The sequence below is a fragment of the Salmo trutta genome, chromosome 11 (assembly GCF_901001165.1).
Source record: "Salmo trutta chromosome 11, fSalTru1.1, whole genome shotgun sequence".
Classification (NCBI taxonomy): Eukaryota; Metazoa; Chordata; class Actinopteri; order Salmoniformes; family Salmonidae; genus Salmo; species Salmo trutta.
The window spans coordinates 21,756,838-21,828,233 of NC_042967.1; the positions used below are offsets into that span (position 1 = coordinate 21,756,838).

General features: G+C 43.7%; 2 protein-coding genes across 7 annotated transcripts; both read left to right on the forward strand.

The window, feature by feature from the left end:
* Positions 1-430: 430 nt before the first annotated feature.
* LOC115202478 (neuronal acetylcholine receptor subunit beta-2) lies at positions 431-23,664 on the forward strand. 3 transcript variants are annotated; one of them, XR_003879996.1, is made up of 10 exons: positions 431-891; positions 11,996-12,141; positions 12,920-12,964; positions 14,979-15,088; positions 15,861-15,996; positions 17,575-17,965; positions 20,563-21,062; positions 21,452-21,597; positions 22,447-22,581; positions 23,065-23,664. XR_003879996.1 is itself a non-coding variant. In XM_029766630.1 (9 exons), the coding sequence occupies exons 1-9, from the start codon at positions 684-686 to the stop codon at positions 22,460-22,462; spliced, it is 1,698 nt and encodes a 565-aa protein (XP_029622490.1). In that variant the 5' UTR covers positions 431-683; the 3' UTR covers positions 22,463-23,005. The 3 variants fall into 3 exon arrangements, 2 of the variants coding, with proteins under 2 accessions (XP_029622490.1, XP_029622491.1); XM_029766630.1 differs by lacking the exon at positions 23,065-23,664 and having other exon boundaries at positions 22,447-23,005; XM_029766631.1 differs by lacking the exons at positions 12,920-12,964; positions 23,065-23,664 and having other exon boundaries at positions 22,447-23,005.
* A 20,882-nt stretch (positions 23,665-44,546) lies between these two features.
* Positions 44,547-70,281, forward strand: LOC115202483 (neuronal acetylcholine receptor subunit alpha-3). 4 transcript variants are annotated; one of them, XM_029766639.1, is made up of 7 exons: positions 44,547-44,589; positions 45,440-45,534; positions 60,082-60,221; positions 63,194-63,238; positions 68,587-68,696; positions 69,337-69,544; positions 69,853-70,281. In XM_029766639.1, the coding sequence occupies exons 2-7, from the start codon at positions 45,477-45,479 to the stop codon at positions 70,141-70,143; spliced, it is 852 nt and encodes a 283-aa protein (XP_029622499.1). In that variant the 5' UTR covers positions 44,547-44,589; positions 45,440-45,476; the 3' UTR covers positions 70,144-70,281. The 4 variants fall into 4 exon arrangements, with proteins under 4 accessions (XP_029622499.1, XP_029622497.1, XP_029622498.1 ...); XM_029766637.1 differs by lacking the exon at positions 44,547-44,589 and adding an exon at positions 44,741-44,844; XM_029766638.1 differs by lacking the exon at positions 44,547-44,589 and adding an exon at positions 44,835-44,910.
* Positions 70,282-71,396: the final 1,115 nt, after the last annotated feature.

Sequence of the window (71,396 nt, forward strand, 5' to 3'; positions counted from 1 at the left end):
CACGTGACGCGTTCCATTCCGGTCCAAGCTCAGAGCGTTCTAACCTCGAGTGGTCCACGGAGCCAGCCCGAGTTTTAACGACAATCATTCGCTTAGACATAGGCCTATCGTTTAGGATTTTTTATTTCGCCTTTATTTAACCAGATACATGATACATTTGGTGTGTAAAAAAAGTTACAACTGAAAAAGAGAGGTTTGTCGTTTATGCTTTTAATTAAACGTGGCGTAGGGAATACTCAGTGAAATGTCGCCTAAACAGTTGCAAAAACATATTTCTCTGTTCTGTAGACATGCGTAGCCTGTTAGATTGGGACACGGATCAAATGTATCTCAAATGTCAACGCGGCGAGTTTGTGGCGTTTGGCTGAAACCGCAAGTCTGAGGCAAGGCGCGGGCCACTCCGACGGACGACGAGGATAGTGACGTGATTTTGTTTCAGTATCAGAGTTACCGGGAATTTCAATGTGATCCATTACGTCCATCGATATGTTATCACATTAATCTGTACGCATTCGCGTTCTAATTTGTATTGTGACACACCGCTTGAGAGTGGAGGGGCAAAGATCAGATCAGGACTGAGTGCACGTGTTTGTGAGAATTACCGGAGACGCAAACATCTAAACGGATCGGTTCGTAGGCTACCACAACAACGATCACGACGCGGTTCATTTCGGACGACCTCGATGGTGTATGAACACGTTGACAGTCCTGGATCTCCTGCTGCGCTTTGCCGTGAACTTTTGACCATCTCTCCCGGAGATAATAACCCCACTCCGGCACAGCCCCATCCAAGTTTTGAGCGTCGGATTCCGGGGAAGGGAAGAAGGACACGGGGAGATATGGCGGTGACCGTGACTTTATCGCTCTCTCTCCTTCTCTTATCTCTCTCAAGTAAGTAGCCTCAATGGTAAACCGTTTGTGTTTGTAAATGTCATGTTTTGCACGCAGAAGACTCACTCAAAATGAACGCCGCTCGGGTTGACCACGTTGTTTTTACATTAGACAATGTCATGAAGTCGTTTGTGAAATGCATCTAGGCTATACACTACAGACTGAAATAAATCGCTTTTCGAAATGTATTTGGATAGGCTATTGCTCAAGTAAGGAAACATTATATACATTGTAAAGTATATATATATATATATATATATATATATATATATATAGCAACGAAGACAGCTTCCAAAGTCGCTGGATATTTTCGTATAACAGCTTATGTAAGTATGTTGTTTCGCCCTCCTCGCTTTTTTAGGTCTTGAAAACTTGCAGGGGAGTTTCCGTTGTCCGTTGTTCTGAAAGTTTGCCATGATTACAGACTGCATGACCTTGTAGCCTGATCTCAGCAAACTGTCAGCACCATGGACAGCGCACACGGATTCAACTCTCTAAAGTGTGTCTCTTGAATACAGTGGTGTTCTGTTGAATCTCGCTAGACATTTGTAAAGGAAAACTTTCATGCCTAATGCTGTTCAGTCAACGTTGGGCCCTTGGATATAACGGTTTAGTAGAGAACATTAATGACACTGAGTCAATACAACTATGGCAGGAGAAGTCTAATTTACTCTACTTACAACTAGTACATTAGTAGTGTTTCTCAGTCCTGGTCCTGGAGAGCCAGAGGGGTTTTGCCATGGCACTAACACACCTGATAAAACAAATCAACTCTTCATCAAGCCGTTGATTATTTGAATCAGGTGTGTTAGTGCTGGGGGGGGGGGGGGGTGATGTCACCAGGCAGGCCAAAACTCCATTCAAACAGTTCTTACACTAAAAGGGTATTATCATATTTTTCACAATTTCACAGTATTATTCGCCCCCACCCCCCACCAATACGTTGGGGCATGGACCCTACAAGGTCTCAAAAGCGCTCCACACATTCCACAGTGTTCCACAGGGAAGTGTCAAGTTGTCAAGTTGGCTGGATGTCCTTTGGGTGGTGGACCATTCTTGATACACAGTGGAAACTGTTAGGTGTGAAAAACCCAGCAGCATTGCAGTTCTTGACACAAACCGGTGTGCCTGGCACCTACTACCATACCCCGTTCAAAGGCTCTTAAATATCTTATCTTGTCCATTCACCCTCTGAATAGCACACATACACTATCCATGTCTCATGTCTGAAGGCCTAAAAATCCTTCTTTAACCTGTCTTCTCCCCTTCATCTACACCGATTGAAGTGACATCAATAAGGGATCATTGATTTCACCTGGATTCACTTGGTCAGTCTATGTCATGGAAAGAGCAGGTGTTCCTAATGTTTTGTACCCTCAGTGTATATAAAACACAACAAAATCACATTTTTGACTTCACTAGGTCTTTAAAGAAACAGTGCAGGAGTAAATAGTCCCATTAACATGCACAGTGTTCAGCCAGACTGCACATACCTGAAGTGAAGCTCAGCCAGTGAAGGAGGAAGTAGTTAGATATGAATGGAAACCAAGGCCTTCAGCTTGTGGAGTCAAACACACACTTTCCATGGGTTGCTTGGACCCTGCATACACACTCAGCCCATCCCAATTCACGTCTTACCCCTCCCCTTCATTGTTTTCACATCTGGAAGATGAAAGCAATATGGTGGAAGCTTTACCAGTACACTGTTTATACCTACCCAGACCCTACAGACATGCTAACATCTATCTGATACCTACCCAGAACCTACAGACATGCTAACATCTATCTGATACCTACCCAGAACCTACAGACATGCTAACATCTATCTGATACCTACCCAGACCCTACAGACATGCTAACACATATCTGATAACTACCCAGACCCTACAGACATGCTAACATCTATCTGATACCTACCCAGACCCTACAGACATGCTAACATCTATCTGATACCTACCCAGACCCTACAGACATGCTAACACCTATCTGATACCTACCCAGACCCTACAGACATGCTAACATCTATCTGATACCTACCCAGACCCTACAGACATGCTAACATCTATCTGATACCTACCCAGACCCTACAGACATGCTAACATCTATCTGATACCTACCCAGACCCTACAGACATGCTAACATCTATCTGATACCTACCCAGACCCTACAGACATGCTAACATCTATCTGATACCTACCTAGACCCTACAGACATGCTAACATCTATCTGATACCTACCTAGACCCTACAGACATGCTAACACCTATCTGATAACTACCCAGACCCTACAGACATGCTAACATCTATCTGATAACTACCCAGACCCTACAGACATGCTAACATCTATCTGATACCTACCTAGACCCTACAGACATGCTAACATCTATCTGATAACTACCCAGACCCTACAGACATGCTAACATCTATCTGATACCTACCTAGACCCTACAGACATGCTAACATCTATCTGATACCTACCCAGACCCTACAGACATGCTAACATCTATCTGATACCTACCCAGAACCTACAGACATGCTAACATCTATCTGATACCTACCCAGACCCTACAGACATGCTAACATCTATCTGATACCTACCCAGACCCTACAGACATGCTAACATCTATCTGATACCTACCCAGAACCTACAGACATGCTAACATCTATCTGATACCTACCCAGACCCTACAGACATGCTAACACCTATCTGATACCTACCCAGACCCTACAGACATGCTAACATCTATCTGATAACTACCCAGAACCTACAGACATGCTAACACCTATCTGATACCTACCCAGACCCTACAGACATGCTAACATCTATCTGATACCTACCCAGACCCTACAGACATGCTAACATCTATCTGATACCTACCCAGACCCTACAGACATGCTAACATCTATCTGATACCTACCCAGACCCTACAGACATGCTAACATCTATCTGATACCTACCCAGACCCTACAGACATGCTAACATCTATCTGATAACTACCCAGACCCTACAGACATGCTAACATCTATCTGATACCTACCCAGAACCTACAGACATGCTAACACCTATCTGATACCTACCCAGACCCTACAGACATGCTAACACCTATCTGATAACTACCCAGACCCTACAGACATGCTAACACCTATCTGATACCTACCCAGACCCTACAGACATGCTAACACCTATCTGATACCTACGTAGACCCTACAGACATGCTAACATCTATCTGATACCTACCCAGACCCTACAGACATGCTAACATCTATCTGATACCTACCCAGACCCTACAGACATGCTAACATCTATCTGATACCTACCTAGACCCTACAGACATGCTAACATCTATCTGATACCTACCCAGACCCTACAGACATGCTAACATCTATCTGATAACTACCCAGAACCTACAGACATGCTAACATCTATCTAATAACTACCCAGACCCTACAGACATGCTAACATCTATCTGATACCTACCCAGACCCTACAGACATGCTAACATCTATCTGATACCTACCTAGACCCTACAGACATGCTAACATCTATCTGATACCTACCCAGACCCTACAGACATGCTAACACCTATCTGATAACTACCCAGACCCTACAGACATGCTAACATCTATCTGATACCTACCCAGAACCTACAGACATGCTAACATCTATCTGATACCTACCCAGAACCTACAGACATGCTAACATCTATCTGATACCTACCCAGACCCTACAGACATGCTAACATCTATCTGATAACTACCCAGAACCTACAGACATGCTAACACCTATCTGATACCTACGTAGACCCTACAGACATGCTAACATCTATCTGATACCTACCCAGAACCTACAGACATGCTAACATCTATCTGATAACTACCCAGACCCTACAGACATGCTAACATCTATCTGATACCTACCCAGAACCTACAGACATGCTAACATCTATCTGATACCTACCCAGACCCTACAGACATGCTAACACCTATCTGATACCTACCCAGACCCTACAGACATGCTAACATCTATCTGATAACTACCCAGACCCTACAGACATGCTAACACCTATCTGATACCTACCCAGACCCTACAGACATGCTAACATCTATCTGATAACTACCCAGACCCTACAGACATGCTAACACCTATCTGATACCTACCTAGAACCTACAGACATGCTAACATCTATCTGATACCTACCCAGACCCTACAGACATGCTAACATCTATCTGATACCTACCCAGACCCTACAGACATGCTAACATCTATCTGATACCTACGTAGACCCTACAGACATGCTAACATCTATCTGATACCTACCCAGACCCTACAGACATGCTAACATCTATCTGATACCTACCTAGACCCTACAGACATGCTAACATCTATCTGATACCTACGTAGACCCTACAGACATGCTAACATCTATCTGATACCTACCCAGACCCTACAGACATGCTAACATCTATCTGATACCTACCTAGACCCTACAGACATGCTAACATCTATCTGATACCTACCTAGACCCTACAGACATGCTAACATCTATCTGATACCTACCCAGACCCTACAGACATGCTAACATCTATCTGATACCTACCCAGACCCTACAGACATGCTAACATCTATCTGATACCTACCCAGACCCTACAGACATGCTAACACCTATCTGATACCTACCTAGACCCTACAGACATGCTAACATCTATCTGATACCTACCTAGACCCTACAGACATGCTAACATCTATCTGATAACTACCCAGACCCTACAGACATGCTAACATCTATCTGATACCTACCCAGACCCTACAGACATGCTAACATCTATCTGATACCTACCCAGACCCTACAGACATGCTAACACATATCTGATACCTACCTAGACCCTACAGACATGCTAACATCTATCTGATACCTACCCAGACCCTACAGACATGCTAACACATATCTGATACCTACGTAGACCCTACAGACATGCTAACACCTATCTGATACCTACCCAGACCCTACAGACATGCTAACATCTATCTGATACCTACCCAGACCCTACAGACATGCTAACATCTATCGAGGGGTTATGGCCAAGCGTAAGGGACAAGGAGCAATTTGCGACCGGCTGCCTTACTCCAAAGATTATATTTTATGTTGACAAGATAGCCGAGTGACATCTCTAACAATGGAAATACTTGTCCTCCGTGATTGAAGGCAGGTGAGATTAGGTGGGACCATTTTAGCAAATGAGAGAGCAGATACGCATGTGAACAACAGGCACAACTAAGTCGTTTTTCAAAAATTTGCCAGAATGCACGTGCATTCACATGTATCAGTACATTTGTAACAGCCTAAACATTAGGACATTTATATTAAATCAAATAAGACTCATGTAATTTGACAGTCTCTCATAGACCTTCATACAGAAAGGGCTTATCTCACGCGGACAGATCTTGGGTGGAGTAAATCTTGTTCGCCACTTCCTCTCTGCTTACTCCAACACATACCTTATTCAGTTAATCAATTTGTATTGAAACGTGAAGGTATTCGTTGAAGTTCAATTGAGTTTCCAGGACACAGACAGACAGATTGATTCTCTGTAGAGTCCTGATGATGTCTACCACGGCCCCAGCCTCAGTCTGTCCTGCTAGCTAGATGCACACTAGGGCCTTACAGCTTGTAGTGGAGGTGTGATCCAGTGATCCAGGTACACACACACACACACACACACACACACACACACACACACACACACACACACACACACACACACACACACACACACACACACACACACACACACAGAAACATACAAATACAGGTGCACACACACACACACAAACACACTGTGCAGACCAATGACAGCTGAGCATTAGTGATCTACCCAGGATGCAGTTCTCATCAGGCGGTAACAAGAGAGTTGTGTCACTCTGCCAACAGTTCCATCCCAACGGGGGGGTGTATATGTGTGTGTGTGTGTGTGACAGTTCTTTCTCACAGACGCCTCAGTCTGCTTTTTATTTGCACTTACCGTTAATATTAATAAAGGCCAGCATTCCTCCCAGTCCAGGTGTACCCTTAGGATTGCACATATTTGTTCCAGCCCAGCACTAATACCCCCTATTCCACTATTCCAGGGCTTGATGGTTAGATTGAGTCGTTGAATCAGGTGTGTTAGCGCTGGGCTGAAACAAAAAACACTGTTATGACCGTGTTATGTAGAGTTATGACAGTGTTATGTAGCCTTTGTGCTCTATGGGTGTGGTGTCACCTCTACTCTCCTCCCTCTCTCCTCTCCCCATCCCTCTCCTCTCTTCTCCCCATCACCTCTCCTCTCTCCTCCCTCTCTCCTCTCCCTATCCCCTCTCTTCTCCCCACTGCCTCTCCTCCCTCCTCTCCTCCCTCTCTCCTCTCTTCCCCATCGCGTCTTCTCCCTCTCCTCTCCTCCCCATCCCCTTTCCTCTCCAAGCTGAAGTCATCCACACTGAAACAACCCACAGCAGCTGAGACCTGAGACCATCACACTGATAAAGGAGACCTGAGACCATCACACTGATAAAGGAGACCTGAGACCATCACACTGATAAAGGAGACCTGAGACCATCACACTGATAAAGGAGACCTGAGACCATCACACTGATAAAGGAGACCTGAGACCATCACACTGATAAAGGAGACCTGAGACCATCACACTGATAAAGGAGACCTGAGACCATCACACTGATAAAGGAGACCTGAGACCATCACACTGATAAAGGAGACCTGAGACCATCACACTGATAAAGGAGACCTGAGACCATCACACTGATAAAGGAGACCTGAGACCATCACACTGATAAAGGAGACCTGAGACCATCACACTGATAAAAGAGACCTGAGACCATCACACTGATAAAGGAGACCTGAGACCATCACACTGATAAAGGAGACCTGAGACCATCACACTGTTAAAGGAGACCTGAGACCATCACACTGATAAAGGAGGCCTGAGACCATCACACTGATAAAGGAGACCTGAGACCATCACACTGATAAAGGAGACCTGAGACCATCACACTGATAAAAGAGACCTGAGACCATCACACTGATAAAGGAGACCTGAGACCATCACACTGATAAAGGAGACCTGAGACCATCACACTGATAAAGGAGACCTGAGACCATCACACTGATAAAGGAGACCTGAGACCATCACACTGATAAAGGAGACCTGAGACCATCACACTGATAAAGGAGACCTGAGACCATCACACTGATAAAGGAGACCTGAGACCATCACACTGATAAAGGAGACCTGAGACCATCACACTGATAAAAGAGACCTGAGACCATCACACTGATAAAGGAGACCTGAGACCATCACACTGATAAAGGAGACCTCACTGTTTGTTTGAGAAAGAGAGTGCTAGTGTGTGTGTGTTCAGGCTGGAGAGACTAGCTCTTAAAGGAAGCCACTCCAGATGGCTTCTCTCTTAATAATTTAAACCAGGATATGTTCTACCTCTCCTCCACCGCTAACGCTTTGTCTGGTGAGCTACACACACACACACACACACACACACACACACACACACACACACACACACACACACACACACACACACACACACACACACACACACACACACACACACACACACACACACACACACACACACAATGTTTGTTGAGTTAAAACGTAAACATCAGTTGGGACACCTAATAAAGAGTCATGAAGACAGTGGTACCATAATGATACATTGAACTGGTTACATCTCCACAAAATGATCAACGTGCACAAAGAGAGTTTATTCTCCATCTTAACATGATCTGCTTTAAATGTCCTTTATCCCAGCTGATAACATGTGAAAGAACAGTGTTTCTTCAGATACACCTTAAATACATGATGCAGGATGAGGGAAAAGAGACAGTATGGTAGAGGTTCAACTGATTCACTCTCCTCTGGTGTGTGTTTTTCTATGTGTGTGTCTGTGTCTGTGTGTTTGTGTCTGTGTGTGTGTTTTACTCCAAAGGATCTTCTCCATATGTGTGCTATCATTCTAACATTCCATGACATTTAACAGATGTTTTCATGATGCTGCAGCTACTCACTTTTCACAGATTCTGTCTCTTTCTCTGCCTCTTTCTCTCTCTCTCTACATCTATCTATCTCTTTCTCTGTCTCTCTCTCTGATACTGTGCTAATATCCTATTCACAGGGAGAGCAAAGAGCTTTTTTGAAAAAACATGCAGTGATTGTTCTGCGGTATAGAACAGCTAGCTACAGTGTACATTATACACACAACTATAGAGGGATGTGGATGCTAATATCAGTCAGTCACTCGACCTATCAGAGGGATGAGTACTAATTTGATTGTGTACAGTGTCTTTGTTCCAAATGGAACTCTATTCCCCATGTAGTGCACTACTTCTGACCAGGGCCCTATTCCCTATGTAGTGCACTACTTCTGACCAAGGCCCTATTCCCTATGTAGTGCACTACTTCTGACCAGGGCCCTATACCCTATGTAGTGCACTACTTCTGACCAGGGCCCTATACCCTATGTAGTGCACTACTTCTGACCAAGGCCCTATTCCCTATGTAGTGCACTACTTCTGACCAGGGCCCTATTCCCTATGTAGTGCACTACTTCTGACCAGGGCCCTATTTCCTATGTAGTGCAGTACTTCTGACCAGGGCCCTATTCCCTATGTAGTGCACTACTTCTGACCAGGGACCTATTCCCTATGTAGTGCACTACTTCTGACCAGGGACCTATTCCCTATGTAGTGCACTACTTCTGACCAGGGCCCTATTCCCTATGTAGTGCACTACTTCTGACCAGGGACCTATTCCCTATGTAGTGCACTACTTCTGACCAGGGCTCTATTCCCTATGTAGTGCAGTACTTCTGACCAGGGCCCTATTCCCTATGTAGTGCACTACTTCTGACCAGGGCCCTATTCCCTGTGTAGTGCACTACTTCTGACCAGGGCCCTATTCCCTGTGTAGTGCACTACTTCTGACCAGGGCCCTATTCCCTATGTAGTGCACTACTTCTGACCAGGGCCCTATTCCCGATGTAGTGCACTACTTCTGACCAGGGCCCTATTCCCGATGTAGTGCACTACTTCTGACCAGGGCCCTATTCCCTATTCCCTGCACTACTTCTGACCAGGGCCCTATTCCCTATTCCCTGCACTACTCCTGACCAGGGTCACTAATGTTAGTGCTTGGTTTTGAAAATATCCTGCCTGGTGTCTATAAAACATATCTACTTGATACAATACTCAACTTAACTAGGGCCTTCACAACCTTGAACACACAGAAACCTTAACTAGAGCCTTCACAACCTTGAACACACAGAAACCTTAACTAGGGCCTTCATAACCTTGAACACACAGAAACCTGAACTAGGGCCTTCACAACCTTGAACACACAGAAACCTGAACTAGGGACTTCACAACCTTGAACACACAGAAACCTTAACTAGGGCCTTCACAACCTTGAACACACAGAAACCTTAACTAGGGTTTTCACAACCTTGAACACACAGAAACCTTAACTAGGGTTTTCACAACCTTGAACACACAGAAACCTGAACTAGGGCTTTCACAACCTTGAACACACAGAAACCTGAACTAGGGCCTTCACAACCTTGAACACACAGAAACCTTAACTAGGGCCTTCACAACCTTGAACACACAGAAACCTTAACTAGAGCCTTCACAACCTTGAACACACAGAAACCTGAACTAGGGCTTTCACAACCTTGAACACACAGAAACCTTAACTAGAGCCTTCACAACCTTGAACACACAGAAACCTGAACTAGAGCCTTCACAACCTTGAACACACAGAAAGCTTTGGTAGCCTAGCTGAACTGAACAGCAGTTGAGTTAACTAACAGTACAGGTAGGTTTCTCCCTGCGGGTAATGCTGGTTGTAATGACATCAGCTCTACAACTGCTTTGTCTCTGGGCTGTTACAGTAAAGTGCAGCAGAGGAAAAGTGATGCGTGGACTAAACGTTAGTGTGTGTGAGATTCCTCCCCTCCAGCTGTCTCTGCATACGTTGCCACGTCACTACACACTCTGATTCTCAGTCAGCTGCTGGGAGGGATCATGACAGAAGCTAGGAGTGTGTCAGAGCAATGTATTGTGGGAGTAGCACGGCCGTCGAGAGAGAGAGAGAGAGATCATTCATGGTTACATTGGAGCAGAAAAAGACAATGGTAGACAATGTCTCTGTCTTACAGTCATCTTTCTGTCTGTCTTTCAGTTGTCTTTCAGTCATCTTTCTGTCTCTCTCTTTCTGTGTCTCTGCTTTTTACACACACACACTCTCTCTCTCTCATATTGTGTGTATGTTGACATTTTCCTTCTCCACATGTCTGGAGGGGCCGTGATGGCTGCTACAGTGTGTCAGTCCTCTAGAGTTCAAACTCTCTGCCAACAAACCTCTGTTAGTTAAAGGGGCAATCAAGGATTGAATGATTTTTTTTACATTGAAATGAATGGTATATATCCATTAATTCTTGAAGAATATAATTTATAAATGTCTCTTGATCTTAGTTCAACCATCTTAACCTATCAAAACCCAAAATATAAGCTTGTTTTACCCTGAAGCTTCAGAACATTATTCAAACTAGAATCACGTGGATGGTCAGTCCCTGCATCCATATCTTTGTCTGTGAATTTGAGTGGTTATATTTCTCCTGCCCCGTCCCTCAGCTGTTTACCAAGGTAAAGTGGCCATTTTATTGTAGTTTGAATCCCAGATTGCCCTTTTTATAAGGCATTTATCTGTCTCTCTGAGCCAGAGTGTTTGGTCTGTGTTTGAGCAGACGTTTTGTCTGTGAGTGTGTTCCCTTCAGATAAAATAGCTGTGCTACTATGGGGACCTAAACTATCAGCAGTCTATCTCCTGTGTGTGTGTGTGTGTGTGTGTGTGTGTGTGTGTGTGGGCGTGTGCTCGTTTCAGATGGTGAACAGCTAGCTGGTGTGTGTGCTTTCAGAAACTCACACTCTCTCTCTCTCTCTCTCTCTCTCTCTCTCTCTCGTGTGTGTCTATGGATGCTTATGCATGTGTGTGTGTGTGTGTGTGTGTGTGTGTGTGTGTGTGTGTGTGTCCAGGTACAGGAGCGGAGAATGCCGAGGAGCGGCTGGTGAACTACCTGTTGAGTCCAGAGCGTTATAACAAACTGATCCGTCCTGCTGTTAACAAGAGCCAGCAGGTTACCATCTCTATACAGGTGTCTCTGTCACAGCTCATCAGTGTGGTGGGTACACACACGCACCTACACACGCATAGACACATGCACGTACACACACAGACAGAGGCACACACACACACAAACACAGAGGAACGTACACACACATGCCTGTAAACATTTCTATAACACACTGACCAGAACATTCATATACAGACACTATGTCACCATGTCTATAACACACTGACCAGAACATTCATATACAGACACTATGTCACCATGTCTATAACACACTGACCAGAACATTCATATACAGACACTATGTCACCATTTCTATAACACACTGAGCAGAACATTCATATACAGACACTATGTCACCATGTCTATAACACACTGAGCAGAACATTCATGTTCAGACACTATGTCACCATTTCTATAACACACTGAGCAGAACATTCATATACAGACACTATGTCACCATTTCTATAAACACACTGACCAGAACATTCATGTACAGACACTATGTCACCATGTCTATAACACACTGACCAGAACATTCATGTACAGACACTATGTCACCATTTCTATAACACACTGAGCAGGACATTCATGTACAGACACTATGTCACCATGTCTATAACACACTGACCAGAACATTCATATACAGACACTATGTCACCATTTCTATAACACACTGAGCAGGACATTCATATACAGACACTATGTCACCATTTCTATAACACACTGACCAGAACATTCATATACAGACACTATGTCACCATGTCTATAACACACTGACCAGAACATTCATGTACAGACACTATGTCACCATGTGTTTGTCTTTCAGAATGAGAGAGAACAGATTATGACCACCAACCTCTGGCTGTTCCAGGTGATGGTCTTTACACTTCCAGCTCTAACAGGCACCAGTTAACCAACACTGTGGATGACTCCCAAATGCCTCCCTTTCACTATATATATTCTCTATATAGTGTGGCACATTATACCTGTGCCCAGTAGTGCACTACATGGCAGGCCTCTCCTACCCTGTTCCTGGAGAGATACCCTCCGGTAGGTTTTAAATCCAACTCAGTTCCTGGAGAGATACCCTCCTGTAGGTTTTAACTCCAACCCTGTTCCTGGAGAGCTACCCTCCTGTAGGTTTTAACTCCAACCCTGTTCCTGGAGAGCTACCCTCCTGTAGGTTTTAACTCCAACTCAGTTCCTGGAGAGCTACCCTCCTGTAGGTTTTAACTCCAACCCTGTTCCTGGAGAGCTACCCTCCTGTAGGTTTTAACGCCAACCCTGTTCCTGGAGAGCTACTCTCCTGTAGGTTTTAACGCCAACCCTGTTCCTGGAGTGCTACCGTCCTGTAGGAGTAAAGCTACAGGAGGGTATCTCTCCAGGAACTGAGTTGTAGTTAAAACCTACAAGACAGTAGCTCTCCAGGAACTGAGTTGGACTGAACCTACAGGACAGTAGCTCTCCAGGAACTGAGTTGGACTGAACCTACAGGACAGTAGCTCTCCAGGAACTGAGTTGGACTGAACCTACAGGACAGTAGCTCTCCAGGAACTGAGTTGGACTGAACCTACAGGACAGTAGCTCTCCAGGAACTGAGTTGGACTGAACCTACAGGACAGTAGCTCTCCAGGAACTGAGTTGGACTGAACCTACAGGAGGGTATCTCTCCAGGAACTGAGTTGGACTGAACCTACAGGACAGTAGCTCTCCAGGAACTGAGTTGGACTGAACCTACAGGACAGTAGCTCTCCAGGAACTGAGTTGGACTTAACCTACAGGACAGTAGCTCTCCAGGAACTGAGTTGGACTCAACCTACAGGACAGTAGCTCTCCAGGAACTGAGTTGGACTGAACCTACAGGACAGTAGCTCTCCAGGAACTGAGTTGGACTGAACCTACAGGACAGTAGCTCTCCAGGAACTGAGTTGGACTGAACCTACAGGACAGTAGCTCTCCAGGAACTGAGTTGGACTCAACCTACAGGACAGTAGCTCTCCTTAGAACTGAGTTGGACTGAACCTACAGGACAGTAGCTCTCCTTAGAACTGAGTTGGACTGAACCTACAGGACAGTAGCTCTCCAGGAACTGAGTTGGACTGTACCTACAGGACAGTAGCTCTCCTTAGAACTGAGTTGGACTGAACCTACAGGACAGTAGCTCTCCTTAGAACTGATTTGGACTGAACCTACAGGAGGGTGTCTCTCCAGGAACAGAGTTGGACTGAACCTACAGGACAGTAGCTCTCCAGGAACTGAGTTGGACTCAACCTACAGGACAGTAGCTCTCCTTAGAACTGAGTTAGACTGAACCTACAGGACAGTAGCTCTCCAGGAACTGAGTTGGACTGAACCTACAGGACAGTAGCTCTCCTTAGAACTGAGTTAGACTGAACCTACAGGACAGTAGCTCTCCAGGAACAGGGTAGGAGTTAAAACCTACAGGACAGTAGCTCTCCTTAGAACTGAGTTGGAGTTAAAACCTACAGGACAGTAGCTCTCCTTAGAACTGAGTTGGAGTTAAAACCTACAGGACTGTAGCTCTCCTTAGAACTGAGTTGGACTGAACCTACAGGACAGTAGCTCTCCTTAGAACTGAGTTAGACTGAACCTACAGGACAGTAGCTCTCCAGGAACTGAGTTGGACTGAACCTACAGGAGGGTATCTCTCCAGGAACAGAGTTGGACTGAACCTACAGGAGGGTATCTCTCCAGGAACAGAGTTGGAGAGCCCTGATATATAGGGACTAGGATGCTATTTGGGATGTTCATATTGTAATCACCACATATTATACCATTGTACATTATCTCAGTGTTTGAAATGTTGAGCTGTGTGTGTTTCTGGGTGGTGTAGTTTATGGGTCCCTGTCTGTCTCTGTCTCCAGGAGTGGAATGACTACAGACTGAGATGGGACCCAGAGAAATACGAAGGCATCAAAAAACTACGAATTCCATCTCAACACATTTGGCTTCCTGATATTGTTCTCTACAACAAGTATGTAACGCAGGTGCAGTGTGTGTGTGTATTTATGAAATTGAATCCTATTCACATGTACGATACATTTATAGATGTCAATGTATTACTGTATTGTTGCAGACGTGTGTGTGTGTGTGTGTGCCTTTCAGCATGTCTGTTTGTGTGTGTGTGTGTGTGCCTTTCAGCATGTGTGTGTGTGTGTGTGTGTGTGTACGTGCCTTTCAGCGTGTGTGTGTGTGCGTGCCTTTCAGCATGTGTGTGTGTGTCTGTTTGTGTCTGTGTCCCTTTCAGCATGTGTTTCTGTGTGTGTGTGTGCTCATGTTCCTTTCTTTCAGCATGTGTGTGTGTGTGTGTACCTTTGTTCATGTGTGTATCCGTGTGTGTATAAGTCCCTCATCCTGGTAGAGGCCTTCTGACATTCTCTCTGTTCCAGAACGCTCATGCGGAAAATCCACAGCTAAAATAAGGTTTATGTTTCTACGGTGATTTTTAATTGAAATTTAGTGCAGAAATAATGGTCCTGATGTGTCCTCAAGTACCAGGCTGTTAACGAGGGGGAGGGATTAACGAGGAGCAGTTAATTAATGTGGAATAATCACACCTCGTTATCACACCAGTCTGTACATACTATCTATCTGTTAGCGGTTCCACCTTTACTCAACCCTGCAGTGTGTGTGTGTGTGTGTGTGTGTGTGTGTGTGTGTGTGTGTGTGTGTGTGTGTGTGTGTGTGGGTGTGTGGTGTGTGTGTGTGTGTGTGTAACATTGATGTGGACTCTCTCGTCCCTGCAGTGCGGACGGGGTGTACGAGGTCTCCTTCTATTGCAACGCCGTGGTGTCCAACACAGGAGACATCTTCTGGCTCCCGCCTGCCATCTACAAGTCAGCCTGCGCCATCGAGGTCCAGCACTTCCCCTTCGACCAGCAGGTGGCTGTTGGTGTAATGTGGTTGTTGTTGATGCTGTCTTTGATCTGTGCTTCTGGGGGCTGTTACAGAAGGCTGGACCAATGAGAGACAGCTAACTGTCCTTTTGATCTGTGCTTCTGGGGGCTGTTACAGAAGGCTGGACCAATGAGAGACAGTTAACTGTCCTTTTGATCTGTGCTTCTGGGGGCTGTTACAGAAGGCTGGACCAATGAGAGACAGCTAACTGTCCTTTTGATCTGTGCTTCTGGGGGCTGTTACAGAAGGCTGGACCAATGAGAGACAGCTAACTGTCCTTTTGATCTGTGCTTCTGGGGGCTGTTACAGAAGGCTGGACCAATGAGAGACAGCTAACTGTCCTTTTGATCTGTGCTTCTGGGGGCTGTTACAGAATGCTGGACCAATGAGAGACAGCTAACTGTCCTTTTGATCTGTGCTTCTGGGGGCTGTTACAGAAGGCTGGACCAATGAGAGACAGTTAACTGTCCTTTTGATCTGTGCTTCTTGGGGCTGTTACAGAAGGCTGGACCAATGAGAGACAGCTAACTGTCCTTTTGATCTGTGCTTCTGGGGGCTGTTACAGAATGCTGGACCAATGAGAGACAGCTAACTGTCCTTTTGATCTGTGCTTCTGGGGGCTGTTACAGAAGGCTGGACCAATGAGAGACAGCTAACTGTCTTTGATCTGTGCTTCTGGAGGCTGTTACAGAAGGCTGGACCAATGAGAGACAGCTAACTGTCCTTTTGATCTGTGCTTCTGGGGGCTGTTACAGAATGCTGGACCAATGAGAGACAGCTAACTGTCCTTTTGATCTGTGCTTCTGGGGGCTGTTACAGAAGGCTGGACCAATGAGAGACAGTTAACTGTCCTTTTGATCTGTGCTTCTGGGGGCTGTTACAGAAGGCTGGACCAATGAGAGACAGCTAACTGTCCTTTTGATCTGTGCTTCTGGGGGCTGTTACAGAAGGCTGGACCAATGAGAGGCAGCTAACTGTCCTTTTGATCTGTGCTTCTGGGGGCTGTTACAGAAGGCTGGACCAATGAGAGACAGCTAACTGTCCTTTTGATCTGTGCTTCTGGGGGCTGTTACAGAAGGCTGGACCAATGAGAGACAGCTAACTGTCCTTTTGATCTGTGCTTCTGGGGGCTGTTACAGAAGGCTGGACCAATGAGAGACAGCTAAATGTCCTTTTGATCTGTGCTTCTGGGGGCTGTTACAGAAGGCTGGACCAATGAGAGACAGTTAACTGTCCTTTTGATCTGTGCTTCTGGGGGCTGTTACAGAAGGCTGGACCAATGAGAGACAGCTAACTCTCCTTTTGAGAAATATGACTTAAAATTGTCATGGTATAATTGACTCGACAACAACAACCAATATACAAATTCAGTGTTCTTAATCAAACAGAAAAGTTACATGTAGCTGTTTATCAAAGTTAGCTGGCTACTTTAACACTCCTGTTTACTGGAATATCCCACTGGTCTGACTGATGCTGTCTGGCTGATGCTGTCTGACTGATGCTGTCTGACTGATGCTGTCTGGTTGTCTGATGTCACTGATGTTGTCTGACCTATTCATCTAGAACTGCACACTCAAGTTCCGCTCGTGGACCTACGACCACACCGAAGTCGACCTCATCCTCACCAGCGACTTCGCCAGCCGGGACGACTTCACGCCGAGCGGCGAGTGGGACATCGTGTCGCTGCCCGCCCGCAAGAACGAAGACCCTGACGACATCACTTACCTGGACATCACCTACGACTTTGTCATCAAGAGGAAGCCTCTGTTCTACACCATCAACCTGATTATCCCCTGTGTCCTCATCACCTCTCTGGCCATCCTGGTCTTCTACCTGCCCTCTGACTGTGGGGAGAAGATGACCCTGTGTATCTCTGTCCTGCTGGCCCTCACTGTCTTCCTGCTGCTCATCTCTAAGATAGTACCGCCCACCTCTCTGGCTGTGCCTCTCATAGGTAGGTAGAACTGTCCACCTCTCTGGCTGTGCCTCTCATAGGTAGGTAGAACCGCCCACCTCTCTGGCTGTGTCTCTCATAGGTAGGTAGAACCCTCCATCTCTCTGGCTGTGTCTCTCATAGGTAGGTAGAACCGTCCATCTCTCTGGCTGTGTCTCTCATAGGTAGGTAGAACCGTCCACCTCTCTGGCTGTGCCTCTCATAGGTAGGTAGAACCGTCCATCTCTCTGGCTGTGTCTCTCATAGGTAGGTAGAACCGTCCACCTCTCTGGCTGTGTCTCTCATAGGTAGGTAGAACCGTCCATCTCTCTGGCTGTGTCTCTCATAGGTAGGTAGAACCCTCCATCTCTCTGGCTGTGTCTCTCATAGGTAGGTAGAACCCTCCATCTCTCTGGCTGTGTCTCTCATAGGTAGGTAGAACCGTCCACCTCTCTGGCTGTGCTTCTCATAGGTAGGTAGAACCGTCCATCTCGCTGGCTGTGCCTCTCATAGGTAGGTAGAACCGTCCATCTCTCTGGCTGTGTCTCTCATAGGTAGGTAGAACCGTCCACCTCTCTGGCTGTGCCTCTCATAGGTAGGTAGAACCCTCCATCTCTCTGGCTGTGTCTCTCATAGGTAGGTAGAACCGTCCATCTCTCTGGCTGTGTCTCTCATAGGTAGGTAGAACCGTCCATCTCTCTGGCTGTGTCTCTCATAGGTAGGTAGAACCGTCCATCTCTCTGGCTGTGTCTCTCATAGGTAGGTAGAACCGTCCATCTCTCTGGCTGTGTCTCTCATAGGTAGGTAGAACCGTCCACCTCTCTGGCTGTGCCTCTCATAGGTAGGTAGAACCCTCCATCTCTCTGGCTGTGCCTCTCATAGGTAGGTAGAACCCTCCATCTCTCTGGCTGTGTCTCTCATAGGTAGGTAGAACCGCCCATCTCTCTGGCTGTGCCTCTCATAGGTAGGTAGAACCGTCCATCTCTCTGGCTGTGTCTCTCATAGGTAGGTAGAACCGTCCATCTCTCTGGCTGTGTCTCTCATAGGTAGGTAGAACCGTCCATCTCTCTGGCTGTGCCTCTCATAGGTAGGTAGAACCGTCCATCTCTGGCTGTGTCTCTCATAGGTAGGTAGAACCGTCCATCTCTCTGGCTGTGTCTCTCATAGGTAGGTAGAACCGTCCACCTCTCTGGCTGTGTCTCTCATAGGTAGGTAGAACCGTCCATCTCTCTGGCTGTGTCTCTCATAGGTAGGTCGAACCGCCCATCTCTCTGGCTGTGCCTCTCATAGGTAGGTAGAACCGTCCATCTCTCTGGCTGTGTCTCTCATAGGTAGGTAGAACCGTCCATCTCTCTGGCTGTGTCTCTCATAGGTAGGTAGAACCGTCCATCTCTCTGGCTGTGCCTCTCATAGGTAGGTAGAACCGTCCATCTCTCTGGCTGTGCCTCTCATAGGTAGGTAGAACCGTCCATCTCTCTGGCTGTGCCTCTCATAGGTAGGTAGAACTGTCCACCTCTCTGGCTGTGTCTCTCATAGGTAGGTAGAACCCTCCACCTCTCTGGCTGTGTCTCTCATAGGTAGGTAGAACCCTCCACCTCTCTGGCTGTGTCTCTCATAGGTAGGTAGAACCGTCCATCTCTCTGGCTGTGTCTCTCATAGGTAGGTAGAACCGTCCATCTCTCTGGCTGTGTCTCTCATAGGTAGGTAGAACCGTCCATCTCTCTGGCTGTGCCTCTCATAGGTAGGTAGAACCGCCCATCTCTCTGGCTGTGCCTCTCATAGGTAGGTAGAACCGTCCATCTCTCTGGCTGTGCCTCTCATAGGTAGGTAGAACCGTCCATCTCTCTGGCTGTGCCTCTCATAGGTAGGTAGAACCGTCCACCTCTCTGGCTGTGTCTCTCATAGGTAGGTAGAACCGTCCATCTCTCTGGCTGTGCCTCTCATAGGTAGGTAGAACCGTCCACCTCTCTGGCTGTGTCTCTCATAGGTAGGTAGAACCCTCCACCTCTCTGGCTGTGCCTCTCATAGGTAGGTAGAACCGCCCATCTCTCTGGCTGTGCCTCTCATAGGTAGGTAGAACCGTCCATCTCTCTGGCTGTGTCTCTCATAGGTAGGTAGAACCGCCCATCTCTCTGGCTGTGCCTCTCATAGGTAGGTAGAACCGTCCATCTCTCTGGCTGTGTCTCTCATAGGTAGGTAGAACCGCCCATCTCTCTGGCTGTGCCTCTCATAGGTAGGTAGAACCGTCCATCTCTCTGGCTGTGTCTCTCATAGGTAGGTAGAACCGTCCATCTCTCTGGCTGTGTCTCTCATAGGTAGGTAGAACCGTCCATCTCTCTGGCTGTGTCTCTCATAGGTAGGTAGAACCGTCCATCTCTCTGGCTGTGTCTCTCATAGGTAGGTAGAACCGTCCATCTCTCTGGCTGTGTCTCTCATAGGTAGGTAGACGTAGTTTGTTGGTTTGTTCTGGTAAATTATTTCTATACATTTTAAGTGTTGTTTGTACTGCATTTTTTTTTATTCCATATGGGTAATTCTTCCTGTGTGTGTGTGTGTGTGTGTGTGTGTGTGTGTGTGTGTGTGTGTGTGTGTGTGTGTAAATTTACCAACCTCTCCAGGTAAATACCTGATGTTCACTATGGTGTTGGTGACCTTCTCCATCGTGACCAGTGTGTGTGTCCTCAACGTTCACCACCGCTCCCCGTCCACCCACCGCATGCCCGACTGGGTCAAACGCCTCTTCCTGCTTCGCCTCCCCGCCTTCCTCCTCATGAGACGCCCCGGGAACAGTAACGTCCGGGAAAAACTTCGACGGAAGCAGGCCACTGCCGCTGCCGGGAACACCACCTCCGGGAACCCTGGGAATTCCCGAGGCGGGGCGAAAAAGCGGTATTCCGACATCAAGCTGGGAGGAATCCAGACGGACTCTGACTCGTTCTATGTGAAGGAGGATTCGGCCCGGAAGTTTGGCTGGAAGGTGGGAGACGTGTCGGGGGACGGTGGTATTCCGGAGATCAGGCGTCGCGTGGCGGTCCAGTGGGACGCTGACCTGGAGGAGGCGGTGGATGGAGTGAGGTATATCGCTGAACACATGAAGACGGAGGATGGAGATGAAGGGGTGAGGAGGAGGAGAATGGAATCTGTTCAAATGATTTGTGTAGATTTGTAATTGGCATATACATTTTTTACAGTCACACAATCTCTCTCTCCCTCCCTCTCTCTTTTTCTCCTGCTGTCTCTCTCTCCACACCTCCCACCTCCCCCTCTGTCTCGCTCTCTCTCTCCCCCTCTCTCTCTCATTCTCTCTCTCCCCCTCTCTCTCTCATTCTCTCTCTCCCAACCTCTCTCTCACTCTCTCTCTCCCCCTCTCTCCCTATCTATCTCCCCCTACACCTCCCCCTCTCTCTCCCTCTCTCTCTCCCTCTCTCTCTCCCTCTCTCTCTCCCTCCCCCCCCTCTCTCCCTCTCTCTCCCTCTCCCCCCCTCTATCTCCCTCTCCCCCCTGTAGATCATAGAGGACTGGAAGTACGTAGCGATGGTAATTGACCGTCTGTTCCTGTGGATCTTTATCCTGGTGTGTGTGGTGGGAACCCTGGGTCTCTTCATGCAGCCCCTCTTCCAGAGCTACAACACTCCTACTGCAGACAGCAACGAGTGAGTCACACACACACACACACACACACACACACACACACACACACACACACACACACACACACACACACAGTTACAACACTCCTACTGCAGACAGCAACGAGTGAGTCATACACACACACACACACACACACACACACAGTTACAACACTCCTACTGCAGACAGCAACGAGTGAGTCACACACACACACAGTTACAACACTCCTACTGCAGACAGCAACGAGTGAGTCATACACACACACACACACAGAGCTACAACACTCCTACTGCAGACAGCAACGAGTGAGTCACACACACACACACACACACACACACACACACACACACACACACACACACACACAGAGCTACACCACTCCTACTGCAGACAGCAACGAGTGAGTCTCACACACACACACACACATACATACACAGTTACAACACTCCTACTGCAGACAGCAACGAGTGAGTCACACACACACACACACACACACACACACACACACACACACACACACACACACACACACACACACACACATAGAGCTACAACACTCCTACTGCAGACAGCAACGAGTGAGTCACACACACACACACACACACACACAGAGCTACAACACTCCTACTGCAGACAGCAACGAGTGAGTCACACACACACACACACACACACACTCACTCACACATACACACAGAGCTACAACACTCCTACTGCAGACAGCAACGAGTGAGTCACACACACACACACACGAAGACATGGTCAAATAAACAGATGAAATACACATAAATCCAATAACATGGCTAAAACTCAACTCTCTTCTATATTCCCGTATCATTGTAATATTTCTACATGTTTTATTTCTCCTCTCTCAGGTATGGTGATTTCTGAGAGCCCCTGGGAGTGGGCGTTGGAGAGGGAAACCCCGTAGCAGCTAAACGGATCGCTGTCCTACGAACTCTGGAGCAACCTGTGCCAAAGCCAGCACCGTCAGTAGTACTTCTACCCTGGTCAGTAGCTCATCAAGCATTAGAAGACATTGTAGAGGTACTATACGGTCTACTGTGAGCATTATGCTGGATCTCTCTCTCTCTAACTCTCTCTGGGCTCTCCACTCTTCAAGACACGCTAGATCTCAACTACCAACAGGACACATTCAGGTTCTCTTCTCTTCCTTCTCATGTACTATTCATGGACAGGGTCTCTCTTTCCTTTGTTTGTTCGCTCTCTCTCTTTCTGTCTCTCTTTTTTTCTTTCTTTCTTTCTTTCTTTCTGTCTCTCTCTCTCTTGTTCTCTCTCTTCTTTTGAGGAAGATTTCACTTGGACGCACTTTGAACTGTGTTCTCCTCTTTAAGAGAGTGTACAGTAGTTATAATTGCATTGTCTTATGTTTGGAAAATGTGGGCTCTCTCTCTCTCTCTCTCTTTCTCTTTCTCTCTCTCTCTCTCTTTCTCTCTTTCTCTCTCTCTCTCTCTCTCTCTCTCTCTCTCAAGCCATAACACTTGCAGTAGCCTATCAAAAGGATAGGCCTAAGACTCTACACTTAAAGCTAAAGGAAGGAAACTCATTTGAAGGACTGACACATGTCATTGTGAAGAGACTTGTTATTAAAAGACGGTTTGGTTTTTAAAAGACTGATGATCACGCCGCTTCCCTAGTTCCACACAACACACACTCTGCTTATTATGTTTAAATACCAACTGTATGTTAAACCTGTCAGTCTGCTACTGTACTTCCCACATATCTGACCACATGGCTGAGTCCAAAATGGCACCTTATTCCCTATACAGTGCACTACTTTTGACCAGAGCCCTATAGATCCTGGTCAAAAGGAGTGCACTATCTAGGGAATAGGGTGCGGTTTTTGGATGTAGCCCATGTTCCAGGATTTAGCTGGGACGTTCACTTTGTATCTGCCTTAATAATAGATGAATACAGATAATGACGATAGACTAATTATTATAAAAGGAATAATACAAGGATTTTAACACCAGGATATTGTTGATTCCAAATCAATATGAAATCTGGAGAAAAACAACAAGAGCAACAATGGGCTCCTTTGTATTATGTCAAATAAAATGCTCTAAAAAACACCTTTTGTCTGTTTCACTGATGTGTGTGAGAGCACGGGGGAAACACTAGGACTGCGTCCCAACTGGCACCCTGTGGGCCCTGGTCAAAGAAGTGCACTACGTAGGGAATAGGGTGCCTTTTGGGACGCTGACTAGAGCTACAGAGGAGCGGTGGAAAGAGAACCAACTTGATTCCCATCTTCAGGATGAGAACTGGCATTCTGACTGGCCTTCACAAGATGTGTTTAGTCTGAGACGCAAGGAAAAATGACCTTTGATCTGAGGAATTCTGAAATATGTCGTAAGTCTTCCATTTATAAAGGAATACTAATAAACATGAGTGTGGTTGGAATGATGTGAAGTTGAATACAGGACCATTCCCATGTCGTGTACAGGTCAAAGTTGAAATCTGGGGAATGTCTAGTCAGGATAGTCTAGTCCTGCTGTGTGTACCTTATAGGGGTGACGGAGCCATGAGGAAATGTTTTCCAAACCAATGTACCAATCTCCTGGCCTTCCATCTCCTGGTCCTTTCTGAACCGTCTGTCAACTGTCAACCTTCTGTCATCAACTCTTCTGGATCAACGGTTCACATGGCTGTCTCCTCTTGGAGGCTCTTTTAACAGCTGCATACACCTTTTGAGTACTGAGGCATATTTTGGACACTTCAGTGTGTGTGTGTGTGACAACAGTTCTTATCTAGACTCTGCCTGTGTCATATTTGAGTTAGTGGGTCAAAACACATCATTATAACTACTCTCTCTGTAGACACTGTAACATTACCTACCACCCAGAGACTGGTACACTACTCTCTCTGTAGACACTATAACATTACCTACCACCCAGAGACTGGTACACTACTCTCTCTGTAGAGACTGTAACATTACCTACCACCCAGAGACTGGTACACTACTCTCTCTGTAGACACTATAACATTACCTACCACCCAGAGACTGGTAGACTACTCTCTCTGTAGACACTATAACATTACCTACCACCCAGAGACTGGTACACTACTCTCTCTGTAGACACTATAACATTACCTACCACCCAGAGACTGGTACACTACTCTCTCTGTAGACACTGTAACATTACCTACCACCCAGAGACTGGTACACTACTCTCTCTGTAAACACTATAACACTACCTACCACCCAGAGACTGGTACACTACTCTCTCTGTAGACACTGTAACATTATCTACCACCCAGAGACGGGTACACTACTCTCTCTGTAGACACTGTAACATTACCTACCACCCAGAGACTGGTACACTACTCTCTCTGTAGACACTGTAACATTACCTACCACCCAGAGACTGGTACACTACTCTCTCTATAGACACTGTAACATTACCTACCACCCAGAGACTGGTACACTACTCTCTCTATAGACACTGTAACATTACCTACCACCCAGAGACTGGTACACTACTCTCTCTGTAGACACTATAACATTACCTACGACCCAGAGACTGGTACCGTACTCTCTCTGTAGACACTATAACATTACCTACCACCCAGAGACTGGTACACTACTCTCTCTGTAGACACTGTAACATTACCTACCACCCAGAGACTGGTACACTACTCTCTCTGTAGACACTGTAACATTACCTACCACCCAGAGACTGGTACACTACTCTCTCTGTAGACACTGTAACATTACCTACCACCCAGAGACTGGTACACTACTCTCTCTGTAGACACTATAACATTACCTACCACCCAGAGACTGGTACACTACTCTCTCTGTAGACACTATAACATTACCTACCACCCAGAGACTGGTACACTACTCTCTCTATAGACACTGTAACATTACCTACCACCCAGAGACTGGTACACTAATCTCTCTGTAGACACTGTAACATTACCTACCACCCAGAGACTAGTACACTACTCTCTCTATAGACACTGTAACATTACCTACCACCCAGAGACTGGTACACTACTCTCTCTGTAGACACTATAACACTACCTACCACCCAGAGACTGGTACACTACTCTCTCTATAGACACTGTAACATTACCTACCACCCAGAGACTGGTACACTACTCTCTCTGTAGACACTATAACATTACCTACCACCCAGAGACTGGTACACTACTCTCTCTGTAGACACTGTAACCTTACCTACCACCCAGAGACTGGTACACTACTCTCTCTATAGACACTGTAACATTACCTACCACCCAGAGACTGGTACACTACTCTCTCTGTAGACACTAACATTACCTACCACCCAGAGACTGGTACACTACTCTCTCTGTAGACACTATAACATTACCTACCACCCAGAGACTGGTACACTACTCTCTCTGTAGACACTGTAACATTACCTACCACCCAGAGACTGGTGGACTACTCTCTCTGTAGACACTAACATTACCTACCACCCAGAGACTGCTCAAGGCTACACAGGAGACACTTAATATGCACACACACTTACACTCACTTATACTTACACTCTATTTTTCCTTGCAGAGGTGAGGCCAAATGCACTCTGACTTTTAATGGACACTGGGACAGTGAGTCTGGGCTGTGTGTGTGTGTGTGTGTGTGTGTGTGTGTGTGTGTGTGTGTGTGTGTGTGTGTGTGTGTGTGTGTGTGTGTGTGTGTGTGTGTGTGTGTGTGTGTGTGTGTGTGTGTGTGACTCACTCGTTGCTGTCTGCAGTAGGAGTGTTATGATGTGTGTGTATCTTTTGTCCGGTACATATACTTAAAGTGTATCTTCAGCTGTACAGTAGTAAACCTTCCTCCTCTTCTGGTCTGTAACTTCATGGGTCAAGCCCTGAATGCTGATTGGCTGACAGCTGTGGTATGTCAGACCGTATACCATGGGTATGACAAAACATTTATTTTTACTGCTCTAATGACGTTGGTAACCAGTTTATAATAGCAGTAAGGCACATCGGTGGTTTGTGGTATATGGACAATATACCACGGCTAAGGGCTGTTTCCAGACACTCCGCGATGCGTCGTGTCTAAGAACAGCCCTTAGCCGTGGTATATTGACCACATACTACACCTCCTCGTGCCTTATTGCTTAATTACACAGGACTGTATCTGACAGTTCATCCACACTAGAGGTCAACTCCGGTTCATGATTTAAAACCGTTCACATCAACTCCACTGTCATATGGAGAAGATCTAGCTCATCACAATCCTTTTATCTCTCAGCACAAACGGTGTGAAACACAGGCCCAGAACACCGTGAGTTACTTCACACGGCGGAGGGATATCGACAGGGGCTCTATATTTACTGTGTGAAACACAGGCCCAGAACACCGTGAGTTACTTCACACGGCGGAGGGATATCGACAGGGGCTCTATATTTACTGTGTGCCCGCTACCTATTAACGTGTCATGATACGGACATAAAGCTGAGTGATGCGTTTCTGGTGTGGACAACGTAGAGACCTTGGCCTGCGTCCCAAATGGCCCCCTACCTCCTATTTAGTGCACTACTTCTACAACAGTAGTGCATTAAATAGAAAAAAAGGTGTGTCGTTAGAGACGCCGGCCTGGACAGGGTGTTATTTAGGAGGTAGTGAAGATACTGCAAAGTGCGGTGCTGTCCAACTCAGAAGTCTTCTGGTATCCATCTTGATGTGGTAAGTTTTCACAGTTGTATTCTGTAAGTCATTGGTACACACAGGTCAATGGGCAATGTTAAAGCCCCCATGCAGTCTTTGTAATTTTCTTTTTAAATCGTCATTGTATGTCTAATATTTAATGAAAATGACTTCAAAATATATTTATCATTTATTTCCCTGAGCCTCCCTTGGCCCAAGAAATGCTCAGTCTGATTGTGTGGGGGTGTTAGGAAACACATTTGAAGATATTTACAGACAGCCCTGATTGGCTGATAGGATGGTCTAGACCACACCCCCTTACCTAGATGAACAGTCATTGGTCTATCGTCCCAGTCGGTATTAGATAGAACGTTGCGGGCCCAACCGCCTGTGGGGAAACAACATCCTGTGGTTACCTAGGTTACCCCATTGGCTCACAGCAAAAACTTGACCTTTTTCAAACATCATTTTAATCTTGTCTGTTTGTTTTAGTCAATTACAAAAGTACATTTAAGAAAAGTACAACATGTCTAAAGATTACTGTTGTGTTGGATAGACGGCAGAAGGTTATGCACAGGGTGCATGGGTTTAAATGATCAGGTGGTGCTTCCTCTTGCTTTATGGAATGTTAATAAACCGTCTCTTGGAGTTGCCATCCTGTACACTGTCGTGTCCCTTATTCAAGAGTGTCCCTTGTACACTGTCGTGTCCCTTATTTCTTTTCGCCTCTGTCTCTCTTGCTCTCTGTGTGTCTATCTCTGTCTCTCTCTCTCTCTCTCTGTTTCACTCCTCTCTGTCTCTCTCTCTGTTTCTCTCTTTCTCTCTGCCTCTGTCTCTCTTGCTCTCTGTCAGTGTCTGTCTCTGTCTTTATGCGTCTCTCTCTCTCTCTCTCTGTATGTCTCCTCTCTGCCTGTCTCTCTTGCTCTCTGTCAGTGTCTATCTTTGTCTCTATGCGTCTCTCTCTCTGTATGTCTCCTCTCCGCCTGTCTCTCTTGTTCTCTGTCAGTGTCTGTCTCTGTCTCTATGCGTCTCTTTCTCGCTATGTCTCTTTTTCTCTACCTCTGTCTCTCCATTAAGCGACGACCTCAGCTGACCTTCAGCGGTGTTAATTTGAATGAATGCATCAGTGCAGATAATCAGCCCTCTGTGTTCACACAAACACACATTACAGCAGCACCTACAGTCAACACAGTCATCTCACAACCTGCCTTTTATCACTTAATCTACATAACAGCAATCTTCATGACGTTTTATATGTTTTTACATTTGCGATTAAAATATAAATTCTATCTACTGACAGCTCAATGGAACACATGATATGATGTACTCTGCTTCACTGAAGATTCACATTTTATTTCAAGAATGCCTGCATTGCATTCCTGAATTTCTCCATTGTCTTCTAGAATGACTCCATTCTATTCTGGAATGGTTCAGGACCATTCATTTGTCCTCCGATGCGTTTTTTTGGTTTCCAAAATGAGCAATTGTGATCATCTTGCAGTGTTCTAGTGCTGTAGTTAAGTCTGTTCTGCTGCCAGCGGGGAGTTTGCAAAAAAAATAAAAAGGATTTTAAAACTGGAAAACTGCCAAGCTATGTTTTTTTTCCATTCTAAATTGTGTGAGCAATTCAACTAAAAATACTGCGGTGATGAACTTAAAGTCGAGTCACTGCGGCAGCACACACACACACACACACACACACACACACACACACACACACACACACACACACACACACACACACACACAACGTTTGTCACGCATGCATTCAAACACACACATAAATGTTGACACGTGCGCACACATGCAACCACCACACACACACTTCTGTGTGGTGCCCACAGATAACGCCTGTTAATGTTAAGGTCAGGCGTTGCCAAGGGACTGACTCGTTCTGCTGTACACAAGTGTTTGATCACACACACACACACACACACACACACACACACAGAGAGGAGCAGTGTTTGATCAGCCAGTTTTAGATTAGAGCTGACCGCAGAGTACTCTTACACAGAGGACAGGAATATAGAGCTAGATTAACTAGAATGGACATAGTAGAAATATAATATCGAGCTATAAAGGACATAGTAGAGACATAAAATAGAGCTAGCTTAACTAGAAGGGACATAGTAGAGAAATAATAGAGATATATTAACTAGAAAGGACAGGTAGAGAGAATTTTGAGCTAGATTAACTAGAAGAGACATAGTAGAGACAGCATATAGAGCTAGATTAACTAGAAAGGACACAGTAGAGACAGAATAAAGAGCTAGATTAACTAGAAGGGTCATAGTAGAGACAGAATATAGAGCTAGATTAACTAGAAGGGACATAGCAGAGACATAATATAGAGCTAGATTAACTAGAAGGGACATAGTAGAGACAGAATATAGAGCTATATTAACTTGTCTGACTGTGTATGTAGAGATAGATCAACTAGAAGGGACATAGAGACACTACAGGGCAATCTAACTCTCTCCTCTCATGCTAGGTTTTCAAGTGGGTAAATCAGCATCTTAGCCTGAGTCCCAAATGGCATCCCATTGCCCATACAGCAGTAGTGCACCATATAGGGAATAAGTAGTGCACTATACAGGGAATAAGTAGTGCACTACACAGGGAACAGGGTGTAATTTGATACTGGGACTAAGGCTCAGTGGAGAAGAAGGCCACATGCAGGGAGAATCTCCAAAAAGACAACGGCAGCAGCCTGAGGACGAGCAGAAATCTGGTCCAAACCAGAGCCATATGTTGAGAGAGTTGGGACACTGGGGATTCTGCATTATGATACATTTACATGACACGTTAACATTCTATGGCAGCCATGTTGGCTCCCTAATTAACATTACATGGAGGATTTTCAAATAAAACTATGTCACTGAGTGTCTGGAAATAGAACACAACGCTGTAGTCAAAACGATGTAACAGAGCCAGTATATTACCTGCTCTGTCACAGGATCCAACGAAAGTGGCGCCCCTCCTCGGTCGGGCGGCGCTCGGCGGTCGTCGTCGCCGGCCTATTAGCTGCCACCGATCGTTGTTTCAGTTTCGTTTAGTTTTGTCTGTCTGTTCCGCACCTGTTTTGTGTATGTCATTAGTGGGGACTTATTTAATGTGTGTTTTCAGTTGGGATTTTGTGCGGGATTGTTGATTGTCCACTCAGGACGGTGGTCCGTGTTTTATTACGGGTTTTTTCTGACAGTTTAAGGAAGAGAGGATTTACCGGGCTGCGCCCCGTGCCTTTTTGTGCCGCTTATATATATTGTTTGTTCGCAATATTGGGAATGTGTTTTTTCCAGGCAGTCTGTCTGTAGCGCCCTGTGCCTCGCGTTTTTGTTTTGTGTGTCAAATTATTAAAAGGACACTCAACTCCAGCACCTGTCTCCTGCATCTGATTCCGCCTTACACCAGTCCAAGTCAACTGTGACATGCTCCTACCATTGTAACTCGTGTTAGATTAAGTTAAGTTCACGCTGCAGTATAGTTTAATTAAATTGACATTATTTCCTCATGCTGGGCCATACTGGGGTAGTGGGGTATCGTTTTCAGAAAGACCTTTCACAGTATAACACAATATCAAATGAACGCCACCATGACAGTGATATTAATGAATGTTAATATTATTTAACAGCCTCTTTATATAGTGCTTCTGATTTACAAATAGAAATGTAAAGTGGTTAAATAGCTCTGCTGTCCCAGGTAGCTCAATGACTTACAACCTCTCCTTGCACTGCTTTGGCAATAACTACCTATAACAGAATGTATGGTTATATTATATCACTACCTATAACAGACTGTATGGTTATATTATATCACTACCTATAACAGACTGTATGGTTATATTATATCACTACCTATAACAGACTGTATGGTTATATTATATCACTACCTATAACAGACTGTATGGTTATATTATATCTCTACCTATAACAGACTGTATGGTTATATTATATCACTACCTATAACAGACTGTATGGTTATATTATATCTCTACCTATAACAGACTGTATGGTTATATTATATCACTACCTATAACAGACTGTATGGTTATATTATATCACTTCCTATAACAGACTGTATGGTTATATTATATCACTACCTATAACAGACTGTATGGTTATATTATATCACTACCTATAACAGACTGTATGGTTATATTATATCACTACCTATAACAGACTGTATGGTTATATTATATCACTACCTATAACAGATTGTATGGTTATATTATATCACTACCTATAACAGACTGTATGGTTATATTATATCACTACCTATAACAGACTGTATGGTTATATTATATCACTACCTATAACAGACTGTATGGTTAAATTATATCACTACCTACAACAGACTGTATGGTTATATTATATCACTCCCTATAACAGACTGTATGGTTATATTATATCACTACCTATAACAGACTGTATGGTTATATTATATCACTACCTATAACAGACTGTATGGTTATATTATATCACTACCTATAACAGACTGTATGGTTATATTATATCACTACCTATAACAGACTGTATGGTTATATTATATCACTACCTATAACAGACTGTATGGTTATATTATATCACTACCTATAACAGACTGTATGGTTATATTATATCACTACCTATAACAGACTGCATGGTTATATTATATCACTACCTATAACAGACTGTATGGTTATATTATATCACTACCTATAACAGACTGTATGGTTATATTATATCACTACCTATAACAGACTGTATGGTTATATTATATCACTACCTAAACAACTGTATGGTTATATTACTATACTACCGATACAGTCTGTATGGTTATATTATATCACTACCTATAACAGACTGTATGGTTATATTATATCACTACCTATAACAGACTGTATGGTTATATTATATCACTACCTATAACAGACTGTATGGTTATATTATATCACTACCTATAACAGACTGTATGGTTATATTATATCACTACCTATAACAGACTGTATGGTTATATTATATCACTACCTATAACAGACTGTATGGTTATATTATATCACTACCTATAACAGACTGTATGGTTATATTATATCACTACCTATAACAGACTGTATGGTTATATTATATCACTACCTATAACAGACTGTATGGTTATATTATATCACTACCTATAACAGACTGTATGGTTATATTATATCACTACCTATAACAGACTGTATGGTTATATTATATCTCTACCTATAACAGACTGTATGGTTATATTATATCACTACCTATAACAGACTGTATGGTTATATTATATCACTACCTATAACAGACTGTATGGTTATATTACACCACTACCTATAACAAACTGTATGGTTATATTATATCACTACCTATAACAGACTGTATGGTTATATTATATCACTTCCTATAACAGACAGACTGTATGGTTATATTATATCACTACCTATAACAGACTGTATGGTTATATTATATCTCTACCTATAACAGACTGTATAGTTATATTATAACACTACCTATAACAGACTGTATGGTTATATTATATCACTACCTATAACAGACTGTATGGTTATATTATATCACTACCTATAACAGACTGTATGGTTATATTATATCACTACCTATAACAGACTGTATGGTTATATTATATCACTACCTATAACAGACTGTATGGTTATATTATATCACTACCTACAACAGACTGTATGGTTATATTATATCACTACCTACAACAGACTGTATGGTTATATTATATCTCTACCTATAACAGACTGTATGGTTATATTATATCACTACCTATAACAGACTGTATGGTTATATTATATCACTACCTATAACAGACTGTATGGTTATATTATATCACTACCTATAACAGACTGTATGGTTATATTATATCACTACCTATAACAGACTGTATGGTTATATTATATCACTACCTATAACAGACTGTATGGTTATATTATATCACTACCTATAACAGACTGTATGGTTATATTATATCACTACCTATAACAGTGTAACGATTGTCGTCGGGAGACGAGGAAGCGGACCAAAACGCAGCTGGGAGCGAATACATGTTTATTTAACACACTAGAATTAAACATGTACACAAAATCAAGGAAAAACTGCCAATACGTTACGTGCTCAAATAACGAGACAACAACCCACAAACATCGTGGGGGAAAAGGAACTTAAATGTGATTCCCAATCAGACTTCACAAGCGACAGGAGTGGCCCAGGAGTGTGAAGGTGAACGGAAAGGCTGGAGCAACGAACCGCCCTTGCTGTCTCTGCCTTGTCGGTTCCCCTCTTCCCACTGGGATTCTCTGCCTCTAACCCTTTTACAGGGGCTGAGTCACTGACTTACTGGTGTTCTTCCATGCCGTCCATGGGAGGGGTGCGTCACTTGAGTAGGTTGAGCCACTGACGTGGTCTTCCTGTCTGGGTTGGCGCCCCCCCCCTTGGGTTGTGCCGTGGCGGACATCTTTGTGGGCTATACTCGGCCTTGTCTTCGGACGGTAAGTTGGTGGTTGTAGATATCCCTCTAGTGGTGTGGGGGCTGTGCTTTGGCAAAGTGGGTGGGGTTATATCCTGCCTGTTTGGCCCTGTCCGGGGGTATCATCGGATGGGGCCACAGTGTCTTCTGATCCCTCCTGTCTCAGCCTCCAGTATTTATGCTGCAGTAGTTTATGTGTCGGGGGGCTAGGGTCAGTCTGTTACATCTGGAGTATTCTCTTGTCTTATCCGGTGTCCTGTGTGAATGTAAATATGCTCTCTCTAATTCTCTCTTTCTCTCTTTCTTTCTTTCTCTCGGAGGACCTGAGCCCTAGGACCATGCCTCGGGACTACCTGGCATGATGACTCCTTGCTGTCCCCAGTCCACCTGGCCATGCTGCTGCTCCAGTTTCAACTGTTCTGCCTGCGGCTACGGAACCCTGACCTGTTCACAGGACGTGCTTGTTGCACCCTCGACAATTACTATGATTATTATTATTTGACCATGCTGGTCATTTACGAACATTTTAACATCTTGACCATGTTCTGTTATAATATCCACCCGGCACAGCCAGAAGAGGACTGGCCACCCCTCATAGCCTGGTTCCTCTCTAGGTTTCTTCCTAGGTTTTTGGCCTTTCTCAGGAGTTTTTCCTAGGGAGTTTTTCCCAGCCACCGTGCTTCTTTCACATGCATTGCTTGCTGTTTGGGGTTTTAGGCTGGGTTTCTGTACAGCACTTTGAGATTTCAGCTGATGTACGAAGGGCTATATAAATAAATTTGATTTGATTTGATTTGATTTGACAGCTGTCTGATTGGGAAATCATCCGAGCCCAACATAGAAATAAAACACAAAGAAAGGCTATAACCAAAACATAGAAAATAAAGCATAGAAATGCCACACCCTGACCAAAATAGCAGAGTTCACCTGGTCAGGGCGTGACAAACAGACTGTATGGTTATATTATATCACTACCTATAACAGACTGTATGGTTATATTATATCACTACCTATAACAGACTGTATGGTTATATTATATCACTACCTATAACAGACTGTATGGTTATATTATATCACTACCTATAACAGACTGTATGGTTATATTATATCACTACCTATAACAGACTGTATGGTTATATTAGATCACTACCTATAACAGACTGTATGGTTATATTATATCACTATCTATAACAGACTGTATGGTTATATTATATCACTACCTATAACAGACTGTATGGTTATATTATATCACTACCTATAACAGACTGTATGGTTATATTATATCACTACCTATAACAGACTGTATGGTTATATTATATCACTACCTATAACAGACTGTATGGTTATATTATATCACTACCTATAACAGTCTATATGGTTATATTATATCACTACCTATAACAGACTGTATGGTTATATTATATCACTACCTATAACAGACTGTATGGTTATATTATATCACTACCTATAACAGACTGTATGGTTATATTATATCACTACCTATAACAGACTGTATGGTTATATTAGATCACTACCTATAACAGACTGTATGGTTATATTATATCACTACCTATAACAGACTGTATGGTTATATTATATCACTACCTATAACAGACTGTATGGTTATATTATATCACTACCTATAACAGACTGTATGGTTATATTAGATCACTACCTATAACAGACTGTATGGTTATATTATACCACTACCTATAACAGACTGTATGGTTATATTATATCACTACCTATAACAGACTGTATGGTTATATTATATCACTACCTATAACAGACTGTATGGTTATATTATATCACTACCTATAACAGACTGTATGGTTATATTATATCACTACCTATAACAGACTGTATGGTTATATTATATCACTACCTATAACAGACTGTATGGTTATATTATATCACTACCTATAACAGACTGTATGGTTATATTATATCACTACCTATAACAGACTGTATGGTTATATTATATCACTACCTATAACAGTCAGACTGTATGGTTATATTATATCACTACCTATAACAGACTGTATGGTTATATTAGATCACTACCTATAACAGACTGTATGGTTATATTCAATTCATGACCTGTCTTTGTTAGGGTGGGTTCAATTGGCTTATGAATGGAGTAATGTGTGAATGTATGTTATGATAAGGGGATATTTGTCCCATAAGCTTTAAAAGTTTTTTTTAATGACTCCTGAGTGTTGACATGCCCCTGTGTGTGTGTTTGTGTGTCGTTGGCTCGGGGTTTGTGTGTGCGTGTGTGCGTGTGTGCGTGTGTGCGTGTGTGCGTGTGTGCGTGTGTGTGTGTGTGTGTGTGTGTATGTGTGTGTGTGTGTCCTTCAGCGTCATACACTGTGTGTTTACTCTGTGTAAACAGAGTCTCCGAAAAGTTTGAAAGTAAGACAAGTGTGTAAGATGATTATCCCTAGCCTTAGGGACAGATATGCTCCACTTCACTTAAATACCTACATACCTATAGATACACAGTTGACTCTGCTTATTTGGATACAGTTGTGATAAAGTCTACAGTAAAATGTGTTCGATTCTTCTGTCTGTGTTCGTTGTATTTTTGTCCTTCTAGTCCTTTCCAGCCATTATCCTACTGTCTTCAAAATGGCTGCCATTTTCTTCTTCTTTTCTTTTCCCATTCTTTATAGAGAACATTATATCATTCTCATGTCTTCTGGAATCCATCCCCAAGGTTCCGAACCCCGAAGCTCCAGTTACTCAATGTTTTCAAATAAAAAGCAGAAAAGCATTTTCTCAGGGTCGTGTGCGAATGGCTGAGAAGCTGGGGATGAATAATTCAGGGAGGTCTAAAAGTTCCAGCGGAGAAGGTATTCTTATCGTCTGTTTTGGAAGAGACAGAGAGATGGCACTCCTGGCCTGAGCATGAAAAAGCTTTAGAGGAGTGGAGTGGGTGAGAACGCATTTGATAGATAGAGAGGTGAAGCGAGAGAGGGGGATAAGGAGGACGGATAAATTGAGGGTGGAGGAGGGACGGGGGTGAAGAGAGAAGAGAGAAGGGAGGGGTAATAAAAGGGAAGGTTGAAGAGAGGTAAAGGGAGAAGAGAAGATGATGGAGGAGAGGTGAAGAAAGGACAATAGGTGAGAGGAGAAGAGGCAGAAAAAGAAAGAGAAGAAGATGATGATGATGATGAAGATGAAAGGAGAGAAAAGAGGGAGGAAAGGGTGGACAGTAATGGGCATCATGACTCGTTGCCCCGGGATTTTAGGAAAACATGAATAAAAGATGTGTGCAGACACACACACGGACACAGACACAGAGCCCCAGCATTAGCTAACCAGGATGTGCTCTGGCACGTCAGACTAATCAGTCCTGACGGAAACACTAATTCCCATCCAGTTCTCCCCCCACACCATCCGCACTAACAGAAGGGGTAGGAACAGGTATATTGTGACTACTCTCTGTGAGGCCACGACAGGAAAAATACATTACCCAGCCTTTTTAGGACATTTCTTTTAACACAGAATGTTTAAGGCATTCGGTCTAAGTCCTTTTAGCATCTAAAGATAGGGGAGAGAGGAGGAAATGTACATTTGTTGTGATGGGTCCTTTTGTCCAGACGGGGGGGACAAGTATTAGCGCGACACGGCCTGTCAGATGGAGGTGCCTGGATGTGGAAGCTTATTGTATTTGTCCTGGGTGAAATAGCCCAGGGGAAGGACTTTGTGCTCGCACCAGGGCACTCTGATTTTGAAAACAACATCCTGTCAGAACTTGGAAATAGACACTCTTAACCAGGATTTGAAACATAAATAAGTTTAACATAAAGGACCAAATTAAATGTCTATCTGTATCTCGTTTATAGAGAATTTTAAAATAAATCGTTTTTGTTTTAGTCTAAAGACTGACATATACATTTTCATATAGAATATGGTTGCCGATAGGATATGGATAAATAAAGATAAAAAGCTTATATTTCACAGATTTCTGCTTATCATTGATTGACTTATGAAATGTACAACAAAAATATTACCCATGGCAGTGTTTCCTTTAACTCAAAATGTCTTGCAATGTATTCGTTTGTAAGTTAATTGAGGCTCAATCATTTATATTCAGTTGGTTTATTGTTTTGCAGTAGTAAATTGTGAAGTGAACATCCCAAATGCCATCTGATTTTCTATTTAGTGGACTACTTTTGACCAGGGCCTATCAAATCAAATCAAATGTATTTATAAAGCCCTTTTTACATCAGCAGATGTCACAAAGTGCTCCTACAGAAACCCAGCCTAAAACCCCAAACAGCAAGCAATGCAGATGTAGATTCTAGAGCAGGGGTCACCAACCTTTTTGAAACTGAGAGCTACTTCATGGGTACTGAGTCATACGAAGGGCTACCAGTTTGATACGCTCTTCTGAAATAACACATTTGCTCAGTTTGCCTTTAGTTATACGTCATTAATAATTATTAATGATACTCATCCATGTGAAGACACTGATCACGTTAATCATTTCTCACAATAATTATCAACAATGACAATAAGGTGGGAAACAGATATCAATATTCAGCACTTTAATCTCAGTAATTGTTACATTTTCAGATGATCACTTACATCACTACATTTCATAGGAAAAATGTCCCATTTTCACTAGCCACTGACAAACCCTTTTAACAAATCATGAACTATGTTGCACTATGTCTCAAAAAGTTAGCAATTATGTAATGTTAGAAAAATCAACTTATTTTTAAATAAATCTTGTCACATTTTGAACTAATGACCAAATCTGCTGCATTTTTTAACAGACTTTTAAATTGAACCCAATTCTTCAATATTTTAATTCAACTTCGCCATGGCACTACCATGTTGCCACTGACAACATCTGGTATCTGTTTCTTTGTTAGTGGGAAGACTGGCATTGCATGCTGTTCACCAGTGTATTGTAATCTGGTGTGTAACTTGACACTGCAATTGTGAGTGAGTCTTTCAGATGTGCATCAGTGAGGCGTGTTCTGTGTTTGTTCTTGATGAAGTTCATGTCAGAAAATGCTGATTCACAGAGATAGGTTGAACCAAACAGGCTAGTAACCTTCATAGCTGCTGTGCATACTCCACTGTACCTCTCTGTGTCAACAAGGCACCAAAAGTTTGGTGCAGCCTGGTAGGCTTTGAGGTGGAGTTCATTTTGCAATGTTATGATTTCAATCTCCACCTGTCCAGCATCCAAGTTGAACGTTGCACTTAGTTGCTCAGCAAAGAATGTTGTGTCCACATTCATGAAAGGATTGGAAATGAACGACACACATGGCTCAAGCTGATGAAGGTCACAAAACCTATTCTCAAACTCTTGCCCAAGTCTGTTTATGACTTCACAGTACTTTTCTGCAACTTTGTCAAATGTCTCAGATGCAGAAGCATTGTCTTTCAGCACCGACTGCACAGAGGGAAAGAGCAGCACCTTCCTTTTCTGTAAATCCACAGAGAAAATGTTCATCTTGGCTTTAAATGCATTTATCAGATCAACAACAGTCTTACCTTTGCCTTGCAGCTTACAGTTCAAGTCATTTAGTTTCCCAGTAATGTCTGTCAAAAATGCAAGGTCAAGTGTCCACTCTGTGTCCTCTAGCAGTGAGACGTCTTCGCCTTTGGACTGCTTGAACTCTTTGATTTCACCCAAAAGTGACAAAAAACGAAGTAAAACTCGTCCTCTGCTGAGCCATCGGATTTCTGTGTGTAGCAGCAGGTCACCATATTCAGCTGACATCTCCTCCAATAACACCTTGAAAATCCTGTACTGTTTTTGCTTTGGAGCGGATGTTGTTTATGATTTTTACAACGGGAATCATCACCTGCTCAAAGCCGATCACTTTTGTTTTCTTCGCTGCGCCCGCTAGCTTACTCTCCACGAGCACTGTTTTTTTCACGTGCACAATACTGACCTTTGAACTAGAGTAGGTCAGAGTTCACCTAAACTTATCTAAACTCATGTATAATGAAAATATTTTTAAGATATTGTCATTTTTAAATATATATATAAATGCAAGTGTGATTAAAAAGAATAGCAACAGAATACAATTACATTTCAGACGCAGCTCACTAGTGAGTTGTGCTATTTTTAGACCAGGCCTGCGGGCGACTCATGTGGTCCCTGGGGGGACCTGGTGCCTGCGGGCACCGTGTTGGTGACCCCTGTTCTATAGACTATACGAGCATAGAACAGTGATCACCAACCCTGGTCCTGGACATCTAGAGGTTCTGGACACCTGAGTCAGTTCTTCAATATTCACGGTCTTGGTGGTAGTTAGTTGATTATTTTAACCAACTGTGATTTTAGAAGAGCTTCAACAACACCTCTAGTCTACAGGACCAAGGTTTGTGACTGACTACTTCAACAACACCTCTAGTCTACAGGACCAAGGTTTGTGACTGACTACTTCAACAACACCTCTAGTCTACAGGACCAAGGTTTGTGACTGACTACTTCAACAACACCTCTAGTCTACAGGACCAAGGTTTGTGACTGACTACTTCAACAACACCTCTAGTCTACAGGACCAAGGTTTGTGACTGACTACTTCAACAACACCTCTAGTCTACAGGACCAAGGTTTGTGACTGACCAATTCAACAGCAATTCGCAAATCAACACCTAGTGTCACGGCTGTTAGGAGCCGACCAAGATGCAGCGTTTTCGTAGTTCCACATATTTATTTAACCAGTGAAACCGAATGCAACAATTAAACACTTCAAAATATACACAAAACAACAACCGTGACGCAGGAGGATCAAATACACTCACAACGAATAATCACCCACAAACACATGTGAAACAAACATCAACTTAAATAGGACTTCCAATTAGAGACAATGACAACCTGCTGCCTCTAATTGGAGGTCATGCCAAACAACACCAACATAGAAATGCAAAACTAGAAACTGAACATAGACATACAAAAACAGACACACACCCCCTGTCACGCCCTGACCTACTCCACCATAGAAAATAACCACTCACTATGGTCAGGACGTGACACCTAGGTTAAGTCTGAAATGGCAGCCTATTCCCTATAGCCCATGGGCTCTGGTCCAAAGTCGTGCACTATGTAGTGAATAGAGTGCCATTTGGGATTCACATAGTGTGAGGATGAGATGTCTCTTTCTAATATGTTCATTTGTAAATGATTTGCCTGACAGTGTGCATCATTATAACTATAGATGTCCTAGCCCTGGACAGAGATGTGGTCAATCATATGTTTGGGAAGCATGGTGGAATGTTGGCTGGAATTTGGAATTGTCATGGCGCAGAGAGGTAGGAAACGCATTGTACTACTGATGTAGTCATGGATTGTACTATCACAGATTACAAAGGGAAACCCATTAACGCGAGCTTACCAGATGGACTAAATGCCTTCTATGCTCGCTTCGAGGCAAGCAACACTGAACCATGCAATGAGCACCAGCTGTTCTGGACAACTGTGTGATCTCACTCTCCATAGCCGATGTGAATAAGATCTTTATTTATTTATATTTTTTATTTAACCTTTATTTAACTAGGCAAGTCAGCTAAGAACAAATTCTTATTTGGAATTGTCATGGCGCAGAGAGGTAGGAAACGCATTGTACTACTGATGTAGTCATGGATTGTACTATCACAGATTACAAAGGGAAACCCATTAACGCGAGCTTACCAGATGGACTAAATGCCTTCTATGCTCGCTTCGAGGCAAGCGACACTGAACCATGCAATGAGCACCAGCTGTTCTGGACAACTGTGTGATCTCACTCTCCATAGCCGATGTGAATAAGATCTTTATTTATTTATATTTTTTATTTAACCTTTATTAAACTAGGCAAGTCAGCTAAGAACAAATTCTTATTTACAATGACGGCCTAGGAATAGTGGGTTAACTGCCTTGTTCAGGGGCAGACCAACAGAGTTTTACCTTGTCAGCTCGGGGATTCGATTTAGCAACCTTTCGGTTACTGGCCCAACGCTCTAACCACTAGGCTACCTGCCACCCCCTTTAAACAGGTTAACATTCACAGATTACCAGGACGCAGAAGCAACACTGAACCATGCATAAGAGCACCAGCTGTTCTGGATGACTGTGTGATCACGCTCTCAGTAGCCAAGCATGCGCTGACCAGCTGAGAAATATCTTCACTGACCCAGTCTGTAATACCTATATGTTTAAAGCAGACTACCATAGTCCCTGTGTTCAAGAACTCCAAGACAACCTGTCTAAATGACTTTCACCCCATAGCACTCACATCTGTAGCCATGAAATGCTTTGAAAGGCTGGTCATGGCTCATATCAACATCATCATCCCAGACACATTGGAGACACTCCAATTTTCATACTGCCCCAACAGATCACACAGATGACACAATTTCTATTGCACTCCACACTGCCCTCTCCCACCTGGACAAGAGGAACACCTACGTGAGAATGCGGTTCAAAAATGTCACTTCAGATTCAATTTTGACTTGAATCTGTAGTCATCTCTCTAGTGTTGGTGCGCTGGTCGTGCAAGTCTTTCTCTCTCTCTCTATGTGTGTGTGTGTGTGTGTGTGTGCGTGTGTGTGTGTGTGTGTGTGTGTGTGTGTGTGTGTGTGTGTGTGTGTGTGTGGGTCTGTGTGTGTGGGGGGGGGGGGGGGGGCTGTCTCCTTCAGAGTGTGTGATTGACAAGAGTCTCTCCGGGACCAATTCCTGCCAGTCCACACCTGCTCACTGCTTGCCCACACACATACACAGACACACACACATACACAGACACACACACATGCACACAGAGAGAGAAAGACTTGAAATGAAATTAGCCCACGTGGTTTCAATGTGTTTGTGCGTGTGTGTATTCCAGTGTATGTGTATATGTGTGTGTGTGTGTCAGTGTCTGTCTGTGCATTCCTGAGTGAATGTGTATGTGTGTGTGTTTATTTGTGTGTGTCTGTGCATGTGGCTTGTGCGCATTCTTGTGTTTGTGTCTGTTTGTAAATGTACTGTCTGAACAACCTCATTAGGACATATCAACATCATGCATGTAAACCAGTAACGGTAACATACTGTACCTCACAGAAATACCATATTCATCATATATACGCATATACAGTATAAGTGAAGCTATATACAGAGGTCTACTCTTCTATCATACAGATTGAGGATACAGGTTTGACCCCTGAGGTTACCAGACTGAGGATCCAGGTCTCTCTCTTTCTCTCTCTCGCGCTTTCTCTCTCTCTCTCTCTCTTCTCTCTCTCTCTCTTCTCTCTCTCTCTTCTCTCTCTCTCTCTCTCTCTCTCAATTGAATTTTCAATTTCAATTCAAGGGCTTTATTGGCTTAGGAAACACATGTTTACATTGCCAGAGCAAGTGAAATAGATAATAAACAAAATCGAAATAAACAATACACAAATGTTTACAGTAAACATTACACCCACAAAAGTTCCAAAAGAGTAAAGACATTTCAAATGTCATATTATTTATATATACAGTGTTGTAACGATGGGCAAATAGTTAAAGTACAAAAGGGAGAATAAATAAATATAAATATAGGTTGTATTTACAATGGTGTTTGTTCTTCACTGGTTGCCTTTTTCCTTGTTTCAACAGGTCACAAATCTTGCTGCTGGGATGGCACACTGTGGTATTTCAATAGATATGCGAGTTTATCAAAATTGGGTTTGATTTTGAATTCTTCGTGGGTCTGTGTAATCTGAGGAAAATATGTGTCTCTAATATGGTCATATATTTGGCAGGAGGTTAAGAAGTCCACCTCATTTTGTGGGCAGTGTTGCACATAGCCTGTCTTCTCTTGAGAGCCAGGTCTGCCTACGGTGGCCTTACTCAATTGCAAGGCTATGCTCACTGAGTCTGTACATACAGTAGTCAAATATTTCCTTACATTTGGGTCAGTCACAGTGGTCAGGTGTTCTGCCACTGTGTACTCTCTGTTTAGGGCCAAATAGCATTCTAGTTTGCTCTGTTTTTTTGTTAATTCTTTCCAATGTATCAAGTAATTATCTTTTTGTTTTCTCATGATTTGGTTGGGTCTAACTGTGTTGCTGTCCTGGGGCCCTGTGGGGTGTGTTTGTGAACAGAGCCCCAGGACCAGCTTGTTTAGGGGGCTCTTCTCCAGGTTCATCTCTCTGTAGATGATGGCTTTGTTATGGAAGGTTTGGGAATCGCTTCCTTTTATGTGGTTGTAGAATTGAATGGCTCTTTTCTGGATTTTGATAACTTGCTGGTATCGGCCTAATTCTGCTCTGCATGCATTATTTGGTGTTGTACATTGTACATGGACGATGCTTTTGCAGAATTCTGCATGCAAGTCTCAATTTGGTGTTTGTCCCATTTCGTGAATTATCTCTCTCTCTCTTTTAATTGATCATGTATAAGTTTTTGCTGTTTTATAGAGCCAAAAAGATTGGTCAAGTGGTTTATCCATACATCTCTGTTCTCTCTCTCTCTCCCTCTTTCGCGCTCCCTTTCTCTCTCACACACACACCCAGGGGGCCTCACATAGCGGCACAGATGTTGTTTGCTCCATAATTCATTGTCTCATTAAACTATTGAGTTAAGCGTACTGTCTCATATTAGAGCTGTGTGATTAAGTATGTGCACACATACACACACACTTTCTCACTCACACACACACTCTCTCTCTTTATCTCTCTCTCTCTCACACACACACACACACACACACACACACACACACACACACACACACACACACACACACACACACACACTTATAGTGGCATGTATGTTTAATCCGTTACCCGTAGTTGAATTACACCGTGCAGCCTATACACTACGACCGACAAAACGAAACCTCTCCCGTGATCCTGGTCACGCTGTCCCTTTGATGAAAGATTTGTGTTGACTCGTCCGCCTCGCGCTAGACTAGGTACCATATTCCTAATGACACTTTTTGATGACGTCAAGCCAAGCGTTACAAATGGAGGCGAAAATTAATCAGCGTCTCACGGGGGAGCCCGTGGTGGCGTGACGTTTACACCTAAAAGCAATCTCAATCTTCTCCAGGGTGGAAAGTTGTTTTGGAGAGAGGCAATAACTTTTATTTCCAAACCATGGGAGTTCAGATAAGTTAACTCAACTGCCTAGTCAACAAATTGATTGAATACTATATTTGAACTGAGAGGTAAACATTCAACGCGACAATTTGAGCGATATCATTGTTATGTCGAAGCCTACGCATAGGCTATAGGTAATGTTGGTTAAATCCTCTCCAAATGTGTTATTATCAACTTCCTCGATATAAAATGAATATTTCACCCGGCCAACCGTTTGTAACATAGTCTGTCAAGTTCTTATCCAACGCCAGCAGCGGGAATTGAATAGATAGATTTCAACAGTTTGAGGCGAGGCTACAAACGGTTTATGATGCGCTGTCCATGGTGCTAAAATCGTTTACTCCGGTTCAGGACTTCAGTCGGAAACTGCGAATACATAAATCCAGTTAAAATGTCTTCTTCGGCTTATTAAACTCGTCTATTACACCGACTTCTTTGATGTGTTTGTGCACTTATCTATCTTCCTGTGTTGGGTTCGGAGTGGTGCGCGTGAGGTAGCGCCCAAAGGGGTGGAACGAAGCGAAGTTCCGTATCTCTCTCGTGAGCCAAGCTGCGTACCGGCAGTCTCACAACGCAATACGCTTACCGGAGAGAGCCAGACATTTCGTGCTGTTTGTAGCCTGCTGTTTTCTGTTAACGGACTAAATCGCCGTTGTTTCACAGGGTAGGGACAGTTCCCCAGTAGACTACCGGACGAGAGATGAATCAAGCTGCGCGAGGGACTTTGCTGCTCCTGGTCTTGGTGTTGATAATGCAAGGTAAGCTACTTTAATAACTAAACGACAATGTTGTGGAATTCAATTGCTTGTTGTATTTTGGTTTGTTTTTATAAATTAGCAATATGCATTTCAAACGTTCCTTGTTTTTGAAGAGGAACTGTTAGAGGCATAAGGCAATACATGCTGTTGTGTTTGCGTCGCAGAGTCGGCTGTACTTCACGTGGAAACGGTGAACTGTCATAGTGACATACAGTATCTAAAGGCGAATTTCGTTATGAATTATAGTCCTGTCTTACAACATTGTGTGAAACTGTGTGAAAATTGCATGTTTTGACGAATGTATACTTATTTCGACGACTGAGTGATACTGGGTGTGTCTATGGACACATTGAAGAGGAATAGAGAAAGTGACGTGCAATATTTAGGATTCACTTTTGCGGACACATTCTATTAGCCAAAAACAGATTGACATCATATATAGGTTCTCTGTTTACAAGGTACGTACAGAAAGTTAGACTACACATCATCATGACGCCTATAGGCCCATCATTTAACATGTTGAACGTTCTTCTTCGGACAACATCCCTGGGAAAATGAAGCTTGTCGTGCGAAGTAAAGCAACATGATTGAATATCGGGAAACACTGTCATCATAGCCTATCCAGGCTCCTATAAGCGGGGGAGGTTGATGTAGGCCTGTATGCAAAATGTCTTTTGAGTCGAAATAATTTATAACCGGAATTTGTGATGCTGTGTAAGTTATTGTTAACAAATAGAGAGAGACAGAGAGAGGGAGCGAGAGAGAGTAAACAAAAACAGAATCTGATTATGGAACTGCAGGGCTAATAAACATTTCTAACATAATTTACTCTCTCCCTCCATATATCTCTCGCTCTCCATATCATTCTCTCTCTATCTCCCCCACTCGCTCTCCATATCATTCTCTCTCTATCTCCCCCACTCGCTCTCCATATCATTCTCTCTCTATCTCCCCCACTCGCTCTCCATATCATTCTCTCTCTATCTCCCCCACTCGCTCTCCATATCATTCTCTCTCTATCTCTCTCTATCTCCCCCACTCGCTCTCCATATCATTCTCTCTCTATCTCTCTCTATCTCCCCCACTCGCTCTCTATATCATTCTCTCTCTATCTCTCTCTATCTCCCCCACTCGCTCTCCATATCATTCTCTCTCTATCTCTCTCTATCTCCCCCACTCGCTCTCCATATCATTCTCTCTCTATCTATCTCTATCTCCCCCACTCGCTCTCCATATCATTCTCTCTCTATCTCTCTCTATCTCCCCCACTCGCTCTCTATATCATTCTCTCTCTATCTCTCTCTATCTCCCCCACTCGCTCTCCATATCATTCTCTCTCTATCTCTCTCTATCTCCCCCACTCGCTCTCTATATCATTCTCTCTCTATCTCTCTCTATCTCCCCCACTCGCTCTCCATATCATTCTCTCTCTATCTCTCTCTATCTCCCCCACTCGCTCTCCATATCATTCTCTCTCTATCTCTCTCTATCTCCCCCACTCGCTCTCTCCATCTTTCTCTATTGTCCCACGCACAGATTTTACATTGACTGCACAGATTTTACATTGACAGTATGCATTTTTTACATGTGAAATATTTTCCCAACAGGTCATGCTCAGTTTGGCCTTGGTTTGGTGGATGTTTCTAAGTGATGATCTATGAATTGATGTTAAGGGGAGAGACCCAGACTTCCACATTTTAAATTGATATTAATCGTCTTGGACTTCAAAATGTCTTCCTACTGTCCTCTCATTCCCCGTAGACAGGAAGCAACAGGTTTTCACCACCTATTGTTTTAGTGCAGAAGAAGGAAAGGAGATAAGGAAACAAAGGAATCCACATTAGACTATAACGATGCACCCATTTTCTTATAATTGGCGAGGAAGGAATCAACTTTAGACCTCTGTATGGAGATGCACCCATCGCCTAAGACAAGTAGAGGGAGGATGCCTCTTTAGACTATCAAGATGCACCCATTTTCTTAAAAACGGACAGTAAAGGAGACCTCTTTTTTTGGCCATTGAGATGCACCATTTGAACTACACAAGGTGAGGAAGGAATCCACTTTTACAAAAATTGCTATTTTTTTACTATTGAGACATACCCATTGAACTAGACAAGGTCTATGAAGGAATCCACTGTAGATTATTGAGATGCAGCCAGCTGATTTAGCTGACGACTTATAGACAGCCAGTGGCCGAAAACTACTCAGAGAAAACTCTGCCTGACATTTACATTTTAGTCATTTAGCAGATGCTCTTGTCCAGAGCGATGTACAGTAGTGAATGCATACATTTCATGCATTTTTAAATGTTTTATGTACTGACCCCCCGTGGGAATCGAACCCACAACCCTGGCGGAGCACACATCATGCTGTTGTTGCAAACACCATGCTCTACCAACTGAGCCACAGGGAAGACCCAAGTCTCATCAGGAGAATAGCTGGCAACACACTATGTCCTCATCATGCCTTTTACCACACTAACGTAAACATTGATAAGTACTTGCATGATAAAAGGGGAAGTGTGTGTGTGGGTGTGTGTGTGTGTGTGTGTGTGTGTGTGTGTGTGTGTGTGTACCACTGTGTCTGATGGATTGGAGGCGCTAGGTTTTGACAGGCTTTTAGCTATTCTTTTTGTCTCTCTGTCTTCACCTTCTCTCTCTTTCTGTGTATTGCTCAAACATGGACTAACAAACAAACACATTCATGTATGCACATTCGTAAACAGGCACACACCCACACGCATGCTTCCAAACAGACAAAAACATACACACGCACACACACAAACTTTTATGCACACTCCTCCTGTTCTCTCTCTCTCTCTCTCTCTCTCTCTCTCTCTCTCTCTCTCTCTCTCTCTCTCTCTCTCTCTCTCTCTCTCTCTCTCTCTCTCTCTCTCCTCTCTCTCTCTCTCTCTCTCTCTCTCTCTCTCTCAATTCAATTCAATTCAATTCAAATCAATTAAAAGGGCTATATTGGCTGGGAAACACTATATATACTGGAAGCCCCATCAAATGGAAGCCCCTATAAATGGAAGCCCCTTCAAATTAGTGGATTCAGCTATTTCAGCCACACCTGTTGCTGACAGGTGTATAAAATCCAGCACACAGCCATGCAATCTCCATACCGAGTTCCAAACTGCCTCTGGAAGCAACGTCAGCACAATAACTGTTAATTGGGAGCTTCATGAAATGGGTTTCCATGGGCGAGCAGCCACAAAAAAGCCTAAGATCACCTTACGCAATGCCAAGCGTCGTCTGGAGTGGTGTAAATCTCGCCGCCATTGGACTCTGGAGGAGTGGAAACGCGTTGTCTGGAGTGATGAATCACGCTTCACCATCTGGCAATCTGACGGACGAACCTGGGTTTGATGGAAGCTAGGAGAATGCTACCTTCCCCAATGCATAGTGCAAACTGTAAAGTTTGGTGGAGGAAGAATAATGGTCTGGGGCAGTTTTTCATGGTTCAGTCTAGGCCACTTAGTTCCAGTGAAGGGACATCTTAACCCTACAGCATACAATGACATTCAGATCAAATCAAATAAAATTGTATTAGTCACATGCGCAGAATAAAACAGGTGCAGACCTTACAGTGAAATGCTGACTTACAAGCCCTTAATAACCTCTTTGGGCTAGGGGGCAGTATTTTCACGTCCGGATGAAAAGCATGCCCAAAGTAAACTGCCTGTTACTCAGGCCCAGAAGCTAGGATATGCATATGCATGGTAGTATTGGATAGAAAATACTAGAAAGTTTCTAAAACTGTTAAAATAATGTCTGTGAGTATAAAAGAACTGATTTGGCAGGCGAAACCCCGAGCACAATCCATCCAGGTAATTTTTTTGTTGTTGAGGTCATTGTGTTATCCAATTATTTCCATGGGAAACCTGATTTATTAGGGCCCAGATTGCAGTTCTTATGGCTTCCACTAGATGTCAACAATCTTTAGAAATTGTTCGATGTTTTTCTTTTGAGAAATTAAGAAGTAGTCCAATTATTTCCATGTGTCACTCAGATGGACTCAAGTCTTTCAGGAGCGCGCTCCTTGTTATTTTTCTCCGGTATTGGAAACAGTTTATTCCGTCTTAAATTTTATCGATAATTTACATTTTAAGGTACCTGAGGTTGGATTAGAAACGTTGTTTGGAATGTTTGGACCAAGTTTACAGGTAACTTATTAGATACTTTGTAGTCATGTTGGGCGAGTTGGAACCGATGTATTTCTGAATCAAATGCGCCAAATAAATGGACATTTGGGGGATATAAACAAGGAATTTATCAAACAAAACGACCATTCATTGTGTCACTGAGACATTTGGGATTGCAGAAAGATTAAGATCTTCAAAGGTAAGGCATTTATTATATCGCTATTTCTGACTTTCGTGTCGCACCTGCCTGGTTGAAAAATGGTTTTAATGTTTTTGTATGCGGGGCGCTGTCCTCAGATAATTGCATGGTGTGCTTTCGCCGTAAAGCCTTTTTGAAATCTGACACAGCGGCTGGATTAACAAGAAGTTAAGCTTCATTTTGATGTATTACACTTGTATTTATATGAATGTTAAATATTTATATTTCTGTAGTTTGAATTTGGCGCTCTGCGATTTCACCGGATGTTGTCAAATCTATCCCACTAACGAGATTCGAGCGTTAAGGGATCCCTAATGCAGTTTAATTAACAATTAATTAAGAGCAGCAGTAAATAACAATAGCAGGGCTAGATACAGGGTGTACCAGTACAGAGTCAATGTGTCAAGGTGCGGTGGCACCGGTGTCGAGGTAATTGAGGTAATTATGTACATGCAGGTAAGGTTATTAAAGTGGCTATGCATAGATAATAACAGAGAGTAGCAGCAGCGTATGGGGGGGTGCAAACAGTCTGGGTAGCCATTTGATTAGCTGTTCAGGAGTCTTATTGCTAGGGGGTAGCAGCTGTTTAGAAGCCTCTTGGACCTAGACTTGGCGCTCCGGTACCGCTTACCGTGCGGTAGCAGAGAGAACAGTCTATGAAAAATAGTTAAAGTGTGAAAGGGAAGCTAAATAAACAGATAAATATAGGTTGTATTTACAATGTTGGTTGTTCTCCACTTCTCTCTCTCTCTCTCTCTCACACACCCTCTTTCTTTCTCTCTCTCTCTCTCTCTCTCTCTCTCTCTCTCTCTCTCTCTCTCTCTCACACCCTCTTTCTTCTCTCTCTCTCTCTCTCTCTCTCTCTCTCTCTCACACCCTCTTTCTTTCTCTCTCTCTCTCTCTCTCTCTCTCTCTCTCTCTCTCTCTCTCACACCCTCTTTCTTTCTCTCTCTCTGTCTCTCTCGCTCTGTGTCTCTCCCTGTCTTTCTCTCTCTCGCTGTCTCTCTCTCTCTGTCTCTCTCTCTCTCTCTGTGTCTCTCCCTGTCTTTCTCTCTCTCGCTGTCTCTCTCTCGCTCTGTGTCTCTCCCTGTCTTTCTCTCTCTCGCTGTCTCTCTCTCACTCTCTCTCCCTGTCTTTCTCTCTCTCACTGTCTCTCTCTCTCTCTGTCTCTCTCTCTGTCTCTCTCGCTCGCTCTGTCTCTCCCTGTCTTTCTCTCTCTCGCTGTCTCTCTCTCGCTCTGTGTCTCTCCCTGTCTTTCTCTCTCTCGCTGTCTCTCTCTCACTCTGTGTCCCTGTCTTTCTCTCTCTCGCTGTCTCTCTCTCTCTCTCTCTCTGGGTCTTCCGCTGCTGTCTGCTACACATCATTTCCATTAAACATATATCATAACTCCAGTACTGTGGCTGCTCCCTTACAAGACCTTGTAGCCTGTGGCTATAACGGCTTCTCTCTCTCTGTGTGTGTGTGTGTGTGTGTGTGTGTGTGTGTGTGTAGTTACATTAGTTTGTCTGTCACATGGTTTACATACTCCTCCTCTCTCTCTGTGTCTGAATGAATGATTGATGATCAGGTCACTGAACTGAGCTGCTGCATGTATCATGTATGTCCCCTTATGTTGATGAGGGACAGGGTCACTATAACATGCAGGGCTATAGAGGGATGGTTGTGTGTGTGTGTGTGTGTGTGTGTGTGTGTGTGTGTGTGTGTGCCACGGCTCCATGTTCCCATGCTGATGAAGTCATGACCACATACAGAGGACTGATAAAGGTGGTTGGAGACAGCTGATGTCTGTCTGTGTTTATCCTGTGGAGTTATTAGCCACGTTCCTAATCAAAGCCTGATGGGAAGAGAGTCGGCGTATAACAGAATCCTCAGGGTAGGCGCCTGCGTGTCGTCTGTGAATGTCACTCTGTCTCTCTTCACCATCTCATTTAAATGACATTCTATTGGAGGTTAAAGGTCATGTGAGGGTCTGTGATTGGCTCTTTCATTGGTTCTGAAATGAGTCTATCCCACGTGGCACCCTATTCCCTATGTAGTGCACTACTCTATACGCCCTGGTCAAAAGTAGTGCTCTACCCTATAGACCGCGGTCAAAAGTAGCGCACTACATAGGGAGTCATTTTGGACGTAGCCTCCCACGTAGCACCCATTGAATGGTTGAATAAATCACCATTTATTTCAAGGTGTGGTGATATACATCCTGACAGTATCATAATGCCATTCAAAATATCACTTCATTCAGTTTATTATACACATACAAACACAGAAGGTCTATGTCATAACACACACACACACACACACACACACACACACACACACACACACACACACACACACACACACACACACACACACACACACACACACACACACACACACACACACACACACACACACACACACACACACACACACACATTGTGCCTGGGGAGGTTGGGCATGTGTAGCCATGCTGGAAGAGAGCAGTCCCACTGGCACCAACACCTCTACTGTCTCTTCCCATTACTGGACACACCCTGCGCCATCTCACATTGAAGCTCCTCTTCTCTCTTTCTACCACTCTCTCCTCTCCCTTCCCCTCTCTTTCTCTCTCCTCTCTCTCTCCCCCTCTCTCTTCCTCTTTCTCCCCCCTCTCTCTTCCTCTTTCTCTCCCCTCTCTTTCTCTCTCCTCCCTCCCTCCTCCTCTAAAAGCTACATGATAATGGGACTGTCATGACTATTACTTGACTGAGACCTCTTCCATAACTCAATCTCTGTATTAGCCACACACTCACACACACACACACACACACACACACACACACACACACACACACACACACACACACACACATCTCTGTATTAGCTCAGGCAGATGGTGAGAGAGACTCATCTCCATGCATCTCTTAAACAGCCTACAGGTTTGTTCTCCTCTTCTGGAATTGAATTCAACCATTTCCTTCATCCAACATCAACATCTCTGTCTCCAGATTTGATATTCCATACTTGGATCAGTTGGGGAAATCATTGAGGAAAGACTGATTGCTCACTTTCATTTGAATCATTTCTACAGATAAGTGCATGACTGATATACAGACAGAAGCTGTGGTAGGATGTTATATTTTACATATACCTGTACTGTATATTGTTGGGAATAGGTAGCTGGGTGCATTCTCCTCCTCCTCTCCTCTCCTCTCCTCTCCTCTCTTGTCCTCTTCTCTCCTTCCCTCTCCTCTCTTCTCCTCTTCTCTCCTTTCCTCTCCTCTCTTCTCCTCTTCCCTCGCCCCTCCCTCTTTACTAGTAGTAAGTGCTGATGATAAATAGGAAACACATTTCAACCCCACGACAGTCACTGTATGAATCCATTTCAACCCCACGACAGTCACTGTATGAATCCATTTCAACCCCACGACAGTCACTGTGTGAATCCATTTCAACCCTCAGACAGTCACTGTGTGAATCCATTTCAACCCCACGACAGTCACTGTATGAATCCATTTCAACCCCACGACAGTCACTGTGTGAATCCATTTCAACCCTCAGACAGTCACTGTGTGAATCCATATCAACCCTCAGACAGTCACTGTGTGAATCCATATCAACCCTCAGACAGTCACTGTGTGAATCCAGATAATCTGAGGGAGAGAGGGAGAGTGACATACAGTATACAGCTAGTGTGGTAGGATGAAGGCAGTATACAGCTAGTGTGGTAGGATGAAGGCAGTATACAGCTAGTGTGGTAGGATGAAGGCAGTATACAGCTAGTGTGGTAGGATGAAGGCAGTATACAGCTAGTGTGGTAGGATGAAGGCAGTATACAGCTAGTGTGGTAGGATGAAGGCAGTATACAGCTAGTGTGGTAGGATGAAGGCAGTATACAGCTAGTGTGGTAGGATGAAGGCAGTATACAGCTAGTGTGGTAGGATGAAGGCAGTATACAGCTAGTGTGGTAGGATGAAGGCAGTATACAGCTAGTGTGGTAGAATGAAGGCAGTATACAGCTAGTGTGGTAGGATGAAGGCAGTATACAGCTAGTGTGGTAGGATGAAGGCAGTATACAGCTAGTGTGGTAGGATGAAGGCAGACACAACCCATATCTGAAGAGTATGAAGTCTGCTTTAAGAAGTAATCTGCAGGATGACTGTAAGGGGTGTGTAACTGGTGGCAGAGAAGTCAGACGCAGGAGAGCAGAACTGGGTAATAACCGGAGCAGTTTAATACACAAAACCACCGGCATCCAGAATAACAACGTATGGGTACAAAACCCGTCGCGCACCAGACAACAACGTGCACAAGCACTTACAATAAACAATCCCACACAAAGACATGGGGGGAACAGAGGGTTAAATACACAACACGTAATGAGGGAATGAAAACCAGGTGTGTGGGAAAACAAGACAAAACAAATGGAAAATGAAAAATGGATCGGCGATGGCTAGAAGACCGGTGATGTCGACCGCCGAACACCGCCCGAACAAGAAGAGGAACCGACTTCGGCAGAAGTCGTGACAATGACATTTTAACAAGACTCTTCCTTCCTCTATTGCAGGGCAACATCCAGCCCGTTCAATCTGGCCTGCAGAGGTTGGAGTGTTTTGGTTTAAATGTTTTGGATTTTGGCTTACAAAACACTCCAGGCCGCCCTTGAACATCCAAAATGTGAAAGTATATAGAAATGATAATGAATCTAAACTGTTTCATGTATCTGCCCTTTTTTCTGAGGAGCAAATCGTTCAGGAAAAAACCTGTCCGGCCCACCGCTGAATTCTGAAATCCGATGTGGCCCCCGAGCCACAATTATTGCCCAGCGCTGATCTGTTGAGGAAGAGAGAGAATAAGAGAGGGGGAAGTAGAGAGAAAGAGAGGACTAGTCAGTGACGGACGGGTAGGGAGTTGGAAAGGGATAAAATAGCTGAAACAGCAATGGAAGCTGCTGGAAATGTTCAGACATAATTACCTCTTTTATGAAGCTCCATGTGAAATCTATCTGACCACATCAAAGGTGCCTGTGTGTGTTTGTGCGTGCGTGCGTGTGCGTTTGAGTGTTCATGTTTGTGTGTGTGTTCAAACTGCAGCCAGAGAGAGACTATTTTGATCAAAGCAGTGGTTTAGTCACCGTTCTGTGAGTCGCACAGAGCAGAACCCTCACAGTAATCACGCTAACGAGGATATGGAGCGTTTAAGTGTGTGTCTGTGTGTCTCCTAAGTGACATATACAGCTAGTGTGGTAGGATGAAGGCACACGCAACTCAGCCCAACTCTGAAGAGTATGACGTTGGTGCTTTAAAACTTCATCTGCAGGATGACATTTTAACAAGACTGCCGCCAGTCTCTAGCGTTCCTCTCAAGGGCTGTCTCCACACACACACACACACACACACACACACACACACACACACACACAAATTCAGCATCACCCGCTGTGTTTCATGTCTCATTGTCATTTTAAGGATTATTGTCAGGCTTTAAGAGAAATATCCTTCTTAGGGCCATAATGTATATATTATAACATCACACATCTTCTGTAAAAGTTCCTTACTGTGTTGTAACTGTTATTATTCATCATTTCAGAAGTTCTCCCATCTCCGCCTATTAAACCCAATTTACAGTGTCCTCATTAAACACCAGATAAAATGATACAATGGAAAACTAGTATCTAGGGTGCATAGTAATACGGTATCTTTATGTTCAAAGGAGGGTAGTTAAGACAAAGGGCTTGGTTTGAGCCCTAAAAGAGAGAAGAGAGAAGAGAGAAGAGAAGAGAGAGAGGAGAGAGGAGGGAGAGAGACGGGAGAGAAATAAATGATAACAAATTAACAGTAAATATTACACTTACAAAGGTTCCAAAAAGAATAAAAACATTTCAAATGTCATAATATGTAGATATACAGTGTTGTAGTGATGGGCAAATAGTTAAAGTACAAGTTTCTTCTCTCTCTCTCTATCTCTGCCAACCCTCTATCCCCCTCTCTCTCTGCCCCCTCTATCTCTGCCAACCCTCTATCCCCCTCTCTCTCTCTGCCCCCTTTATCTCTGCCAACCCTCTATCCCCCTCTCTCTCTCTGCCCCCTCTCTCTGCCAACCCTCTATCCCCCTCTCTCTCTCTGCCCCCTCTATCTCTGCCAACCCTCTATCCCCCTCTCTCTCTCTGCCCCCTCTATCTCTGCCAACCCTCTATCCCCCTCTCTCTCTCTGTACAGTAGATATATATTATAGATATTATTGATATATATATTTAAGGACAGCAGTGTGAGTGAAGCAAAGTGTGGATGAAATAAATGACTGATTTACTGATTTGAAATCCAAGATCCCACATTTTCTTTAGTAAAAACTAAAATCTTTTTGTATAACGTTTACAACATCCATTTATTTTATTAATGCTCGCATTTGAAAATACAAACATTTGAATTGCTTCTATGTAAAACGTGCAACTAATTTTCGGTATTGCTAGGGCATTGTGGACAGCGATGGTGGATGGTTGTAAGCATTTGCCTCTGAATCCAAATGTTCAAAGTTCAAATCCAACGATAGAAAGTTGTTTTTGATAGTTTAGTCTCAACCTTTACCTTAACCACTCAGAGTTTATACCTAACTCTTAATAATTTGGAGTTAATTCCTGAACTTAACCCTAAACACTTTGAAATTTGAACTTTGGAGCAACTATACTGTATATCCTGTTCCTGTGAGTAAGGCTGCAGTCTGGTAGAGAATGACCAGACTGTTACTGAGGGATAGAGGAGAGGACAGGACACACACACACACACAGAGAGAGAGAGAGAGAGAGACATACACACACACACACACACACACAGAGTGAGACACACACACACACACACACAGAGAGTGACACACACACACACACACACACACAGAGTTAGAGGCTTGAGAAGAGGACAGAACATGCTGTACTGTCTAGGAGTGTTTCCACTTCCATCTCTCTCAACCCTACTGCTCCCCATGAGACGTGTTTGTGTGTGTGTGTGTGTGTGTGTCTCACTCTCTCTCTCTCTGTGTGTGTGTGTGTGTGTGTGTGTGTGTGTGTGTGTGTGTGTGTGTGTGTGTGTGTGTGTGTGTGTGTGTGTGTGTGTGTGTGTGCAGCCCTGCAGAGGAACGCTAGAGGCTGGCGGCCATCTTCTTAAAAATGTGTGTGTCTTTCTGTGCTTGTGTGTGTGGCCCAGTCCATTTTCCGTCTGGCTGGATATGTGGAGCTCCCGTGACGATGGTAGGGAGAGAGAGAAGTTATTATCAATGACCTTTGAACTGGCCCCGTCCATGTTTGGAACTCTTAAAATGTCTGCTGCAACCCATGTTACATTGGCGCTTCGATCCAGAGGAACATGCTAAAAGCTTTAGCGACCTCTCTCTCGATCTCTCTCTCTTTCCCTCCCCCCCTCTCTCGATCTCTCTCTCTTTCCATCTATACCCCCCTCTCTCTCTGTCTCTCTCTCTGTCTATATCTCTGTCTATCTCTCTCTCGATCTCTCTTTCCCTCTCTCCTCCCCCCCCCCCCCCTCTCTCTCTCTCTCTCTGTCTCTCTCTCTCTGTCTATCTCTCTCTCTGTCTCTCTGTCCGTCTCTCTGTCCATCTCTCTTTTTCTCTCTCTGTCTCTCTCTCTAAATCCGTCTCGCCCTCTGTCTCTGTCACAGACCCCCGTCATAGATTGGTGTAGGATGGCTCTGCATTGGATAGCTGCTGTTTAATGGACTATTTTGTGTGGGGGGTTTTCTGAAGAACTGTAGTATCATATGTTTCTCTGAGTCGTGGCTGAACAAGGACATGGATAATATATAATGCATTCAGAAAGAACTCAGACCCCTTTAGTGTTTCCACGTTTTGTTACGTTATTCCTCATCAATCTACACACAATACCACATAATGACAAAGCAAAAAAATCTATTCAAAGTACAAAACAGAAATACCTTAGTTACGTAAGTATTCAGATCCTGTATACCACCACAAACCGATGCTGTCACCAAGACCGTACTCAACCAGCTGGATATGGCCATAAGCAAACAAGAAAATGGGAAATTGAAATCTGTTTTACCTCATTTTTACTAGCATGTCACCTGTGCAACTAAAGGAGACAAAACTCTAGATCATCTTTACTCCACACAGTGATGCTTACAAAACTCTAGATCATCTTTACTTTACACACAGTGATGCTTACAAAACTCTAGATCATCTTTACTCTACACACAGTGATGCTTACAAAACTCTAGATCATCTTTACTCTACACACAGTGATGCTTACAAAACTCTAGATCATCTTTACTCCACACAGTGATGCTTACAAAACTCTAGATCATCTTTACTTTACACACAGTAATGCTTACAAAACTCTAGATCATCTTTACTCTACACACAGTGATGCTTACAAAACTCTAGATCATCTTTACTCTACACACAGTGATGCTTACAAAACTCTAGATCATCTTTACTTTACACACAGTGATGCTTACAAAACGCTAGATCATCTTTACTCTACACACGGTGATGCTTACAAAACTCTAGATCAGCTTTACTCTACACACAGTGATGCTTACAAAACTCTAGATCACCTTTACTCTACACACAGTGATGCTTACAAAACTCTAGATCAGCTTTACTCTACACACAGTGATGCTTACAAAACGCTAGATCATCTTTACTCTACACACGGTGATGCTTACAAAACTCTAGATCACCATTACTCTACACACAGTGATGCTTACAAAACTCTCACTCACTCTCCATTTGGCAAATCTGACCATAAGTCCAACCTCCTGATTCCTGCTTACAAGCAAAAACTCAAACAGGATGTACCAGTGATGTGCTCAATATGGAAGTGGTCCGATGAAGCGGATGCTAAGCTACAGGACTGTTTCGCTAGCACAGACTGGAATATGTTCCGGGATTCATCTGATGACATTGAGGAGTTTACCACATCAGTCATCAAATTCATTAATACATTTAATAAGTGCCATGATGATGTCATCCCCACAGTGACCGTACATACATATCCCATCCAGAAGCCATGGATTACAGGCAACATCCGCACTGAGCTAAAGGCTTGAGCTGCCGCTTCCAAGGACCTTGACACTAATCCAGACGCTTATAAGAAATCATGCTACAACCTCCGCTGAGCCATCAAACAGAGAAAACGTCAATACAGGACTAAGATCGAATCCTACTACTATGCCAGCTCTGATGCTCGTCGGATGTGGCAGGGCTTGCAACTATCATGGATTACAAAAGATAAACCAAGCCATGAACTGCCCTGTCGCAAGAGCCTACCAAATGCCTTCTATGCTCGCTTCGAGGCGAGCAACACTGAACCATGCATGAGAACACCAGCTGTTCTGGATGACTGTGTGATCACGCTCTCTGTAGCCGATGTGAGTAAGATCTTTATTAAACAGGTAAACATTCACATTGCTCTCTCTGTGCCTCTGTTAGTGACACAGTCTGATTCTGGGTTCAGCTGCTATGTTGGTAAACTTAACCTTGACCAAATACAATCAAAGGAACAACAATGAGTGATGTGAATTGTAATATTTCAGTTTGCTAACAGCAGCTGACACCAACACATAGAAATAGGAAAAGGGTCTGTATACTGATTCTGTTTATCTTCCTTCTCACTCTTCAACCCCTCCCCTTCTCCCCTCCCCCTTTCCTTCTCCATTTCTTTCCAACCCCCCTCCCCCTCTCCTCTCCCCCTCCTCCTTTCCCCCTCTCCTCCATTTCTTTCCAACCCCCCACCCCCTCTCCTCTCCCCCTCCTCTTTTCCCCCTCTCCTCCATTTCTTTCCAACCCCCCACCCCTCTCCCCTCCGCCTCCTCCTCTCCCCCTCTCCTCCATTTCTTTCCAACCCCCCACCCCTCTCCCCTCCGCCTCCTCCTTTCCCCCTCTCCTCCATTTCTTTCCAACCCCCCACCCCTCTCCCCTCCGCCTCCTCCTCTCCCCCTCTCCTCCATTTCTTTCCAACCCCCCACCCCTCTCCCCTCCGCCTCCTCCTCTCCCCCTCTCCTCCATTTCTTTCCAACCCCCCTCCCCCTCTCCCCTCCTCCTCTCCCCCTCTCCTCCATTTCTTTCCAACCCCCCTCCCCCTCTCCTCTCTTCCTCTCCCCCTCTCCTCCATTTCTTTCCAACCCCCCTCCCCCTCTCCCCTCCAACTTTCCTCTCCCCCTCCTCCTCTCCCCCTCTACGCCGTTTTTTTCCTACCCCTCCTCTCTCCTCCCTCCAGACTGCTTCTCCTCTAAGGGGGAGGACAGGTTGTTCAGGAGGCTGTTCCGGAGGTACAACCAGTTTATCAGGCCGGTGGAGAACGTCTCAGACCCCGTCACCGTGGAGTTTGAGGTTTCCATGTCACAGCTCGTAAAAGTGGTAAGTCACACACACACAGATGTACACACACAGGCACGCATGCACACACAAATACACACAAACAAGCGTGAATGCACACACACGTACCTGAGCATACACACAGAAACACACCATGTACCATGCACAGATACACACAAACACACACACACACACACACACACACACACATTCCATTAGCTTTTCTCTGATGAACGAGAGTAATGTGGTCAGAATCTAATCTCACTAAAAGTGCCCACTCAGCTGATTGTGTGTGTGTGTGTGTGTGTGTGTGTGTGTGTGTGTGTGTGTGTGTGTGTGTGTGTGTGTGTGTGTGTGTGTGTGTGTGTGTGTACGTGCACTCATCTGCTCTGTAAATAATGCCCCTGCTTTAGTCAGATTAGATTTCTCTCACGTAAAGAACAGAATAGAGGAAAAATTCCACCTTGGAAAGATAACAAAGGCATTGTTCAAAGTGAATGAAACAATCAGGTTATAAACCTATTGTCAGGGTAAAGCTTGGATTAAGACAAATATGCAGGCGGGCAGTTTACTACTATGACGATTAGGAATGAGTGACACATCAGCACTGTCAGCAGGTGATCTTAGGTCTGTGTGTGTGCGTGCCTGTGTGTGTGTGTGTGTGTGTGTGTGTGTGTGTGTGTGTGTGTGTGTGTGTGTGCCTGTGTGTGTGCCTGTGTGTGTGTCAGGTCAGATGAGTCAGTGTATTAAGGGTTGAGGGAAACAGGGTGATTGACTTCCACCTGAATACTACTACTGCATCTGTCAATCATTCATGCCTGTCAGTCAATTTTTTAAATTTTTTTAATTGAACCTTTATTAAACAAGGCAAGTCAGTTCAGAACAAATTGTTCTTTACAACGACGGCCTACACCGACCAAACCTGGACAACGCTGGGCCAATTGTGCGCTGCTGTATGGGACTCCCAATCACGTCCGGTTGTGATACAGCCTGGCAGTCATTCAGGCCTATCAGTCAAACCAAGCCTTAAGAATGGGAGGGAAAGGATAAGAGATAGGGGTTCACTTCCATTCCAATTCTCAGTCACTTTAATTCCAATTCTATGCCTTTTCCATTTCTAATCTACCCCAGTTATAATTCTAATTCTACCCAAGTTACATTTGAATTCTACCCCAGTAATAATTTGAAAATCTACTCCAGTTATAATTCTAATTCTACCCCAGTTACAATTCTAATTCTACCCCAGTTACAATTCTAATTCTACCCCAGTTACAATTCTAATTCTACCCCAGTTACAATTCTAATTCTACCCCAGTTACAATTCTAATTCTACCCCAGTTACAATTCTAATTCTACCCCAGTTACAATTCTAATTCCACCCCAGTTACAATTCTAATTCCACCCCAGTTACAATTCTAATTCCACCCCAGTTACAATTCTAATTCCACCCCAGTTACAATTCTAATTCTACCCCAGTTACAATTCTAATTCTACCCCAGTTACAATTCTAATTCCACCCCAGTTACAATTCTAATTCTACCCCAGTTATAAATCTAATTCTACCCCAGTTATAATTCTACCCCAGTTACAATTGAAATTCTACCCCAGTTACAATTGAAATTCTACCCCAGTTATAATTCTAAATCTACCCCAGTTATAATTCTAATTCTACCCCAGTTATAATTCTAATTCTACCCCAGTTATAATTCTAATTCTACCCCAGTTACAATTGAAATTCTACCCCAGTGTCAGGTGTGTCGTAAAAGGTGGACCAAAACGCAGCGGGTATATGAATACTCATCTTCTTTTATTAGAAGAAAAAAACAAAACAAACACTTATACAAAAACAATGACAAAAAACAGTCCTGTAAGGTACTCTGACTATACATGGAACAACTACCCACAAAACCCATGGAAAAACACCCCTACTAAATAGGACCTTCAATTAGAGGCAATGAGGAACAGCTGCCTCCAACTGAAGGTCAGCCCAATAAACTAAACATAGAAATATAAGAACTAGAACAAACATAGAAATATATTAACATAGAACATAACCCAAAAAATCCCGAAACACACAAAACAAACACACCCCTGCCACGTCCTGACCAACTACAATAACAAAATTACCCCTTTCCTGGTCAGGACGTGACACCCAGTTACAATTCTAATTCTACCCCAGTTATAATTCTAATTCTACTCCAGTTATAATTCTAATTCTACCCCAGTTTAAATTCTAATTCTACCCCAGTTATAATTATAATTCTACCCCAGTTATAATTCAAATTCTACACCAGTTATAATTCTAATTCTACCCCAGTTATAATTCTAATTCTACCCCAGTTCCATTTCTAATTCTACCCCAGCTAAAATTATAATTCTACCCCAGATATAATTCTAATTCTACCCTTATTTAGGGAATAGGTAGTTAAGTACTGCAATATTTACATTTACATTTTAGTCATTTAGCAGACGCTCTTATCCAGAGCAACTTACAATAGTGAATGCATACATTTCATTTTACGCATTTTAATTTTTTTAAATGTCTTATTTTATTTATTTATTTATTTATTTATTGTACTGGCCCCCTGTGGGAATCTAACCCACAACCTTGGCGTTGCAAACACCATGCTCTACCAACTGAGCCACAGGGAAGGCTACAATATATATGGAACAGTTAGCTAAGTAGTGCACTATATAGGGAATAGGAAGTTAAGTAGTGCACTATGTAGGGAATAGGGAGTTAAGTAGTGCACTATGTAGGGAATAGGGAGTTAAGTAGTGCACTATGTAGGGAATAGGGACGCAGCTGAGTTTTTCAGTTATTAGAGGTGACATTTAATAAGGATACTCACGTTGTTTTGACTGGTTATCTGACTGCGGCGGCTGTGTACGGCAAATAGGATTAATACACACAGTCATTGCACACACGCACGCACACACGCACGCACACACACACACACACACACACACACACAAAGCTGTAGGCTAACCTATGATCTGTTTCTTGTCTGTAGGATGAAGTGAATCAGATCATGGAGACAAATCTGTGGCTGAGACACGTAAGTACACACATACCCACACACACACACACACACACACACACACACACACACACACACACACACACACACACACACACACACACACACACACAATGATCTTATTGATGACTAATATGTTCCCCCAGAGGCCTACTAGGGGATGGGGTGAGGCAGGGAGGGAAGGAAGGGAGGGGATGGGGTGAGGCAGGGAGGGGAGGAAGGGAGGGGACGGGGTTAGGCAGGGATGAGAGGGAGGGAGGGGATGGGGTGAGGCAGGGAGGGGAGGAAGGGAGGGGATGGGGTTAGGCAGGGAGGGGAGGGAGGGAGGGGATGGGGTGAGGCAGGGAGGGGAGGAAGGGAGGGGATGGGGTGAGGCAGGGAGGGGAGGAAGGGAGGGGACAGGGTTAGGCAGGGAGGGGAGGGAGGGAGGGGATGGGGTGAGGCAGGGAGGGGAGGAAGGGAGGGGATGGGATGAGGTGAGGCAGGGAGGGGAGGAAGGGAGGGGACGGGGTTAGGCAGGGAGGGGAGGAAGGGAGGGGATGGGGTGAGGCAGGGAGGGGAGGAAGGGAGGGGACGGGGTTAGGCAGGGAGGGGAGGAAGGGAGGGGAGGGAGCCATCTGATTTTGTTCATGTCAAACATCAATATGAATGTAGGACCCTTGCTTTCACTGTGTGTGTGCGTGCCTGCGTTCATGCATGTGTGTGTGTGTGTGTGTGTGTGTGTTTATGTGTGTCCCTCTGTGTTTGTGTGTCCCTCTGTGTAGAGACATTCATCCAGTCCTTAATCAATATGCTTCACTGTGGCCATGCTACACTGAACAGAGCCTCTGGAGGATCTATGGCCCGCTGTCATGAACTACTGACCTCTAGATAGCTAGGTGGCTTCTCTGGAACGACATGAACTACTGACCTCTAGATAGCTAGGTGGCTTCTCTGGAAATACATGAACTACTGACCTCTAGATAGCTAGGTGGCTTCTCTGGAACGACATGAACTACTGACCTCTAGATAGCTAGGTGGCTTCTCTGGAACGACATGAACGATTGATCTCTAGATAGCTTGGTGGCTTCTCTGGAACGACATGAACTACTGACCTCTAGATAGCTAGGTGGCTTCTCTGGAACGACATGAACTACTGACCTCTAGATAGCTAGGTGGCTTCTCTGGAACGACATGAACTACTGACCTCTAGATAGCTAGGTGGCTTCTCTGGAACGACATGAACTACTGACCTCTAGATAGCTAGGTGGCTTCTCTGGAACGACATGAACTACTGACCTCTAGATAGCTAGGTGGCTTCTCTGGAACGACATGAACTACTGACCTCTAGATAGCTAGGTGGCTTCTCTGGAACGACATGAACGATTGATCTCTAGATAGCTTGGTGGCTTCTCTGGAACGACATGAACTACTGACCTCTAGATAGCTAGGTGGCTTCTCTGGAACGACATGAACTACTGACCTCTAGATAGCTAGGCGGCTTCTCTGGAACTACATGAACTACTGACCTCTAGATAGCTAGGTGGCTTCTCTGGAACTACATGAACTACTGACCTCTAGATAGCTAGGTGGCTTCTCTGGAACGACATGAACGATTGACCTCTAGATAGCTAGGTGGCTTCTCTGGAACGACATGAACTACTGACCTCTAGATAGCTAGGTGGCTTCTCTGGAACTACATGAACTACTGACCTCTAGATAGCTAGGTGGCTTCTCTGGATGACATGAACTACTGACCTCTAGATAGCTAGGTGGCTTCTCTGGAACGACATGAACTACTGACCTCTAGATAGCTAGGTGGCTTCTCTGGAACGACATGAACTACTGACCTCTAGATAGCTAGGTGGCTTCTCTGGAACGACATGAACTACTGACCTCTAGATAGCTAGGTGGCTTCTCTGGAACGACATGAACTACTGACCTCTAGATAGCTAGGTGGCTTCTCTGGAAATACATGAACTACTGACCTCTAGATAGCTAGGTGGCTTCTCTGGAACGACATGAACTACTGACCTCTAGATAGCTAGGTGGCTTCTCTGGAACTACATGAATTACTGACCTCTAGATAGCTAGGTGGCTTCTCTGGAACGACATGAACTACTGACCTCTAGATAGCTAGGTGGCTTCTCTGGAACTACTGCATACTGGACTAAGCAGTGAATTAGTCTTCTCTCTCACGCTCTCTCTCTGTTTCTTCCTTCCTTTCTTTCTCATTCTCTGTTTATTACTCTCGCTCTCTCTCCCTCTTTATTTCCCTCCATCTCTCTCCTTTTCCTTCACTCCCTTCTCCAGCTCTTTCTACCTCTTTCCATCTGTAGAACAGGAGGGTGATATTGTAACGGCTGTCGTGAGAGAGAGTAGACCAAGGTGCAGCGGAGTTAGTGTTCATCATTGAATATTTAATAAAGAAAGAACACTATACAAACAAAACAAGAAAACCGACAGCCAAACCGTCCTGTCAGGTGCAAAACACTAACAGAAACAATTACCCACAAAACCCAAAGGAAAAACATGCTCCTTATGTGTGACTCCCAATCAGCAACAACGAGCTTCAGCTGTGCCTGATTGGGAGCCACACACGGCCCAAAACAAAGAAATACAAAAACATAGAGAAAGGAACATAGAACGCCCACCCAATGTAACACCCTGGCCTAACCAAAATAAAGAACAGAAAACCCCTCTCTATGGCCAGGGCGTTACAGATATACACATCCTAACCATGAGTATACCAGTACTGGCCGAAATAATATAATATAAAAATCTCTCTCTCTCTCTCTCTCTCTCTCTCTCTCTCTCTCTCTCTCTCTCTCTCTCTCTCTCTCTCTCTCTCTCTCTCTCTCTCTCTCTCTCTCTCTCTCTCTCTCTCTCTCTCTCTCTCTCTCTCATATCAATGTGATCAGTCAAGCATGCATGTTGGAGTTAATATGTTAAAGCTCTTACAGAGAGTAACATACACTCTCAGTACTTCAGTACACACATGTCAACACTTTAAACTGTGTATACCTGTCCAAAATGGTTAATTTTGTAGGTTTGCAATTCAGGCATCATTTCAATATTTAGCTCTCTGTCATACATACACTGAGGGTATAAAACATTAGGAACACCTGCTCTTTCCATGACATAGACTGACCAGGTGAATCCAGGTGAAAACTATGATCCCTTATTGATGTCACTTGTTGAATCCACTTCAATCAGTGTAGATGAAGGGGAGGAGACATGTTAAAGAAAGACTTTTAAGCCTTGAGACAATTGAGACATGGATTGTGTATGTGTGCCATTCAGAGGGTGAATTGGCAAGACAAAAGATTGAAGTGCCTTTGAACGGGGTATGGTAGTAGGTGCCAGGCACACCAGTTTGTGTCCAGAACTACAACGCTGCTGGGTTTTTCACACTCAACAGTTCCCCGTGTGTATCAAGAATGGTCCACCACCCAAAGGACATCCAGCCAACTTGACACAACTGTGGGAAGCATTGGAGTCACCATGGGCCAGCATCCCTGTGGAACGCTTTCAACATTTTGTAGAGTCCATGCCCAGATGAATTGAGGCTGTTCTGAGGGCAACTCAGTATTAGGAAGGTGTTCTTAATATTTTGTACACTCAGTGTATAAATTCATTATTAATGAAATAACACAATTATTTACTCACAGAACTCATTTGATTTAAATATAAAATGTAGAAATGTGAAATGAGTTCTCTCTTTCATGATAATATTATGAGTTGAAAGAGAAAGGCAAACTAACAGAGTGCCTAACAACTAAAGATTTTAATAAACATTGTTTCACACGTCATTTGTGACTTATCTTTGCAATAGCAGCTGTGAATTTAGTAGCTTAGAAGCTTAGAAGCTTGTTTAGTATTCAAAGATCCATCATATCAACACAATCCCTTTTCAGATCACGACCTTACTAACAAACCTCAGGGCTCTCATAGGAACCAAATGGGAAAGCTAGCCTAGCATGAAGCTACATGGCTGACAAACGTTAGTGCTCTCATAGGAACCAAATGGGAAAGCTAGCCTAGCATGAAGCTACATGGCTGACAAACATTAGTGCTCTCATAGGTAACAAATGGGAAAGCTAGCCTAGCATGAAGCTACATGGCTGACAAACGTTAGTGCTCTCATAGGTAACAAATGGGAAAGCTAGCCTAGCATGAAGCTACATGGCTGACAAACGTTAGTGCTCTCATAGGAACCAAATGGGAAAGCAAGCATAGCATGAAACAGGAGATTAAATATGCCCTCCATTACTACAGCTGCTTACTTCCACATATTAATAAGATAATCAATCGTGTGTGTGTGTGTTTGCTTGTGTGTGTGTGTTCCCAGGCAAGCTGCTTTAAAGCAATTTTTTTACCTTAAAAGCTGTAGTTATTTGATTGAAGAGCCAATCAAAGGCATTCGTGGTGATTGAATAATATTCAGTAGGCTACACTTTATTTTAATTCTTAAAAGTCTAAGCCGTTGGGGGGGGGGATCTAAGCTGACATATGGAATTGTTTTAAGACGGTCATACTATGGATCATTAGGTTTTTTATTTGGAATTTTTGGTATAAAAAATATATTTGATAAAGTATTGAATTTGGCTTTTATTACTAAAGCCTATAGAAACACATTGAATAACACATTCAGAAAAGGCAAAAAAAGACAGTCAGCAAATGTATCCTTAAAAAACAAGGTTTTGAAGTGTCTGTCCTAAATCTAGGAGATATAAGAACGCTCAGGAAATATTTATATATTATTTTGCACACATAATTTACCCCTTTTTTGGGTACTGGTTACCTTCTGTTGAGTCCTGTGACATTAGACCAAAACTGAGAACACCATTGTGGTTAATGAGTCTATTTCCATGGAGGGGTCGTAATAGTTTATAGGTCAAACCGTTCGGATGCTACAGACGTCTTCGTGAGAAGACTGATTTTCGGGATGTCTCATGGTCTGACAAACCGCTCTAGCTCTGCCACCTTTCACCACAGATGGGATGTCTCATGGTCTGACAAACCGCTCTAGCTCTGCCACCTTTCACCACAGATGTGGAAGTGTAGCATCGGCGGATCCAATGCAAAAAGAAGGATATCTCTAGCTTAAACTGACAGATTTTGATGAAGACTTTTTAATATATATTACTTAGATTGATGCACCGGTGCATCAATAGACTCTAGGGTGTTAAAGGAAGAAATTAATAAAAATATGGTTAAGTTTCAGTTCAAGATCATTCGGACAAATCCATGAGGGGTGTGTTTGATAAAGTAATCAAGGCTGTGTGCATATTTGTGCGTGTGTATCTTGCTATCTTCCTTTCTTCTTCAGGTGATTCCCTAACACACACACACATACACTCATTCATGCTGTGTTTGTGTTTCAGATCTGGAATGACTACAAACTGAGCTGGGCCCCAGTGGAGTTTGATGGGATTGAGTTCATCAGAGTTCCATCCAACAAGATCTGGAGACCTGACATAGTGCTTTATAACAAGTGAGTCCAGACATAGTGCTCTATAACAACCTGACATAGTACTCTATAACAACATGACATAGTACTCTATAACAACCTGACATAGTGCTCTATAACAACCTGACATAGTGCTCTGTAACGGCCTGGCATAGTGCTGTATAACAAGTGAGCCATGACTTAGTGTTTTATAACAAGTGATTTTGCCATGTCACTCAGCCGATCTTTTTTTCTGTGAGAGCAGTCATTTTTAGTGTGTGTATGAGATCAATGTGGATATTGAACCGACAAACTTGATGTTGCTCTTACCAACTGAGACACACAGGACCAAGTACTAAAGTAGGTGCTGAACTGAAGTTTGTGAAGAGAGATTTTAAAGACATTTATAAGAACAACTTCCATTTTCTACGGATTAAATTTTTGATTAATTTCATATCCTTTAAATTTCATTTTGCTTTTATTCCAATATACAATGCAAAACAATAACATTAAAATGCCCTTATCACAAAGGACAGCTCTTCTCATAGTGTAATGACAATATCCTCCTCACTTCCCTTGTTTCTTTCTTTCCTATCCTCTCACCTTCCCCATACCTCCTTCTTCCTCTCTCCAACACGATCTCTTTCCTCTCTAAACCCCCCCCCCCCCGACCCCCCGACTTCAGTGCGGTGGGAGACTTCCTGGTTGAAGATAAGACCAAAGCTCTGTTGAAGTTTGATGGTACAGTCACCTGGGTTCCCCCCGCCATCTTTAAGTCCTCCTGCCCCATGGACATCACCTACTTCCCCTTTGACTACCAGAACTGCTCCATGAAGTTTGGCTCCTGGACCTACGACAAGGCCAAGATCGACCTGGTGCTCATTGGGTCAAAGGTTAGAACAATATTTGCACATCCATTTTCTGATACACCATTTTGTGGTATAGAGCTATTAAGGAAATATGGGTAGTGTTCAAATCTCTTTCTTTTTTTTACCCCTTTTTCTCCCCAATTTCGTGGTATCCAATTGGTAGTTACAGACTTGTCCAGTGTTCAATTCTTAACTATTGTACATTTTTTAATCTAAGTCTCAGATACTGAATCGGTAGTCCAGAATTGTGTAATCCAACCAAGATTAATGCATGTTTATGAAATAACTACTCAGAATCAAGCCCTCAATAAACCTGATGTCACCTACCTCAGGTCAACCTCAAAGACTTCTGGGAGAGCGGCGAGTGGGAGATCATCGATGCTCCGGGCTACAAGCACGACATCAAGTACAACTGTTGCGAGGAGATCTACCCAGACATCACCTACTCCTTCTACATCAGACGCCTGCCTCTCTTTTACACCATCAACCTCATCATCCCCTGTCTCCTCATCTCTTTTTTAACAGTCCTGGTCTTCTACCTGCCCTCCGACTGCGGAGAGAAGGTACGGTGCCTGCAGGAAGTGTCTACACCCCTTGGACTTTACCACATCTTGTTGTGTTGACTGTGTTGAACATCTTTGTGGTCATGTATGTTGTCATGTTGTTGTGTTACAATCTATTATCCATTATCTCCAGCAACTACAATATATATTATGTGAAAACTGCCATTTTATATTTTATACATTCTGCAGTCAAAGAAATTAAACAAATTATGAATTGCTACAAATTATAACATTAAGATGTTCTAGAAATTGTCCTTAAAAAATTATGTTATTTTCCAAAATTACACGTTGTACTTATTTGAATACTTAGCAGTTTTACATTTTTCATTAATCATTAACATATGTCGAATTCTCTTTTGACTTGACAATAAAAAATTACTTCCTGTCAAAGTCAGTGACAAGGAAATGCCAATGAAATGCATTTGAGTTCCAGGTTGAAACACAACAAAATGTGGAAAAAGTCCAAGGGGGGTGAATACTTCCTATAGGCACTGTAATAATGTTATAGCATGTTGCTATAGTAATGAAGTAGGGTCCGCCCACTCAAATCCACCAACACACGGTCATGTGTCGGAGAAACTGAGTGTGCAGACCCTACTTCATGTGAACTACTGTAAGTTGCTATCCATAAAAGTGTCTGCTACATGAGATATGTTATATATTACATTATTATATAAAACTACTAATTTTATTATATTATATTTAATCAATAAGGCGGCTAAGGGCCGTGGTATATTGGCCGTAGACCACAAACCCCCAAGGTGCCTTATTGCTATTATGAACTGGTTATCAACGTAATTAGAGCAGTAAAAATACATGTTTTGATATAACCGTGGTATAGGGTGTGATATACCACGGCTGTCAGCCAATCAGAATCCAGGGCTCGAACCACCCAGTTTATAATTGTTATTATAATTACATTATATATTTTTAAATCTGCCTAGCACCCAGTAAATAAGGGATGTGTTCTGTAATCGGGCACTGCAGTCAATTTGTTGTGTGCTCAGAATGAGCCACCACGTGAAATGTTGGACAATGTTAGCTACAGTGTGATTGGTGTGAATGCTCGGACTAAATCAGCCAACGTTCGTTCTGGGTGATGATGGTGTTGTTGGAATTGTGTGTGTAGTGTACATGCAATGGAAGGAAATAATAATTGCTTCCTCCTAGGTCAATAAACAACCCATGCTGGGCCTCTTACAGCGTTCATCTCTCTCTCTCTCTCTCTCTCTCTCTCTCTCTCTCTCCTCTCTCCTCTTTTGTCTCTCATCTCTCTCTCTCCTCTCTCTCTCTCTCTCTCTCTCTCTCTCTCT

Excerpts from the sequence above, each read along its gene's own strand:
- LOC115202478 (XM_029766630.1), top strand. The coding sequence starts at position 684 with ATGGTGTATGAACACGTTGACAGTCCTGGATCTCCTGCTGCGCTTTGC. Across the intron at positions 12,142-12,919 it reads TGTCACAGCTCATCAGTGTG|AATGAGAGAGAACAGATTAT; the intron begins GTGGGTACACAC and ends TTTGTCTTTCAG. Across the intron at positions 21,063-21,451 it reads CGGAGGATGGAGATGAAGGG|ATCATAGAGGACTGGAAGTA; the intron begins GTGAGGAGGAGG and ends TCCCCCCTGTAG.
- LOC115202483 (XM_029766639.1), top strand. The coding sequence starts at position 45,477 with ATGAATCAAGCTGCGCGAGGGACTTTGCTGCTCCTGGTCTTGGTGTTG. Across the intron at positions 45,535-60,081 it reads CTTGGTGTTGATAATGCAAG|ACTGCTTCTCCTCTAAGGGG; the intron begins GTAAGCTACTTT and ends TCCTCCCTCCAG. Across the intron at positions 69,545-69,852 it reads TGGTGCTCATTGGGTCAAAG|GTCAACCTCAAAGACTTCTG; the intron begins GTTAGAACAATA and ends CACCTACCTCAG.